We start from the raw sequence: 72,089 nt of genomic DNA, 5'->3' as shown, positions 1-72,089 counted from the left end.
TGTGGCTTCATGTTTTTTGTTCTTAATTGCATGGATTTGAGCCTTTTCTTTCCTGTTTTGTAAAGTTGGCTAAAGTTTTATCCATTTTATTTATTCTTTCGAAGAACCAACTCTTTGACTCATTGATTTTTTTGTATTGTTCTCTTAGTGTCTGTTGAATTGATTTCGGCTCTGATCTTTATAATTTCCTCTCCTGTACAAGCTTTGCGTTTGTCATGCTCTTCTTTTTCTAGGAGCTTGAGGTTCAGCATTAGGTTGGTTATTTGAGCTCTCTCTCTGTTTTCCCTATAGGGGCATTCACTGCTATGAAATTCCCACATAGAACTGCTTTCATTGTGTCCTATAGATCCCTGTATGTTGTACTGGCATTATTATTTACTTTTAGAAACTGTCTAATTTCTTCTTTATTTTCCTCTGTGACTCATTGGTTCTTTAGGAGGGTGTTATTCAATTTCCATGTGTTTGTAGGAGTTTTGCAGTTTCTTATGCTATTGATCTCCAATTATATTGCATTATGATCTCCAATTTTAGTGCATATACAGGGGGTAACTTCAATTATTTTACATTCAATTAAAAATGTCCTATGAGATAGCATGTAGTCTATTTTGGAGAATGACCTGTGTGGAGTTGAAAAGAATATATATTCTGATTTTGTTGGGTGGAACATTCGGTAAACATCTATTAAGTCCATTTGTTCAATAGCTTGGTTCAGTTCTAGAGTTTTGTTGTTAATTTTTTGTCTAGATGATCTGTCTATTTTTAATAGTGGGGTATTGCGGTCCCCCACTAGTATTATATTAGAACTTATTTGGTTTTTCATGTCCATTAATATTTGTTTTGTATAGTTGTGGGCATTCATATTTGATGGATATTTATGATTGTCATCTATTCCTCTTGGACTGTTCCCTTCACAAGGTTGCAGTGACTATCTTTATCTCTCTTAATTAGTTTTGGTTTGAAATCAACTTTGTCTGCCAATAAGATTGCTACCCCTGTTTTATTCTGGGTTCCTGTGGCACAGAGAACTGTTTTCCATCCTTTTGCTTTCAGTCTATGAATTTTTTTCTGAGTTAGGTGTGCTTCTTGTATACAGCATATTGTTGTATTTTGCATCTTAATCCATTCTGCCAGTCTATTTCTTTTGATTGGTGAATTGAGGCCATTAACATTGACAGTTGTAATTGATAGATACTGACTCATCCTTGTCATGATGTTTTACTGTTGTTGGCTCTTTTATTTCTTATTTTTCCCCCCTTTCCCTTTGGTTTCTTGGTTTGCCTGGTGCCTTTTCTCTTTTGGGCCTCATGGAGTTGGGACCTTCATTGTCTTTTTCTAGAATATTATTGTTTAGAATTATTTGGAGTGCTGGTTTGTTGTTCATGAAATTTCTCAGGTGTTCTTTGTCGTGGAAGTATCTAGTTTCTCCATCGATTTTGAAAGATAATCTTGCAGGATACAACAATCTAGGTTGGAAGTTATTTTCTTTTAGGGCTTGGGATATTTCACTTCAGGCTCTCCTTGACTTGAGAGCTTGTGTTGAGACGTCTGCCGTGATTCTGATGGGCTTTCCTTTGTTGGTGATTTGTTTTTTTTCTCTAATTCCTTCTAGGATTTTGTTGTTCTTTTGGGTTTTTGGGATCTTGACTATTATATGTCTAGGTGTAAATTGATTTTGATCATGGCTAGTTGGAGTTCTATATGCCTCACTTATCTGTATGCCCAATTCTCTACCTCTGTCTGGGAAGTTTTCTACTATTACTTCTGTGAACAGTTTAAGTCAATTGTACTTTCTCCTGCTTTTTTGTGAACTCCTATCAGTCTTATGATATTCTTCTTTGCATCATCTAGTACCTGCTGGATTGATTTCTCATGGTCTCTTACTATTTTTAAGAAATCTCTGTTTCCATGGTCACTAACTGCAATCCTGTCTTCTAGATCTGATAGTCTATCTTCATATTTTCTTAATCTGCTGTGAATACTTTCAGTGGAGTTTTTTATCTCCTGGATATTTGAATCTGTTTCATGGATTCCATTTCTTTCTTATGTTTGGCGATCATGGTTTCATTTCTTTCTTATTCTGGTCTTTCATGGTTTCCATCATGGTTCTGAGTTCATCTATTTTTTATCTGTTTCTGTTCTAGAGCCTCTAATCATGTCTTTCACTGTGCTCACCATCTCCGTAGTTATTTGGAAAATTATTTTTGCTTTGAATTCTTCTAGAACCTCATTCATCTCTTTTGTTACTTTCTGTGCTTTCAGTTCAGGGTGTCCAGGTGGTTGATTATCAGACTTTTCTACCTCATTTCCCCAGAATTTACCCTTGGTGAGCTGGAAGTCTGGGATTGTGCCTTGCTTAAACATCTTCTCATTTTTGTTCTTGGTACTGTCCTTGGTTTTATTCCTGGGTTGATTCTTCAAAATTGCTTATTGTAAGTATCTTTGTTGCTTGTATTTAGAATGCTTGTGGAATGATTGCTTCTCAGAGGTGTCTTCCAGATATAGTTGGCCTTTAGGTTTTGAGTCTCTAATGGTTCTGAGGCTGTCTCATTTTCATTATACCAGTAAGGATGACTGATTACATCAATCACATCTTAGCCCAAGTGATACAATCAGCAACACCATAGCATAAAGCACAGCTTAAAAAATGAGAATTTGTAGTAGTTATTAATCTATCACCTTTAACTGTGTGAATTAAATAAAAATGAAGGACCAGCCCAACATATGTTTATAGTGAATAAACTCTTCAATATAACACCTTTACCCTTCGAGTTGGGGAGTTAGAAGGAGTTTGGGAAGGGGGGTGTGGATAGGTGGAAGGATAGGTAAAGGTTATTAGTGAGGCTGGAGGACATGGGAAGATCATGCAAACTCTGAGAAACTGATGAAGACAAGAGGAAAAGACATTGAAATAACAAAGATAAGAACAGAATAACCTAACAACAACAGGAAGGTTAGAAACTGTGTTTACTTTCCTTTAAAACTAATGACAATTGAGAGAAGGAAAAAGAGAAGAAAAGAAAAATAAACAAGAAATCCAAATTAGAGCCAGAACAGGAACAAAAAGGGAGATGAAGAACATTGTGGAACATTGAGAGAGAGAGGGAGGGAGGGAGGGAGGGAGGGAGGGAGAGAGAGAGAGAGAGAGGAGAGAAAAGAAAGAAAAAAGAAGAGAAAAATAAAAATTTGAAGAAAGTATAAAAAATAAGAGCAAAAAAATTTTAAAAATAAGAAATAAAAAATTAAAATGAATGGCCTCTTATGGGTATGTCTCTGCTGTCACAATAGACAATGTGGGCAACAGTGTGCAGATATAAGTCAATGTGTCTCAGGAAGCCAGTAGGAGACCTGTGAGATTCTGGCAGATTTCTGGCTGCAAGTCCCAAGTCCCATTTCCTGTCCTCCTGCAGGGTTGAACTCTGCAAAGTTCTACTTCCGGCTCCAGCTGCTCTTCCCCTGAAGATAGTCCAGGTTTTGATGAGAGGTGATGATCCCTTACCAAGTACAGTAGTCTGATGTGCCTTTATTGCAGAGATTCTCTTCACTTTTCCAGTGGGCTTCAGTTGTCATCAAGGACCTTGAGAGAGGCCCTCTTTCTGTTGCTCACTTCTGCTCTATCTTCTGGAGCTCAGGACAATGGCCTTTATGATCCCCTGTGCCTCTGTAGTGTGGAACCAGGTAGCAGCGCAACCAGGAGGCCAGAGGCGGGTCACTGGGGGGTGGGTGTGGGGAAGGAGTGGGGCTCTATATGGCAGAGGTCCTCACAGTCTGTGGCTGGTCGCTGGGGGACTTCTCAAATATTTTTCTCTCTTCAGAACCCTATCCTCCCATCTATAAACTTTGATCTGTTTCTCCTTAATTTAGGAAGACTCTCAAATTGCATTAATCTTTTTCACCCTGTGCTCAAGAATGTACTTTGTGGCATAAAGTATTCATCACTTTAAGGTTCACCTCAGAATTTTCCTTCTTTCCATCGACAGAGCTGTGCTGTCTGTTGCTCAAAGTTTGCAAATAGTTGCTAAATACAATTTTTCATGTTTCAAAAACATTTAAAGCAAGAAGTGAAGTCTCATCGCTTTTATTCCATCTTTGGAAGGAGAATATGTCTGATTAATATTTTACAATTTATTGGATTGTGGGAAAGATGGTACATGATATGTTTAGGCTGTATCTTTATTTCTAAATCTTAGTTTTTTTCATTTTCAAAAGACAAAACTCATATATATGTTCATAAAAGCTTTCAGAAAATAAATTATCACACTTCTGAGATCATCCATTTTATTTTAGTGTGTATTTCAAACACTTTAACATTAGAACATGCAGTCATTTTTCTACTATAAACATGAAAACATGTAATTGTAATCCCATGTTCATGAAATTCATCACTTATGCTGTTATTCTAAGTATTTAAGCCAGTCTTAAGCGATTTAAGAAAAAATATCCAGTCACATGTAACTAAAAGTATTATTTATAACTATGAATTTTAGAGAATTATCTATATTTATTCATATCTGCATTGTATAGATACAACAATTAAAACAACAATGTAGTAAAAATAAACCAAATTCATTTCCTTAAAAATTTTAATTAAGAATTCAGCAACTCCAAAATTCCCCATCAAATAAGATATAAAATGTCATACTCTTTAAAAAACTCTTGTATATATAAACTAATTAAGTGTGAAGTTTAAAACAATATTGACAACATAAAATTAATTCACCCTTTAACATACAAGCTTAATTAATTTTATCTCTCTTCTAAGGCAGCACATTTTCAACCATGTAAACTGGACTCTAACCACTTAATAATAAAGATAAGTTAATTTAGATTGCTTAATTTTTCTTCACTAACACATAATTGTGATAATTAAAGTTCTGTTACTGAAAGCTGTTTTAGATTTCTAACACCTTGTGGAAAAAATGCTAAAATTTCATGTCTGAGTGATATTTGGGGTGTAGAAAATGAAACTAAATTGTGAAAAATTGTCAAATGTTTATAAAACTTGATTTTTATTGAAATTAATAAAATTATATTATTTGATCATCGAGAAAAACAAACAGCATTTATTTTATTAAATGATATAGCTATCTCTATAGTGTTAGAAACATTACACATGAGTGCCAGGTTTTTAACTATCCTTCCCTCCCCATTCTTCTAGATTTTTGAGGAAATAATTGTTCTTTGCCATACCTCTATTTCCTTTAAGCATATGGTCCTTCTCTTTTGCTAACATTTTCTAATAATTATATCTTAGAGCTCAGGTATCCTTGAGTCTTACTGTGAAGAACTCAGTTATTTATATTGGGATGAACACTTTAACAAACAGTAACCTCCTACTCTGGTTACTTATTTCAATATTGATAAAAGATGATTGCAGCATTTCCAGGGAAACACAAGCATCCAATGTTCCTCTCTCTCTGGAATTTCTTTAGATGAATTGCAAAACTTTTGACAGTGCATTAAGTAGATTTCTGCTACTTTCTTCAAGATTTGGTTTACAAATCCATTTTTATCCAATCTTTATCAGCCAGACTTATCAAGCCACATCATGGGGGATGAAATGGATACTGATAAATCAATCAGCAGAAATGAAATGGATATTTTGAAAATTTATGGCTACTACCCTGCATGTGGTTAAATGAAGATGCAAAGGAAATGAAAATGCAAAGATGCCCAAAGGGTAAGAATTTCACTGTACAGCATGGTGGCTAAAATTGTAAGAACTTTGGCTCTCATTCACATTTATCTACAGATTATATTTAGTTGTATCTGTGAAAGTGTTATACTTTCAGTTAAACAAAAATCTTTAAAATATCTAGTTTGTTAAAATTTATGCTCCTGACTTGTGAACTAAGATGATACAGAAGAAGGTTTAGGAATAATTTTACAAAGTGTAAAGTTTCTTAAACTAAGAAAATAGAATTTTACAGTGTGAATTTCTCCATCTGAAAGTAAATATTTAAAATAAGATATTTCAGTAACATTTGTTAGAATGCTAATGTTTGTATACTTTTGTTAATATATTCATTTAATTCTGTGTAAAGGCAAGCCACTCCCTTGAATTTGACACATGATTCTATGATTCAATTCTGTTTTTCCAAATAAAACTAGTCCTCATGGACTGAAAAATTAAAACTAGCATCACAGAAACATTATAAAGTTGTCTAAACACTTTCAATTAATTACATTTATGTCATGTAAATATTTTTGAAATTGAAAAATGTGCAAAAATGCACCGATTAAAATATCACAAATGAATTACCACAAGGAAAATTTGTAAAACTAATCAGATAAAAGAATAAACTTAATGGTGAGCACATATATACACATTGCCACCAGGAAGAATTCCTGTGTCAGAAAATAGGCCCGTGTTCAAGTTTATTAGACAGACTAAGATATTGTGGTAAAGTAAATTTACATTTTTTATCATCAATGTAGGAGTTTTAGTTTCTCCACACTCATCAATACTTGGTGTCATCAACATTCTAAATTTCATCCACCGAAGAAAAATCTACTTGGCCTTCTAAGTGCTAGAAGTGTGAGATAATAAATGCTGTGGAACCTCCTAAGGGTGTGGCAATTTGTTATAGTAACACTATACGAAGCCACTGCAATGTCAAGCAGAACTGCATTAGAGATATACTAAAAATAATTCCTCAATTTGAAATCTTATGTGGTCTGAGCCAGATTTCCAGATTTACAAAGAAGAATAAATAGCCCTGGAAATGGGAAATGTGTAGGAAAATGAGCCATTATTTTAAAGTTTTAATTTCTTTAAATAACAACCTGCTGTTCAAATCAAAATTACATATCATGTGCGAGGCTTATAAAAGGGATATAGGCGAAACGGAGCACAAATATTACTTAAAATGGAGTGAGACATTTTACTACACTATTGCCAAGGGAGGTAAATCTCCTTTTATTTATTTTTATTATAATTCCACAATTTTTTACTTTCATCTATTTAATATGAATTTTTTCCTTTATATTTATCCTTAATGTTGAGCTATTTTGTAGTAATGTTCTTTATTGTGCCTTTATTTGTATTTATGCACTCTGAGTTTAGTAAGATTTATTGAAGTGTAGGATTGAAATTTTTTTCAATCAGTTTTGGAAAACTATTAGCCATTATCCTAATATATAGTGTTCTACATGTTCAGTCTCCACTTTTCCTTACTTACAATTGCAAAGAAATGTTGAAAAAATTCTCCTTTTCCATATTACTGGTGTATGATATTTGCTGTTACCCATTCTTTAACTCTTAATTCCTAAATATGGTCTGTAATATAGATTATTACATTATTTTTAGGGTCGGGGATTTAGCTCAGTGGTTTCGCCACCTGCTGCACAAGTTCAAGGACCCGAGTTTGATCCCCAGTACCAAAAAAAATATATATTTTTAGTAGTGATAATTCCAATCATTAAATTTTTTTTTTCAGTTCATGGGTTTCATTATTTTTTTTTTTGCTTTTTTTAGTATATTAATATTTTCTTTTATGTATATAAGCATGATCCTTTAAAATCTATATTTGATTCCACAATGGTCTTGAGTCATTGACCCTAATACCTCTTTCAAAAACATAGTGTGATTTGTATTTTTATCCATTTTCATTTCTACTCTATTTTTGTGTGTGTGATTGATGTTTTTATCTGAAAATATCTCCTGGTAACTTGTGGCTTTTGACAATATTTCCTTCCAGGAAACAGTCACTTGTTTTTGAGCTGATAATTCTACTAGTTGTACAAATATCCCTGCTTTGACATGAACAAATTAAAGATGTAGATCATCTAACACTGAAATTCAGTTGCTGACTTTAAACTTTGGAGCAGATAGTGTTGATAACAGTTTTGCTTTTTATTTATTTTAATTTTTTTCCTGTGCTTGGAATTGAACTCAGAACCTCTACATACTAATCACGCACCATCTCACTAACTCCCCCAGGCACAGTTTTGGATTTTAAATATGTAGTAGTGGAAATTTTAAATAGATCTTGTACTTTATATTTTGTAATATTACTTTATTTTCAGAATCTAGTTCATAATTTTTCATGAAGTTGAGTACTAATTAGATTTATTCCTATTTTATTTTGCTATTATAGATGATAAAATTACCCTTTTGTATTTATACTGTTTTAATAGACAGTGGGCTTTACTATTTGATTTAAGTTTAGATAATCAATTTTGGATAGTTTTTAAGGTCCTTTAATATTTTTTAAGTAATATAAATTTTGTAATCACAAAGACAATAATTTCAAAAATAATAAATGCATAAAACTCACAAAACTTAGTTCAATATTCATAATTCACTCATACATTGGCAGTAATACATAGGAATTAGGTATAAGCTTTTTCTTCATTTTTAAAGACATTTTTGTTGACTAACTGCTGAATAGGTTGTGCCTTCTGCACAAATAATGTTTTTTTCTAATTACTTTATGAATTTTATTGCAGTGGCTAAGCTCTTGTAAAATGCAGATGTAAGTGATTACATCAAAATGTGCCCTTTGGTTGAAAGATCTTTATAGTTGTGAGGATGTAAATTATGCAAAATAGAATAATTTAATATTGCATGGAGAAAAAGGAAACATTCCCAGGAATTTCTAATTAATTTCACTGAAAACACATCTTTAAAAAGTTAGTGGTGACCTAGAACAATATTGTTTGTACATAGTTAACATCTACAATTAAAAATATTGATGCCAGCTTCATCCTACTGATTACTTTTTATGTAAGTACCCATGTGTTGTGTATTTACTGCAGCCTCTAGTTAGGGACCAGTGTTTGCAGCTATCTGACTGTGAGCACAATGATTGAAAACTCATTTCTAAACACACAAAGCATACAAGATGCCAAGAAAAGAACTCCTGAATATGCAGTTCTACTCAGATTTAAAGGATTTAAATCTATTTACTTTTTCAGCAGTGATCTAAATGATAAATTCCAAGCAACTCTCTTAACTGTGATTTAACTGAATGATGAAAACTTTTCTTGGGAGGAATCCATGATTTATAGAGCTTACTACCAAATAAAATATCTTAGGAGCTTGAAAATTAATCATTTCAGTAGAATTTTTTTTTGGTATAAAAATATATACTCATTTTCTTCCATACTACCTGCAGGCAAACTCTCATTGCTCTCCATTACTCAATGCTGTGAACAGGTGCTTCCTGGCTTAAGCACCTTTCACAGCATTGGCCCTTGAATTGGTTACCATTCAATGACTGTTGACTAAATGTGATTGTGAAAAAGCCGGCTGGAGTTAATATAGTGGGGAGAAAGCATGAAATATATTTTCTCCTTCTGATCACTGGAGTATATCACTTGATGCTACTTTATATCCTGAGGGACATTTTTTTCTGCAATAGAATAAGTCTTTGCATTTTTGGAGTCTAAAGGGAAGGAGCTATGCCTTTAGACACATGAGACTTCTGCTATTCATAGGTAATGTAATCAGTCAAATAACTGAAGTGGTAGATTCAATAGATGTTTCCCTTTATGTAAGTCTGTTAGGTCTAACAGAGGCCATATGCAACAGAAAGTAACTAAAGAAATCATCCATGAGCTTTGAGTAACCAGAGAAAGTGGCTTATTAAATAATTTGAATTGTAAGATGTCAGGAGAGGTCCATGATGACCAACACTTCCCTCAGCCTTATTGTTCAGTGCAGCATTTTAAATACAAATAATGCACCTAAATGACATAGAGAAGGATTTTACCCTAATGTTGTTACACTATAGGTTTCAAAATTATACATATTAGAACAGTGTTCAGTGTAGTAGATAAAAGCTGGACTACAGCCAGTTCACCCACTTCCAGATCAGGCAACTTATCACCGGCTAGACCAGTTAATTTCTTCATATGTTTGACCATTAGTTTAAAAAATTTAACCCAGTATTTTAATTTACAAACCAAATATCATTGAGACTGTGAGGGTACTTTGATGATATAATTTATGCCCTATGATGACGTAGCTTAGCAGATATTTTACCAGAATACAACCTTCCAAGAACCATTGGTTTAGGAGATGAGAGATATTTGGTGAATTTGATTAGTTCTGAAGATTATCTTGGAGCATAAATAGGTCTAGCCTCAAGAAAGAGATCAAATGAGTAGACTACATTCCAGAAGTAAGTGGGAGCCTCAACTACAATTAAGGAAAGAGAAGACTCAAGAAGAAAAGAAAGTATCATTGAATATAGTGTTACAATTGGAATCAGCATAAACAGTGTTTGCAGACTGTTCCATGTGATATTAATTTATGGAGACTCTATTGTTAAAAGAGTTCATTAATGACAATATTATTTATGTAATGATCGGCTTTGTTCAGGAGTAGAACATATACGTAAAGGAAAATGAACCATGTTATATTCCCCAAGGAGAAAAAAAGAATAACATGATTAAATCCCAAATGGAAAAGAAATATAGAGTTTTAAGGAGATAATATTTTTGCATGATTAGGATTATGGGGAGCAGCAATGTCAAGATATGAAGATTAGGGATTTGTAGGACTAGCATCAAAAAGGAACCTGTGAAATGCACTGTTTTCTGAGGACCTTGGGGATGAATTACAGTATTTCAAATAGAGACTCATCCTTCAGTTATACAAAGTTTACACTAACTGCTATCTACATGAGGTCAGGGAAACCAGGTAGAAGTCTACATAACAGTCAAAGTAAGTCTGGATGTTGGTTGTAACAAGATATGTCTGTAGGTTAGGAGCTGCGGTTGGATTTAAGACATATTAAAGGAGGAAAATGAAAACTAATCAGTGCCTAATTAGGTATAGATAATGTGTCAGAATATGAAATTATAAATGACTTCTGGGCTTTCATAGTTCTAGATGTAATGGTAGATAATGTAAATATTCACTGAATAGAGAAAAATTGAGATTCAATTGAGGGTGAGATAATGAGTCCTGTTTGAGACATGCTGTTTTGTAACTATTTTTGAGATATTCAGGAAAAGATGATGTAAAAAGATTAAAAATTGGTCTGGAGCCCTGAAGAGATCTCTGGGCTTTAATGCTTGTACTCATCAGGTTTTGATATTGCAATTAAAGCTATTTCTATAAGTTTTCTATGTCAAATTACCAATTATCAAAGTTGGCAATTTCAAAGTATACTGATTTATCTTACACTTTGAACCATCAAAGTCTGCATTGCTTAACTGGTTCTCTGACATGTTCCACAAGTTTGAAATTAAAGTATTGACCGGGGATCTGATCTCATCTGAGTATAAGGAATTTCCTCTAATCTCATTAAGTTTTGGTAAAATTTAGTTCCTTGAGGTGATAGGAATGAAATGACTACCATGTTCCTGTTTTCAACTGGACTTGATCTTAATTCCAAGCAGTCATCTGGCTTATCAGACTATGTGGCCTTTCCTTTGTTACAAGTCTGGTTTTTGAAGGCCTTCTGAATAATTTCTTCCATTTGATGAACTCTGAGTCCATTGTAGAGAGACCAGTGGGCTATACAATAAATTTGATGCGTCATATTTTATAATTTCATGGTTCTGCACCATGCTCAAGCAGAATGGGTAATATAGGCCACATATATGAGGAGATGGGGATCCTAGGGATGTTTTAAGTTCTGCATACAAGTGTGAGTGTAAGCGAGTTTTAAAGGTCCAGATTGCTGAGTCAGAAGAGACAGGGTTAAAAAAAGTAACACCTAAGGAAGCTTCAAAGGAAAGGAGTTTACAGAAGGACTGCAGATTGAGAGAGCAAAATAATAAAAGACAGATGTGTGGTTAAATCTCAAGCCCTACTTTCTCAAGTCTATGAAATAATCTCATTATTATTACCATGGCTTCTTCCTTCACTTCACAACAAGTTACTTAAGAAACCACAGTCTTGTCTTGTTGCCTTTGCTGCCTTGTGTGTGTCATATTGTTTCTGCTCTGCGATGCCTGTTTCCCTTTCCTGCCTTGGAGCCAGAAGATCATGGACTGAAACTTCTATCAACTGCTGGAAACATGTGCCCTGGTACTCTTTTGATAAATGCTCCTGCTCCCAGGTGCTGCACAATCATGAAGGGTAAACAAGGAGTGGTCTGAAAAGGACTGTCGGATTTGCAAAGAGGTGAACCTGAAGAAGATAGCTTGTATACCGTGGAGGAAAGAGTTAGCATTTTCTGAGACCAAGAGTGAATTTTTGCTCCTGTTGCCTTGAGGACATTGTTCTGAAACATCATGTTGCACTTGATGGAGATTCTCCTGATGAAAAAGGCCCAACCACTTCTATTTACATGAGATGAGAGGTTGCAGCATTTTGGCCCAGGACCCAGTTCTCCCAGAATGGGGCATGGTATTATTAATGACTCCTCAGCACACTACATGTTGGCCCCACAAGAAAGCCAATTAATAGCAACAGTTGTGACACTTTGGGCATCATATTAAAATCAGCATCAATATAGCATTACATACAAACTGAACATTGGACAATCTAATGACCAATAAAGTAACAGACTTGTCCATAGGAAAAAAATGTATAATTACAGTATAAGCACTCAGAAAAACCAAATATTGTCCTACTATTGACCTACAGTAAATATCTACTAAATGAAACAACTTTATCTCTACTAACAATAGCAGAGTATTGCTCAACAGCAATAGTGTAAAGTTAACTATTTATCTAGAGATTCGTAAAGCTTAGTAGTTATTCTAGTGAGAATAGGGGGAGTGGAAAAATTTGAAAAGTAAGATTTGAAAAATTAATTGGTAGTATATGAAGGAGGAAAGTATGGTAGGAAGTCCTATTAAGGAGTAAAAGAAAGTTAATAGTGATAGAGAACAGTCATTAAAAAGAACGAACAAGAAAAAGAAGAAAAAAGCAAGAACTGAAATAAAGAAAAAGGAAGAAAAAAAATTTGGAAAAGATAAAAGGCAAAAATAATAGATAAAAAGAAGAGAAAGAAAGTGAGAGAAAAAACCCCAAATCCTTAAAAAAGAAAAAAGAAAAATAATACAAAATAGGAAAAACAAAAAAGAATTGAGTTGAGGAAAACATTACTGTTATTGCATGAGTGGTTTTTTTCCATGAACTGTAGTTTGGGGATCCAGACAGACATGATTTTCTATGTCTAGGTTTAGGGCCTATGGGTCTTTGAGGTGCTCCCCTTGCACTGGAGGCCTGGCTGTTTATTCTTCCCCAGATCGTGGTTACAATTCATGCCAAGGTGTGTCCTGTTCCTTTTGGTAGATAGGAAACATTTTCAGCCCATTTTTCTCTGCTGATTGTAGACCACAAGGTGGGGGTTCAAGTAGGTGGTTGGAATTAATGTCCACAGCCCTGGCCTCCAGTTTTCCCTTTTCATCCCAGGTGTTATCTTCAGCCAGACTCTGGTCCATTGATTAGTCTTTGCCTCAGCTGCACCATTCATGATCTTTTTAGGGCACACTACTCCATCACAGAATGACTCTCTCATTGGGGAAGATGCTGCTCCTCTTGCACAAGTCAGCTTTCTTATGTTGAGGGGTGGAGCACCGCTTTAGACCAATTCTATCTCATCAACATGGTTATACTGATTTTATAAGCTCATAAAAAGCCAAAATCTACATGCTGAATGGTTACAGCTTTCTTGCATCTAGAAAATGCAAACTACCCACTTGGGACACAAGGTACATAGGCTGACTGGGATAGGAGAATAGGAAGTGATTACAAGTGGCCAAAAGGAAAGCTTCAAATGCTATATGTATGTGTTCATCATCACCCCGGGTGATGGTTTCTAGCCTTTATGAAGACTCTGCCATGAAGTCACCACACACTCTCCTGCCTCGCTCTACTGTGTTTTCGCAAATATAAGTCCTAACTAGAAAAAATGACAACCCTAGTCAGCCTATCTTGTTTTACCTGCCATTACAGAGTAGCCATTAAGCAAGACAATAGTGAGGTACACTTTTCTGCATGACACTGGCCATCACTGTGGTAACAATTAGCTAGGGCTGGTTCCAGCTAGATATTTCCACTTAGGTCTTATTTTCTGGGAAACACAGTATTTTACTATACTGAATACTACCCTTTGGTATTTAGATCATTAGCTAAGAATGAATAACTACTCATTTGTTTGCACCTCAAAGCTACAGCTATGAGACCTGAGTGACTCCATTTTAAAATTTGGCCCCATCTTAGAGTAAGGTGGCCTGGACATAAATTCCAGTTCCAAGAAAAACCACAAGATGCACTTTGGCCACCTGCCTGTGATAATGTTCAGCAGTCCCCTAGCAACTAGCCTAGCAACAGCTAATCAGTAACTGCCTCAATGTCCCAGATGCTCTTCTCGATGGCCTGCAACAGCTAATCAGTAGTTACCCCAATACCCCAGTATCCCAGATGTTCTTTTCGATGACTTGAGCAGCCATTTGCAGTTCAGAGCGCAAGGCCCAACCAATTAGGTTTAAACTTTCAAAACTTGCTAAATGCTAGCCAATCGTGTGATTTGCATGTGATTTGAAACCCTGCACCTTTCTGAAACCCCGCGCCTTGCTGTAACCTCTTTAAAAACCCCTGGTGTTTTAGAGTCGGGGTTCTCAACCCTGACCCACTGTGTTGTGTTGGATGAGAGTCCCTGCTCGAGCTTGAATAAATGGCCCTCGTGTGTTTGCATCGGAATTGGCTCCTTGGTGGTCTTTGGGGACCTCACGATATGAGCACAACACAGCCTGCTATGAATCCAATCCCACCAAGTTATACTTTGAAATAAACATATGTATGTCTTAAGGAAAGTCATTCTGGAAATTTATAGAAAGTCACAGTATGACCTAATTAAGTGGAAATGATGCTAAGAAAGACAAACATTCTAAAATTTCATGGCTCTCTGAGTGTAAATCCCTACCACTGTATTTTCACAAAAATGCCTCCTTTATACAGAAAAGACCCTTAGCAGTGTGCCTACCACAAGTAAAGTGTCAGTGCACACATGTTGCTCTAAAAGTGAAGGTATCACCAATGCCTAATATCACGAAAAGATTTGCTAGTATTGATGTTTCTAAATAGCACACTGGATCAGGCAGGATGGTGTGCAACTGTAATCCCAGGACTCTGGGCAGCTGAGGTAAGATCACAAAGTGGAGTCCTACCTGACCAATTTGGTGACTTAGAGAGACTCTTGCTGTTTATCTGAAAAAACAAGTGTCTGAGGATATACCTACAGTACACTGTGGAGATGCAAGAGCCAAGCCTCAGGATTTCAAACATGAAAAACTAACAGATAGATGATAGATAAAAACATTCATAGATCCTTAGGGAAAAATAATAAAATAAGTGGCCACTGATTTATTTACTATGAAGAAAAAAAAGGGCCATAGGGTTTTCTATCACATGGAGACTCAAGTTGTGGAGCCCCAAGACATAAGCTCACTTCCTTAGCAACATCTCCAAACAGAACTTGGAACCCTTGCTAACAGGCATCACAATCTAGTAACAGCTGTCTCCTGAGCTCACTTGGCCAGAGACAGTCAACAGCGAACATGCTGAGCTGCTTCTCCACTTTGATAGGTCGCAGCCTCAGGATCCCAGGTAGAGAAAGTATCTGTGAAAGGTTAAGAAGACAGCTGACTCTATCCAGACACCACAGGCCATGCTGCAGCACCCACATGACTGTTACAGACACCCCAGGGATGGTCTCGCCAGGAGTGACCACCAGTGACCTACCAAAATCAAGGTACCCCAGTGAGGTCTCCCTAAACCCAAATATCAATGGCACAGAAATTGGGAAGTGTGCGGGGCAAGTATCACCAAGCCCAGGAACACCCAGTAGCTCTGGCCAGGTCTCCCCAGAGCAGGGCACAAAAAACCTAGCGAGTCAAAGTCCAGGGCGGGAGACTGAAATCACAGCCACTGGCCCCCAAGAGACACTGAGAAGCCTGGTGTACATCCATCCAGGCCTGGCTGCCACTATTGGGAACAACTTCACAGAGAGCCTTGGAGAATTTTAGCCAGTGTGGTCCCTGAAGCCAGTCAGACCACACTCATTCTCTGAGCCCTGTCTGCCTGTTTCCCTGGGCAGCCAACCTGTCTATTGTTCCTTCTTCCCAGGCACCCCAGCACCCACACGCCTACCCGATTGGCCCTGATTTGGGGAAGAGACATCATGACAAGATGGCTTGAGAATTCCATCCCCTTTGAGGGCCTGTGTGATAAAGATCGAGATGTGTGGTGTTTGGACAATAAACAGCTTTTCAACACATACTGCATAGAGGAGGAAGGAGACCCATATACTGTATCACCTCAGTTGGAGTTAGAAGATGCCTTTAGGCTTTCTGAGCTAAAGAAAGATTCTGAGCTCTTAATTCATTCATCACCTTGTATACCAGAACATCCTAAAGTTGCTTGCCCAGGAGAAGAGAAATCCATCCACCACAGAGCTGCAGGCTGCTGGAGAAAGCTGTATTATGTGAATGGCCACACTTTTCAGGCCAAATGCTTCAGCAGGCTAGCTCATTGTGCTGTCTGCACAGACCGTGTAGGAGGACTTGGCCGCCAGGTGTATAAGTGCACCAACTGCAAACTCTCAGTTCACAAGAAGTGCCACAAACTTGTCACAATTGAATGTGGCAGCATTCTTTACCATCAGAGCCCATGGTGCCTGTTGATCCATCATCCATGGCTTCAGAACCTGCACACACAGCTATCCCAAATAACCTTTCAACTCATGAGGCTTTAGAACAAGTTGATGAAGAGAATGAGGCAGGGAACACTGGGGAAAGTGGCAAAGCTTCATCTGCCTTAGGTCTTGAGGACTTTGACTTGATCTAAGTGATTGGCAGAGGAAGTATTGTTAGTCCAACTGAAAAAATCAAATCATATGTATGCAATGAGAGCAGTGAAAAAAGAGTGTGTCAACATTGATCGGATACAGAGAGAGAAGTGCATTTTACAGCAAGTATCTACTTGTCCTTTTCTAGTTGCACTGCATTCTTGCTTCCAGACAGAAAGCAGACTATTCCTTGTTCTAGACTATGTAAATGGGGGAGATCTACTGTTTCATATGCAGCAACAAAGAATGCTTCCTGAAGAACATGCCAGGTTTTACTCTGCAGAAATCAGTTTAGCAGTCAACTTTCTTCATCAGCAAGGAATACTTTACAGAAATTTAAAATTGGAAAATGTATGACTGGACTCAGAAGGCCACATTAAACTCACCAATTATTGCTTGTGCAAGGAAGGCTTACAGCCAGGAGATATGACCAGGACTTTCTGTGGTGCTCCTAATTTTGTGGCTACAGAAATTATAAGAGGGCAAGACTACAGTTTCAGTGTGGGCTGGTGGAATATTGGAGTACTGATATATCAGGTGATGATAGGGGAATCTCCATTCCATCTTAGTGAAAGCTTTGATAACCATTATGAAAACTCAATCCAGTATCTCTTGAAAGTAATTTTGGAAAGTGACATTTTCATACCTTGTTGTCTATCTGTAAAAACTGTGTGTCCTAGAGAGTTTTCTGAATAGGGACCCAAAAGAATGACTGGGTTTTCATCCTCACAGGGGCTTTAGTGATGTTCAGGAGCATCCATTCTTTTGAAATGTGGACTGGGACATGATGGAGCAAAAGCAGGTGGTGCCTCCTTTTAAACCAAATATCTCTGAGGGATTCAGTTTGGACAACTTTGATCCTGAATTTACTAATGAACCTGTTCAGCTCACCCCAGATGATAATGGCAATGTGAGGGAGATTGATGGATATGAATTGGCAGGTTTTGAGTATATCAATCGTCTTACAATGTATGAAGAAGAATGGGTCTGATCCTCATTTTTCAACTATCCATTTTGCTTATGTTGCCATTTAATGCTTGGAAAAACTTGTTACAAGCCTGGATAGAATTAACCATTCCAGTATTGTCTAGATGCTAATTTTAATTTATTGTTTTGAAGTTATATTTAGATGTAATACTTGATTCTTATAGTCTATAGAAGAGAATATAGAATTTTTTGTTCATAGATATGATTTTTATGAACTGATTTAAATAACAATGAGTCACTTGCTTGTCAACCACACTTGTATACACATTCCATTTGTTGAGTGAGACACAATGCCAAATTTTTTTTTTTTTTTTTACTTATGATACAAGAAAACTATTTATCTTTTAAGTAAAATATTTTACCTATGCTAGTTTCTCTCCAACCACATTACCTGTACCTTTTGGGCTTAGTGTATGTAGCCTTCAGGAAAATCCAAAAATAGCAACCATTATGAATAAAAACACATATACTTTTATCTTTTTTATAGGAATAAAAGACAATATAAGACTTCAGGCTTTGAAAGGGTAATAGTTCTCATGAAATGGGGCATCTACAAATGGTTAAAGGATGATTTCTTGAATGTTTGCAAATTTTAAATCGATCTGAATTTAAAACTAGATCATTAACTAAAATTAGTTTGGTATATAGCATCCTGTTTTAGTATCATTTTTATGCCAAGGATTTGAAAGGTAACCATCATCATCTAAATGTAAATAAGTTATAATGGTACAATATTAGTTTAATTTAATTTTAGTTAATGATCTAGTTTTGAATTTAGAACTGTTTGAGGTTTATAAACATTTAATAAATTATCTTTTAATCTTTTTCAGATGCCCCATTTCATGAGAAATATTACTTTTCCAAACCTTGTAGTCGTGTATTGTCTTTTCTTCATATACTTTACTTTGAAACTAATGAAAACATCCAAGGAAAATGTTTATAGACATTTCACATGTTCATATCCAAGGCATGTATGTTTTTCTTAATGCCTGGAACTTGTTTTAAAATAAAAATCAGCATTCACAACATAAACTTACAGAGAATTCTAACATCAGAAATACGTTTATGATCTTGCTTTTAAGTGTTGCTCTTTTCCCTAGGGCATTTCAGGATGTAGAATAATTACCTAAGGTGTTTCTTTATTACTGACCCCACATTAGAATTCTTTTGAGCTTTTGAACCTCATTTTGAGAAACACTTTCTTCAAAATATTCTTTTGTCTTCCATTTAAATAGAAAGTGTGTTCATGGTATAATATTTTAAGATGGTACAAGAAGAAATTTATGACTTTATGTAGATTTTTGGACAAATTTTACATGAATGACTTCATTAGATACCTTCCTTGTTCCCCTCAACAAAATCTTATCAGTTTTCTGCCAACAATATCCAAATGATGAGCATTTTTCTTGGATGAGGTTTTCACTATTATTCATGGTGGCCATTTGTTTTTCAATTTTTTAAGTAATAAGATTAACTGTATATTTTATACAAAATTGCATTAAAAATATGTTTTCAACTATTTTTGTAGTATTTAAGTGTTATGTCAGTTCTTTTCATGTCATATAGAAATTGTCTCAAAATACTCTTTAAGGGAATAAGTCAGTTTATAGTCAGAATGGTTGGCATTCTGGTGTTCTAAAAAATTTTATTTTGGATAATCCTGTGGTGAGATCATGGGCATGTGTAGCTTGGGTTAAATTTCTTTTGGGGTGGTGGTGGTTAAATTTCAAGTACTGTGTTCAGCGCTGGTATATTTACTGTATGAATTTGTTTTGTTTCGAATTTTGTCATGTAGAACACTGCCTTGGTCATCAAAATGTAATCTGTGTTGTGTTCTTTTTTCGTGTTTACAGCCTTTAAATAAAACATTTAATATGTTTTTTAAAAAGAGAAACCACAGTCTTTACACCAAATCATTATCAATACATGAGGTTGTTACAAAATAACTTGACTGGTTATTAATTAGCTTCTAAAATTCCCAAGAATGTTGTCCTACCAAATAACAATAATAACTTCAGGCTCACTATACCTTGAAAATCTCAGGTTTTTGGTAGTTTATATAAAGGATTTCCTTACAGGGGCTGTTTGACATCCTGCTGAAAATATTGGGACTCCCTTATATACCAAAGTTTTATATTTTATGTTTGTGAACATATTTTATCTTCATTATTACACCAAAATCCCAAAGAGCACATTTTATCCCAGATTTATTTATGTGTTTATATGCTGCACAATTTCAAAAACCTATTTAATCTTAATTTAAAAATATTTAATCTAAAAATCTATTAAGTATTTAATATGTATTGAATAAACAAATGATATAAAAGATTACTCTTTATTTGATAATACTTCTAGCATATTTATTTTAGTTTTTGTAAAACAGTATTTTATTTCTTTAGATAAAGAAATATACATATAAAAGGGAGCTATACTTTTTAAAGACCATACTCAAAGACCAAATATGTCTTTATAAGCTGAATTCTGGAGGGCACTTAATAAAGTTGGCCTTTTAGAAAAGACAGACATGAAAAATCTCCAAATAATAAGCCAATGTCTGCTTAGTCCCACTTCACCTTGAAAAGGAAGGGTACATTCCAATTGGCAGCAACAGAAAGAGTGACCCAAATTACTAAAATAAGTCCAAATTTAAATTTGGTTAAAATAGTTTTTTTTTTTAATTGAAAGGACATTTTAGAAGTGAGAATGAAGAAGACAGCAAAGTTTAACCAAACGGATCCCAAATAGAAGCAGATGTATAAATCTAAAGATCCATAAGAATCCAGGACCAAAAATCCCCTATGTGTCACCTAGAAAATACAAAATATCAGACACAGTGTAGTGAAATTTGATTACTAGATGTTTTATAGAAGGCCTATAAACTTAAAATCAAAGAAACTAAAAAATACAACACTTTTATAACAAAATTTTTGAAAAATTGAAGTTATCTGAACCCAAACTATAGTAAAGCACATTTGCTATGTAAAAGGCCCTTAGCAGCTAATTGAGATCACTCAAGCATAGTGCTAAAAAACCTGTCGTGAATGATTATTATGTGATATTATTAATTATTTTAAAATTACATGATTTTCAAATGAAAATAATGATATAACAGTTGAAACAATGTTACACATTCTTCAACACCTAATCTTGCCCTGTATATGTTCCAATTTATGAAGAATACAAATGTATTAAATATAAGCAGGTTATGGCTCAATTAGCATTTTTAATAATTAAGGAATTTTACATGGGGTAGACATTTGTGAGTCTAATTTGATAGTCCTGTCTTTTCCCCATCATAGTATCAAAGAATCATCAAAAGTGTTATTTACCTCATAAAACTCATTTCCATTATATTTATTGTAGCATGACATTTTATTAATATTTCTTAATTCTATAACTACAGTAATTTGAGAAAATATGTTAAAATATGTATTCTAGTTTTTTAAAAATTGTTTTACCATAACAGATTTATAAAAATGTATAGATACTTTTTATACCTTATTTTTACAATATATTTTAGGATTATTTCTTTAATTAGGAAATTTAGTTAAAAATAATTTGCAAAAATTTTTGGCATAAAAAAGAGATTACAATTTTGTCAAAAATATTATATTTTGTAAGGAAATACTAAATAGAAGGTTTGTAATGAAATACAGACTTATATGGTCTTGTTTACATAATGGACTATTGCTCTGCCATTTATCCCTCCAAGAAAAAAATACTCTAAACCACTATTGACAGTTGGGGAAGAGATAGCTATTCAATTTACTTGTCAGAACTTACCATTTTTGTATCCATATATAAGAATATGAAGACAGATCATCTATCACAGACAGTAAGCAATTCTTTGAATTTTTAAAATTTATATATTAATTGGTACATTTTAGGTATACAATACATTTACATTTATCATTGGGTATTTTTACCTGAACATGATGTATCTTAGTTCTTATTTTCCCCCCATTACTTGTGCGCCCTTCACCCCCACCACCCTTCCCTATTTACATAGACTTTGTTTCCACTTTTTTTCTTTCTCATAATTTTTCCTTTCCTTTCTTCCTTTTCCCCTTCCCCTCCCACCACTCCTCCACCTTCAGACCTTTTCCTATTTCAAATTATCAATTATTCTTTTTAATCATTTTCATCCTTATTTACACTTTCACTTTCTCACACTACAGAAACTATTTGGTATTTACACATGTGTGTCCTATTTATTTCATTTAAGAGTATGACCTCAATATGCATCCATTTAGCTATAAATGACTCTAGTTTCTCATTCTTTGTGGGTGAGTAGTACTCCATTTTATAAAAAACGCACATCTTCTTTATCCAGTTTCCAGTTGATGGCCACTTGGGCTGTTTCCAATCCTTAGGTATTACAAATTGTGCCACTATAAACATAGGTGCACATATATCTCTGTGATATGATTCTTTTAATTCTTTGGGGAAGATACTCAGTAGGGGAATAGCTGGGTCAAATGGGACCTCTAGCCCTAGTTCTTTGAGGTATCTCCATACTGATTTCCACAGTGGTTGCACCAGTCTGCACTCCCACCAACAATGGAGAAGGGTTCCTTTCTCCCCACACCCCCACCAGCATTTGTTATTTGTTGATTTCTTGATAGCAGCCATTCTTTGTGGGGTGAGGTGGAGTCTCAGTGTTGTTTTCATCTGCATCTCTCGAATGACCAGTGATGCTGAACATTTGTTCATATATTTATTTGCTCTTTTTACTTCTTTGTCTGAGAAATGTCTATTCATTTCAGATGCCCATTTTTGAATTGGGTCTTTGAATTTGGGGGGTCTGATTTTTTCAGTTCTTCATATATTCTAGATAGTAGTCCTTTGTCTAAGGTACAGCTGCTAAAATTTTTTCCCATATTGTAGGTTGTCTCTTAGCTCTGTTGGTAGTTTCTCTCGCAGTGCAGAAGCATTTTAACAAGATGAAGTCCCAGTTGTTGATTCTTTATGCTATTTCCCTTAGTACTGAAATTTTGTTCATAAAGTCTTTTTCTATGCCAATGTCATTGAGAGTTCTACCTAATTTATCTTCCAGTAAGTTTACTGTTTCTATCTTGATATTTAGCTCTTTAATCCACTTTGATCTTAGTTTACTGCATGGTGATAGGTATGGGTCTAGTTTTAATCTTTGGCAGGTTGAAATCCAGTTTCTCCAACACCATTTATTAAATGGGCTATCTTTCCTCCAATGAGGGTGGTTGGCTCCTTTGTCAAAGATGAGGTGGCTGAGTATGTCTGGAGTTGTTTCTGCATCTTCTAATCTATTCCACTGATCCTTGGGTCTGTTTCTTTGCCAGTACCATGCTGTTTTTAATCAGAGTAGCTTTGTAGTATAGTTTCAAGTTGAGGATTGTGATGCCCCCAACCATGTCTCTATTGCCCAGAATTGCTTTCACTCTTCTAGGTTTCTTCTGCTTGCAAATGAATTTTTGGATTGTTTTCTCTAGTTCTGTGAAGTATATTGTTGGAATTTCAATTGGTACTGCATTAAATCTATATAGTAATTTTGGAAGTATGGCCATTTTCACTATATTGATTCTTCCTAACCAGGAGCAAGGGGTATCTTTCCATTTTTTTATATCCTCTTCAATCTCCTTCTTCAGAATGCTGTAGTTTTCAGTGTAGAGGTCTTTTGCTTCCTTTGTTAGGTTGATTCCTGGATATTTCATTTTTGTAGGTGCTATTGTAAATGGAGTTATTTCCCAAATTTCTCTCTCAATGGGTCTGCTATTTGCATATAAGAAGGCTATTTTCTTTTGAGTGTTGACCTTGCATCCAGCTACTCTACTGAATCTGTTAATTAGGTCTAGGAGGCTTTTGACTGAGTTTTTTTTGGTCTTCTATGTAAAGTATCATATCATCAGCAAATAATGACAGTTTCACTTCTTCCTTTCCTATCTTTATTCCTTTTATTTCTTTTGTCTAATTTATATGGCTGATGTTTCCAGAACAATATTGAACAGGAGTGGTGATAGTGGGCATCCTTGTCTTGTTCCTCATTTTAGTATGAAAGTTTTCAGTTTTTGACCATTTAGTATGATGTGGGCTGTTGTTTTTTCATAGATAGCCTTAATCAGGTTGAGATAAGGACCTTCTATTCCAATTTTCTGTAGCATTTTTATCACGAATTGGTGCTGGATTTTGTCAAATGCCTTTTCTGCATCTATTGAGATGATAATATGGTTTTTGTCCTTGACTCTGTTAATATAATGTATAAATATTTAGGATTGTCATCTCTTCCTCTTGAATTGTTCCCTTCACAAGAATGTAGTAAAGCCCAGGTACTGATGGGTTCATTGCTGAATTCTACAAGACATTTAAAGAAGAACTATTGCCATTACTCTTGAAACTCATCAAGGAAATTGAAAGGGAAGCAAGGCTTCCAAATTCTTTCCTGGAAGGAAGTGTTTCTTTGATTCCCAAACCAGGGAAAGACCCAACCCAAAAAGAGAACTACAGACCAATCTCCCTAATGAACATAGATGCAAAAATCCTCAACAAGATACTGGCAAACAGAATACAGAGGGTCATCAAGAAGATCAAACACCCTGACCAAGTCGGATTTATCCCAGGGATGCAAGGATAGTTCAACATCTGCAAATCAATAAATGTATTCTAGTTTTATTGTTTTTCTTAAGTTTTAATAGGACACACTAGTTAAAAAACAGATTCTTCTCTACTCTGTAGTTTTCATATGAAGTTATGTGAGAAAAAATAAAAAACGCAATTTCTGATTTCTCTTTAAAATGTGATTTCTTATTTCTAAAAAGTAGCACTTAAAATAAAGAGTACAAATCTTGATAGCTGTTTACCAATACGATATAGTTTTTTGGTTTTTTTTTTTGTACCAGGGATCGAACTCGGGACCTTACACTTGTGAGGTAGGCGCTGGAACCACTGAGCTAAATACCTGGCAATACGATATAGTTTTGAATTAGTTTGGTTAAAGTATTTATTTTGTTGACTAAAAAATGCATCATGTTTATTTTTGAAAAATGTGTACTTAATTTTGAGTGATTTTTTTTGTATATATTAATATGATAAATATAACTTTCATTCTCTATTAAGGACAAGAGTGAACTTTTCATAAAATTAGTCATGCTATTAATTTTCTTGACTAATTGTGAAAAAGAATAACTAATTAATAGCTTATGATTCTGGAGTCTTTTAACTTCTCCAGAGTCAAGAAACTCTTCGGCTTTAGAGATTTGTTCTAAGATCAAGTCCTAGCTTGATTCAGCTGTTGCAAAGTTTCTACCAATTTTATACTGGAACACAATCTATATAACTAATGGAATTGCTTTTCATAATATAATGATTTTTCACTATAGTCCACAATATGTGTGCACTGTGCCTGTATATAATGTGCTCTGGGCCCTAACTTGTCTTTCATAAAAAATATCTCGGTTCTCTAAATTTCAAAAAACTTATAAAAGTTACTGAACATGCTGAGGAACTAATAATAAATGTTTTATTTTAAGACTATGAACTAAATAATTTCATTTTTTACTATTATATTTTATCACTGATACTATAGTAAAATATAATTGCCTTCATGGGACAAAACGGAACAAATGATTTTCTTGAATTTCATGTAGTTTCACATAAATTATGACATTTTATGCTCCTTCAAGTGTCTTTTTCCTTCCAAAGAGTATTTCAGAAATTCCTGCGATCCCAAATACATTCATGGTAATTAAAACAGTGATGACACTCTTATCTGTAATGCTTACTTTTCTATAATTATATGTATATTATTTATTTTTTCTAGAAATATATTGGCATTAGGTTCATAGTTATATAATACAAAGTTTATGCATAGTTTGTGATTAAATATAGTACTCATTAATTAAAGCTGGAGATAGATGATATTTATTGTTAGTATCTTACAAATGTGCTCTCAGATAGATATCTCTAGGTTGGAAACTTGCAATTTGGTGAAAATCTCCTTTCAGATAAGAACTGACCTAGGACAATTTATTTTCACAATGTTGACATCGTTGTGTGTTAATAAAAGATTATGAAAAATCGAAAAATAAACCTCCATAAATTCAATGTAAGAAATGATCACAACAATCATAAAATATATTCATACTGGTGGTTGAGCCATTTTATGTATGCTAATATTTAATCATATAAAATGTAACTGCAGAAATTATGTTTTAAAAAGAAATGCACATTAAAATTTGGTTTCATGTGAACATTGAAGACAGGATCTCTTTATTACATTAAGGATTTAAAGGAGAAGATGAAATTTGTGCTTACAGTTTTTAAATACAAGCTGCCTATAAGCATATATCACTCTGTATTTGTATAGGTCATATACTTTTTAAAGATGTACTTACAAAGGCTTTAAAATGAGTTTAACATGTAACACAAATTCCTTGTAACAGGATATTCATTGTTCTTCCCTCCTGACTATTGCGAATTGTTTAACTTTGCATGCACCATAAATGATAAACATTATTACTATTATTTCTTTTAACAAAGTTATATTTTAGATCAATTAACAATAAGAGCAAAATGATATCTTTTGCCTCCTTTTTTTTCCCAATTATTTTACTTTCTTTCTGCAATACCATGTGATATTCCAAACCTCAAGTGAATAATTTTAACTAAGCAATCATCAGTTTCACAAAATAGCAATTTGATTAAAAATATGATTTAAAATATTAAAGTGGTGTCTCTTCTTTTATGCTCAGTGTAGAATGGTTAATTATTTGTTCTTTGTATTGCATTATACAATTACATGAGCCTCTCCAAAGAGTTTGTTGAATTCACTCAGGACAGGCAATGTTTGATGCCATAAATAGTGCAACATTTGTAGATAGGCACTGTACAATGAAGCCAGTATTTAAAGGTAAGTAAATGAAATAAAACATACAATCTGCTACTAATCCATGGCTATTATCTTATTATTTTGCAAGGAAACTTTGTTAACTTTCTCAAAAATTATCCTTCTACCTTGTTCAAGAAACTTATTTCACTGTTTCATGAAATTCTTACTGTATTATTCTGTAATTTTAATTTAAGACTTTCCTCAAAATATTTGTCATACATCATGACTTTCCCATATATGAATTGTGATAAAAATATATAAACCAGTGATTGTTTAAATTTCAAAAATTAATACAGTGAAAGACACATTGCCACTAACCCCCCTGAAAATACTTCTTGTTTTGAACACACTTATCCTATTGCTCTTGCTATTTTCTGAAGCAGTTCTCTAAGTCTTCTTTCATGAGTGTCTTCATGAGGTGTGATAAAAATACAGTGAATGCTATTGGTGAGGGCTATCCAATGAAAAGCAGTGTCTTGAGAGTATTATAGTTTGTCCTCATCCATCTTAATTTTTTATGATACTTCATAGTCATTCTATGTCTAAATAAATCTTCATTGTAGGAACCAGCCTAGTGACTGCAATCTGGCTAAAAGGTGATGAGAATAAAAAAGAGACATGGAAACAGGTTAAAATCAGGGGGGGCAGAGAGCTCATGTCTCCCTTTGACGTAGAGCCCCAAATGACTAGCATTCTTGGCTTTATTCACACAGCCACGGACATTCTGATTGTTCAGTTTATGTACCACAGGGTGTGATTAAATATAAGATTTTTCCTACTCTGTCCACCAGCAATGAAGTGGAAGATGTTAGTTGACAAATTCAGTGCTTACTATTGATTCTTAAAAATTGTCATTGGAGTTTTCAATATTCTAATAACTTTTCCTTTGAAATTTACACCAAGCATTTTTATAACAATATTTGTATTGATATTATCCAATCATCTCTGTTATATTACAAATTGATTAAAGGTTTCCAATCCACTTTGATAACATTTTAGGGACATTAACATGTCATGTGACCCAGGTGTACCATTCCTTGGTATATACCTGAAGAAATTAAAGTCAATATTCTATAGGGACACATGAATACTTATTTTTATTGCAACTACAATTCACAATGGCCAAAACATGAAACCAGCTTAAGTACTCATCAACAAGTGAATGGTTAAATAATATATGATATATGTACATGTGGAGTATTATGGGGCCTAAAGAAGAATGAGATTATGTCATTTGCAGGACAATGGATAGAAATGGATAATGTCATGTTAATCAAAAACCAAACTCAGGAAGTTTCATTTTCCCCCAATATGTGAAGTATAAAATGATGACATGAAATTAGGAGGCAGACTGTTATTAGAGAAAGAAAATAATGAGGAGCAGGGAAGAGGTTGGTTCATATAATGAAAATCCTAACTGAAATCCAATATTTTATAAAATTCATAGCCACTAATAAAATATATTTAAACATTTTTTAAAGATACTGATGATTTCTTAAATTCTTTGACTCTGCAGATGCTTACTTATAATAGCTTTATTTTTTCCTTTTCGTACTTGAAGTATTGCAGTTAGACTTAAACTTTTCACCTTGTTACTATGTAAAAATACTTCAGCTTTGACTCTGATTTCAATTCTGAATGTTCAATTCTCCTCTGTTACCACTTTTCATAGTTCCTTAGGACCTTCTCATTGATTACATTTTACAAGATTTTTTACCTTTGAGGATCAATGACTTGTTTTGAGTAAAACGCTACCATTTTATTTTATTCTTAATTTTCTTGACCAGACAATTAAGGCAGAAAAAGCAAAGCTTGTTAAAAGAGTTAATGAAAAATACCTTCTCTGGCAATATACAGACTTTCCTTATCTTCCAGAAAATATTTTATTTAATTCCAATCATGAATAATATTTTATTCCAAATATCACTTCATAACTTTGCACTGTTTCTGAGTAGCAAATATTCATCTCTCTAGTTGTAATTGTTTGTTCTTGCTTTATGAAGAATAATAAGCCCACTTGGTAAAATTCTCTGAAAGTATACTTTTAGTATATTTGTTCTTGAAAAATTAGTGATTTTCTTCCACATAAACCATAGCAAAAAAAATCCCTATTACTGTTTCCAAATTATGATTTATATCTCTTTCTATATTAGATTATTCATGATATTCTCTTCAAATGAAATGTTCTTTCCTGTCTAATTTTCCAAATGGCATCCATATTCAAATTCCTGATAAATACCATTTATTCCATGGAAATTTCTATTTTCCTCCCAGTTGGAAGATTATTTTTTATTATCTGAACAAAGACTGAATATTTTGTTTTTCCTCACTCTATTTTACATTTTATAATTCATGTAGCCCATGTTTATCTATAGTTACATAGATACTTATAGTAGTTACTATACTGCTCAGCCTCCTAAGCCTAACTTGATGAGTATTAGCTTTAGAGTATTAGCTTAGAGTATTAGCTGATGCCTATTTACTCTACCATGAATACGTTTTTATTAAGAAAGTTTCAATGAATGTTATTGTGAAATCTTATTTTACTTGATCATTTTTTACACTTAGAAAGATCTTATGTATTTGCAGATGTGTGGAAAACTGTTGTGCCTACAAATATCACACAAAGTGACCATGCTTCACATACCATATGTGAAATAAAATTCCCCAAAGTCAAATTAAATGAATGAATTTAAAGCAAACTGATCACTAATCTTCCATTTTATAATTCTCAATAATTTTTATTTTTGTGAATGATTGGAATCACGTGTTGATTGCTTTTTAATTTAATAAACAAGACATAACTATAGTTTCTTATTGTATTAGGAACTAAATCTCAAGATTTATACAAGAATCAAATATCACTTCATCAGTTAAAAATTTGGCTTGATTACGAGCTTCTAGTACATAGAGGAAGAGCTCTAAATGTTCTTGGGCTTGCTCCCTTCCACAATTAATGGATATAAAAGCCAGTGATATGTCTACTTCTGCATTAGCTTTTGAAGTGAAAGATTAGAATTCTGTGATAAGAGGGCTACCAAACTTAGCCCTCATTTTGATGGTGGCAGCTATAAAAATGATAATTTTTTTACCTAAGCTTATTTTTCCTTATATGGTAAAAATGAAGACTAGCAAATGCAATCACAGTTAACAGTTTTGCACTTGAAAGTGGGTCTCCTTTCTGCTAATTACATAATATGGGATAGAGAGGAGAAAAGAGTTGATCTAATTAAGAATTAGATTCTGCTGGGTTTCTGGAATCCTGACTACTATATGCTTAGGTGTAGAACTTTTTTGATCATGGCTATTTGGAGTCCTATATGCCTCACTTATCTGTATGTCAAATTATTTTCCCCTGCTGGGAAGTTTTCCGCCAATAGTCTTCCTGTACACAAACAACAGACTCACTGAGAGAGGAGCTGAAGAAACAACTCCTTTCACAATAGAATCCAAAAAGATGAAATACCTAGGGATCAATCTACACAAGAAATCAAAGACCTCTGCTCTGAAAACTACAGCACCCTGAAAAAAAGAGATCGGAGAGGATATCAGAAAATGGAAAGACATCCGTTGCTCCTGGGTAGGAAGAACCAATATAGTGAAAATGACCATACTTCCAAAACTGCTATATAGATTCAATGCAATCTTAATTGAAATTCCAGCAGCATACTTCACAACCTTGATAAAACAACCCAAAATTTTATTGGGAATAAGAAGAGACCTAGAATAGCAAAAGTAATTCTAAGCAACAAAGACAAGGTAGGAGGTATTACAATCCCCAACTTGAAACTAAACTACAAAGGTACTGTAATAAAAAACAGTATGGTTCTTATTTACACTTTCAGTTTCTCACACTGGAGAAATTATTCAATATTTATATGTCTGTCCTACTTATTTCACTTAAGAGTATCACCTCAATGTGCATCCATTTAGCTATAAATGTCTGTAATTTCTCATTATTTATGGCTTAGTTGTACTCCATTTTATTTTTTAAAAACACATTTTCTTTATCCAGTCTGCAGTTGATGGGCAATTGGGCTGTTTCTAAGTTTTAGCTATTATAAACTGTGTTGCTAAGGCATAATAGATATTGTGAAATAAGAAGAAAAGGTCCAAAGGGGAAGGGGAAGTGGGAGGGATTTGAGGAAAGGAAAGAAGGGAAGGCAATTAACATGAGAAAGTGAAAAAATAGAAACAAAGTCTTTGTAAACAGGGAGGGGTGGAGGGCTTGAAGGGTGGGCAGGGGATTGGGGAAAAAATAAGAACCAAGGTAGATTATGTAAAGGTACAAAGTTTCATTGATGAATGTCATCATACTGTATACCTAAAAGGTACCAATAAAATTAATTAAAAAAAAAAACCCCAGCATGGTACAGACAAAGAAACAGTCCTGAGGTTCAGTGAACTGGATTAGAAAATGAATTAGAAAAAGGATCAGTGGAATGGATGAAGAAAAACTCCAGACATATTCAGCCACCTCATCTTCAACAACAGAGCCTAACACCCTCACTGGAGGAAAGATAGCCTCTTTATATCGGTGTTGGAAAATTGGGTTTCAACTTGCCAAAGATTAAAACTAGACCTATATCTCTCACCATACACTAAACTAAAATTGAAATGAAGCACAGATCTAAATATTAAAACAGAAACACTAAACTGGCTTGAAGAGAAATTAGGTAGAACTCTTGAAGACATTGGTGTAGGAAAAGATTTCATGAGCAAAGCCTCAGTGGCAGGTGAACTAGCACAAAGAATCCACAACTGGGATCTCATCTCATTAAAAGCTTCTGCACAGCAAGAGAAACCAACAGAGTGAAGAGACAGTCCACAAGCTGTTCCTCAGACAAATTCTACTATCTAGAATATATAAAGAACTTAAAAAACATCAGACCTCCCAAATTTAAAGACCCAATCCAAAAACGGCCATCTGAAGTGAACAGACATTTCTCAGACAAAGAAGTAGAAACAACAAATAAACATATAAAAAATGTTCAGCACCACTGGTTATTGGAGAGATGCAAATGAAAACAATGCTGAGATTCCACTTCACTCCAGAAGGAATGGCTGCTATCAAGAAATTAACCAATAACAAATGCTGGAGGACTTGTGGGGAAAAAGAACTCTTCTCTACTGTTGGTGGGAGTGTAGACTGGTGCAATCACTGTGGAAATCAGTATGGAGATACCTCAAAAAACTAGGGAGAAAGATCCCATTTGACCCAGCTATTCCTCTGCTGGGTATCTTCCCAAAAGAATTAAAAGAATCATACCACAGTGATATATGTGCACCCATATTTATAGCGGCACAGTTTGTAATAGCTAAAACATGGAAACAGCTCAATTGCCTATCAACTGGAGACTGGATAAAGAAGATGTGTTTGTTTTTATAGGATGGAGTACTACTCAGCCATAAAGAATGAGAAACTAGAGATATTTATAGCTAAATAGATTCACCTTGAAGCCATACCATACTCTTAAGTGAAATAAATAGGACACACATGTATAAATACCAAGTAGTTTCTCTGGTGTGAGAAAGGGAAAGTGTAAGTAAGGATAAAAATATATAATAAATAATGTGAAATAGGAAGAAAAGGACCAAAAGGGGAAGGGAAAGAGAGAGTGGTAGGGGAAAGGAAAGAAGAGAAAGGAATAAATATTTGAAAAGGAAAAAACAGAAAGAAAGTCTTTGTAAATAGGGAGGGGTTTCATGGAGGGCAGGAGAATGGGGCAAATAATAAGAACCAAAATATATCATGTAAAGGTACAAATTTCCAGTGGTGAATGTCCTCATATTTGATGCCTAAAATGTACCAGTGATCTAAGTGAATAATAAAAAGGAATTGGATTGCATGAAAATTTTGTTGTTAACATAATTATTTTGGTTTACCATGACTTTCATGTCCTTTAGTGATATTGTTTTTAAGGTTCAGGCTACTTTCCAGAGATTCTTTCTTTCTTCTTTTCCTTTGAATTTCTTCTTCATATTTTCACCTTACATTTTCCTTTGTGCTGCCTCTGAGTAGAGGAGTATCTTTATTTTAGTGGTTACTCGGTGAGATGAGACTACTTGGCAGTAGATCATGGGCAGTGTTCCCTAAGACTAACCTTGATCTGAAAAGGATGCTACACGATCCCGGTCTGAGTTGTACACTTTGCAGTGCTGAGGTATTCCCGGGGATTTTCGAGTTCACCACTTGTACTGTTTTGCCCTAAACCTCAAGTGTGTTTGCTTCATGCTCCCTTTCCTAACATTCCTTTAGTCTTGATCAGTGCCTTAAGGATGATAGTGTAGTTACCTTTTGCTCACCATTTAAGGCTTTCAATTCATCCATGTTTTAATAAATTTTTAATCTAAGCTCTGCAAGGGACAATAAATAAGAATAAAAATGATCCTGCCACTCAGAAAGTGATAAAATGATTCCTGGTGATATGGATCACTGGATTGCTCTACTTTAATGTGATGTATTTGTGATTTCTTATAATCAACTGTTATGGTGAAGGGAATTCTTTACATGTGTTTTACTTGACATTCTGTTTTTCCTCTTGAACATAATTCTAAGAACTGTCATCCCTTTAAATGCCTTTCTCTCTAATAGGGGTTATTTTTATTCGAAATCCAGATATGCCATGTAAGTCAGCAATGAGCTGTCCATATACACCCAATTTTGATAAATAATCTGCATAGCCTCATCAGCTTTTGTCCAAGCAACCCCTCCTCCTATGTTTAACTTGAATTTTTTTTTTTTGGTACCAGGGATTGAACTCGGTTCCTTGCATTTGCAAAGCAGGTAGTGGCACCACTGAGCTAAATCCCTGGTCCTCCTCCCATGTTTAAAGAAAAGAACTGATAGCTTTTTCTTTCAAAATCATTCTATTTTTAACTTAGTCTTGAATGCATAATGGAAATAATACATTCTCTTGTAATTTTTGTTCTTAGAATTTTAGGACAATGAAAATGTCTCTCAGGGGTACTGTAGCCTACAGCAATGAACTGAATCATGTGTTACTGTTTTTCATTTATGTTAGAGATGCTGTCATTGACATGCTGTGGAATGAAATGAACACCACAAGAAAATCAGTGATAGCCTTTAAAACATTAGAAGATTGACAATAAAGTTATATATTTAATTGATTTTTTCTTTGTTATCAATTAAAATGTAAAGGAAGGACCTCCATTCTAATTTTGAATAAGCTCAACCTAAGGACAGTATTCACAATTGTCTAGTTGGTTGAAAATTGTATCATTGTCATAGTACTTAACTAAAAATTCTAATTAAGAGGCATTGAAATATGTTTGAGATGTGTCAGCTTCTGTGTTTGGTGATGGCTCTCATAAAATTGCATGAATTCATATGCTGCTTGGTCATGTTTGTTAAGACAGATAGTTATTTATGACAATCAGTCACCTGAAAATAATGACCAGGGAAGGATAGAGACATTGACAACATTTCTACCATATAAAGTAGCTATAGCATAGCTTCCTCTCTTATCATTTTGGACAAATGGGTTATTAAAAAAACTGTGGTTTATCTTTTCTTTGATTTACTTCTGCACAAGTAATGTTGTAATTACTTTTGTAATTTTCCATTACATATATTCTTCAGACTGGGGGTCAATGAGGAACTGAAGAGAGGATATAAGTAATTATGTTTATGGGCCAGGGATTTAGCTCAGTGGATGCCCTCCTCTGCCTACCTCACAACTGCAAGGTCCCAAGTTCTATCCCTGTACCCCCCCAAAAAAATTATGTTTATATTTCTTTTACTTAACTTACTTTTTTGAATTTTGTTTTAGATGGAAAATAACTGCCTATTTGAACCCCCTCATGGTTTTTACTGTTTTATTGTCTTCTCATTTATTTATTCCTTCATGTATATGCAAAGTTCAAAAATATTATTTTAAAATAATATGTTGTTTTCATATTTCCATAACATAAAATATAAATGTTAATTGATTAATGTTCACTATGGGAATATATGGTTAAACAAAGGTATACAGTTCTCTATTTTATTATCATGTCTCCCAATATCCTGTTTTTTTATATCCAAGGTTATTGCCACCTTTATGGTTCAGTAAGTGGTTGAAGCTTTATTGGGAATTTCAATAAGGACATCAAGGGAATAGCTAGACACACTTGAAACCATAGCTGCATTCATCTCAGAGTAATAGCCAATCCGTCACAGGGACTTGTCCTACCTGACCTAAAATATATCTTGTCTTGGGAATTCCAGATTGGCCTGATAATTTGTCTGATTCACTCACCATTCTTAGACAATGCTATGAAAACTTAAAGTTACCCTTTAAGTGGGGTTTGCAAAAAATAATTTAATCTCTATCTAATTTTTATAACTTTTTCTATGTTGTAATTTCAAAGATAAACACAGTGACAGGGAATATAAATATCTATCAAGAAATAAAAGAGGTAAGATAAAGTTCAAATGACACACTTGAATATAAACCACATTTTATTCGCAGATTAGTTACTAGGTTATACGATTTAATAAAATTAGTATTTTTTTCAAGCAGACTTATGTGTGAAACAAGCTCCAGAATAAAATTTGTGTAATTATCTAAGTTAAATAAATAGACAAATTCTGTGAGGCAAAACAAAGTTGATGTATAAATTATTTGGTGTGATCACATCCATTGACTCCCAAGTTCTCTGCCTGAATGATTAGATAGAATGCCATAAAACTACAGAGTACTAACTGAAGTGGACTTTGATTTTCTTTTTTAAGCAAATATAATTTAAACAAGATGATTTAGTAGCAAAGAAACAAAAGAAAAAGACAAAAAATTAACACTTAATAATGCTTCAGTGCTTAAATTAATATTTATAAGTGGTTCCATTCATCATGTTGTGGCCAAAACTATCAAAATATCACTTTATTTTCTGCCATGAGATGTGAAGCAAATTTCCTTTAGCTAGAACAATTGCAGGAGCATGCCATATCTAATCTGTGCCTCAGGATAACTGAAAGAGGCTTAGAAACATTAGAAGAAACTCCACTAGATAAAACATGTATTTGTTTGAAATGGAGGAAATTTCAATTAATATTTTGAATGTAGTAAAAAATTCTGAGTTGCTTTTCAAAAAGCTAAAATATTAATTTCTATTAAAATATAAAATGACTTGATAGTGAATATGAAGGTAACTTCTAATAATTAAAGTAGCATAGATACTTCACTCTTTGTTCATTTATTCCTAAACATTTTAGAGTTCCCATATACTTCAAGTTCCTGACAGGGATTACTGTCAGTATTTTATGTGAAAATTCTTATCTAATTCTCATTAAAATTTTGCAAAGTGAGAGCTATTTATTCATTCATTTTGAAAGGAAGGGATCTGAAGTAGACACAGGTTAAATAATTTTCGTGGCTTCACTTTTTGCAAGTCTGAATTTTATTACCTTTTTGTGAAAATGATTAAGAAAAATTGTGAAAAAAGTGCATGTATTGATATATCACAAGTTGTTTAAAAATGTACAGATTTTCTAGAGGGTCATTTGCTGGTTCTCAGATACAGCTTCTGAAGACATAATATTGAGGTCTTGGGGCCTAGAACAGAGAGACAAAGCAAGTATGTGGAAGTGCCTATACTCTTGGGCATTGAGGAAGAGAATCTCAGATATAGTAATCAAAACTCTTGATAAAGTTATTGAGTCAATCCTAACTACAAAAATTTAGAAAACACTTACTAAACTAATACAAACTTGTTACCTTGACCATGCAAAAGAGAGCACCCTGATGTAGAATGGAAAATGATGTAACCAAAAACAGTAAGAACATATTTAATATATTCACAAACATTGACAGTTTCTTATTTTTTTTAAATAGTCATTTCAAGTGATATTTTATAGGGATCAAGAAGTTTGTAATGTTTTGGAATATTTTCTACCACTGTAGAAAGCATATAATTGCAAAAATAGACTGAAATTCATTATAATTTAATAAACATTTATAAATTCTAGCCAAAATGCAAATTTGGGCATGAATTGCTTCATTGCCTTTGGAATATGATTTGATTAGGAATATCATTATGGATATACCATATATGCTTACTGATTTTAATTCTCTATTATCAGTTCTCAAACTATATGGGCCATATTTTTTTCCCATTAAGTTTATTGGTACATTTTAGGTATAAAATACAGTTACATACATCATTGGGATCTTGTACCATTACATGAGTATCTTGATTCTTTTTTTTTTCCTCTTCCCTTGCCCTCCCTTCACCCCTTCCACCCTTCCCTATTTGTAAAGACTTTGTTTCCATTTTTTTCCTTTTCTCATATTTTTTCTTTTCCCTTTTTTCCTTTCCCCTACCCCTCCCACTTCCCCTGCACCTTTAGACCTTTTATTCCTGTAACACAATATCAATTACACATTTTTTAAATTACAATATCAAGATCTAGGAGGCATTACTGCAGATTTTCCAGAATTTAAAAGGATATAGAAAGCATATTTCAAAAATCTGTTTTGAAATAAATTTGACAACTTCTAAGAAGTAAATTAGAAGACAAATTAATGAAACCAACTCTGGAGGAAATATAAAATTTGAATAGAACCTATTGGAGAAAGTATATTCCTAGCTTGAAAACCTACCTATATGACAACAGCAGGCTCATATACATTTTAACTGATAAATTATATCAAACATTTAAAGGAGAAAAAAAGAGGAACACTTCTCCCCTTGTTTTAGGAAATCAACATTGTGCTAATTCTAAAACTGGATAAAGATAATAGAAGAAAAAAGTATGAACATAGATAGAAATTTGTTTAACAGAACAAACTATAAGAAGTCAGATCTGGTAGTATGTAGAAAGTGGTTTTATTATAGGGATGGCAGTGTTGGTTCAGCATTGGAAGATCCACCTCCAAAAGTCATCAATTTAACAGAGGAAAGGAAAAAGTCATATGATCCTGTCACTAGTTGGAGAAAAAATGTTGGACTAAATTCTACAGCTGTTCATGGTAAAACTATCGGGAGACTAAAAGTAGAACAGAACGTTATCAACAGATTAAAGACATGTACTTCATACTTTCAGCAAAAATGCCTTATATGAATGGTAAAGATACAGTGCTTTCTCCATAAGGTGGGGAACAAGGACAGATATTCCTACTCTTCATCTGTCCATTAGACTTTGAAACATAGGCCCAAACCAAAATAGTCTGTCAATAAAGTGACACAATTAAGATAGGATTGGCAAGGTAGAAGCAAATCTTTATATGTAAATGAAATGACCATCTGCAGAGGAAATACTAAGAAATCTCTAGGAGCCCCTAGAACTTGTATTTGAATTTAGCAGGATTAAAAAACACAAGGTATATATAAAAATTCAGGTCTATGTATATTTGCTATAAATGAAGAATTGGAAATTGAAATTTAAAAGTTATGTAGGTGTACAAAGGACCTAGAAAAGTAAATGAAAAAGAAAAAAAAGTGTTGGAAGACATTAGATTCTCTTTTATTCCAATGATCTATATGTCTTTCCTTACACCAACACTGCCTTGATTACTGTAGCTTTAGAGGAAGTCTTAAAATTAGGTATGGGCCATATTTTGCATCTTTGAATTTTTTACTGTGAAAGTTTTAGTTTCCTAAATCTAGTTTTAAAAAAGGTTGAAAAATTTATGCATATATGGCCCTGCTGGATGTTATGTTCTCCCTTCATTCCTAAGGGATATATTGGTGACATAATATTGAATATATGTTAAAATATTGTTTTGAGAGGAGAGTTGACATGGGATAATGTGATCTATGCTTTCTATCATATAAGAGGTTTTTAGACAGATGTCACTATTTGTCACAGCACAAAACAAGGAGAAACTATGTATTACTACAGAAACTATTTGTCTTTATCAACAACTCATCCATCTTTCATTTCTATGAAAATTTTAGTGTAAGAAATAATGACTGACTCAATAGGAAATTTCAAAATATGTTTTAGTTATACAATTTTTTCCTTGAAGGCATTTAACACTTGACTCTCAGTTGCTGATTCAATAAAATGTGATGTTTAATTTTAGTCAAAATAACATGTAAGCATATTCCATATGATCAGTATGAGCAAGGAATGGGGTTTTTGTTATAAATGAGTGAAACAAAGTAAATACAAGAAAAATAATATCAATCTAGTCTTTTCTCTGTCCTGGAAAATGTAAAATACTCCTGATAACAACAGCAGCAACAACCAAAATTACTTTCAATTTGTAATATGTTCAGATAGCATTTTATGTATATGTGTAGAAACTCTCTGTGATATATATTAATGAACATCACTTTTAGTGGTGAAAGTAACCAGGCCTCTGAGAAAGATGAGAAAATATTTGAAACAGTTTTCTTGCAATAGAAATTTCTGTATTATTTATTAAGCAAAATAACATCTTAAAGTCATCCTTGGGACTGTTGTTAGAAGTTATCTTCTTTTTTACCTTCACAATTTTTGCTTTATATGTATATATTTCTTTCTTTCCATACTATTTATTACTCTAAATGTGTAGGGCTCACGTATAAACTCTTGTATACTTCATGATTTAAACTGAATATTTAACATGGAAAAGTTTGATTGTACCCATTTGTGTTTGGAAATTTATCATGAAAATCATTTAGAGGCAGAATGTTTCTCTCTTGGGAGACTGGTGATGCTGGAAATACTTATTAGTTATTTCTTCCATGTAATGCTTACTGTGAATAGTACAGTTTTGGTTTGTGAAGATAATACACTAAATGATTAACAATTGGATTTAGCATTCCAGGAACTTACATTTTATTTTAGTTGCAAAAATGTTAAATATGTACTTATCTGAAGCTTTTAGATAACAATTTAAACTGCTGCATCATCAGTGGTTAGTATATAACATAATTGCATCAAGGCATTACTTCCAAGTGTGAATCACAGAAAGTTCCATCAGTTTAATTTCAAATAATTACTAAAATGCAGATTCTTACAAACTGATAAAACCAGTGTTGTTAAATCACTATTAAAGATTGAATTAAAAAATAAATGTGAATATGACTTACTATTTAGTTTCCTGTGAATAGGAAACTAGAGCCATCAGATTATGAGGTTTAGTATTCACACTAACTCCAGGAATCCACTTACCAAGAGCCTTGATGATTTGGTGTAAGAAAAAGACTATGGCAAATATTAAACTGTAGATAGAAATATATAATAAAAATTATATCTCAATGACCACCAGAAGGCTATGTTATGAAGACAGATATGTTAATAATTACATTTATTAAGGGGGCTTAATATATAAATACATGAAAAGTACTAGAAAATATATCAAAATATATGCAACAAATTATTGTGAAAACAGAATGCAGATTATGACATGGTAGAAATCACGCCAAATGGTGTGGTTACTTTTCTTTTTTCCAGGAGAGACGCTTCCCCTGACTCTTTAATTGTACCTTTATGGTGCCTATTATGGTTTGTGTCTAGATGTGCCTGCGAAGATTTGTACAGTCATAAGTGGAGCTTTTTGAAGCTTGCTGGAACTTTGTGAATGTGGGTTAAGGGTGTGATACTGGGATTAAGGGCAGTGGTGCTGGATAAGACATAGTTTTTCATAGTTCTTGGTCAGTAATTGGAAGAACCACCATGAGTGTGGGTCACATCACCCAAAAGCCTTGTAGCCTTGATGGGATGAAAGGGAAGGGGGATGTTTGGTGCTTGCTGCCTTCTGCCTCCCCTGCCATGCCATGAACTGTTTCTCCTCCACCATAACCTTCTCTTCTGCCATGGGACCTTGCCTGGGAGCCAACCCACTATGGACTAAAGCCTCTACAAACTGTGAGCTGAAATAAACCTTTTCTCCTTAAATTTGGGTTTGGGGTATTTTGCCTCAGCAACACAAAGGGTAACTAAGACAGTGCACACAGAGACTGAGTCTTTTCCATTGTTTTTATTTCTACAAATAATTTTCTCTAGCCAAGTTCTGGTGCATGTATGGCTCTTGTTGTTTCAAAATGTGCTCTTTGGTGTAGGCTTCTTCTGAATTATTGTATGTATTATTAAATTATACCACATAAATTGAGTGTTTGTTTCATACTGAACACATTTACATGTGTGGTCTGAGCCTTATGATGTAAATACTAGTATCATTATTATTTTGAAATTTTTCTAGAAGAGTAAAGCTGGTGAAGTTAAGTCATGTGCCCCATGTCACATAGTATTGCTGAATATATATTATTTGATTCCAGCTTTAGTTTTTTACTTCAAGCAGTTCTTTTTCAACACAGCATATTATTTCTTTGAAAATCTAGTATACAAAGAAACTGTTTAGACACTATTATGAGGAAATTTTGCATACTAGGCAGTTTTCCTTGGTCAGTGGTGATCTATAGATGACTTTCTCCAGGCCAATGGATTGTCACCTGGAGAGTAGATTCACAGGAGTCAAAGCATGCTTTATTCGTTGTGAAGTTCACCTTCATAGAACACACTCAGAATAAAGAATCAAGTAAGACCTAATCAAAACTGTAATGATGTAGGTATTAGTGGAAAGACCATTACTCATAACTCAACTAAGCATTATCATATACATTGTTGCTATTTTATTCTAATATTTTCAAATGTATATCATGAGTTAAAGTTGCATAGTTAGGCTTTTTCTGTGCACATAGTGTTGTATCAAAGACATTTTATTTTCATCCTTGTAGAAATATTATTTTAATTATTGACTAATATTCTAGCATGTGCAAGCCATATATAAATGCCATAATATTCATCTAGAGTGCATATATGTTACGTTTCTATTAAAATTTGTCATAACATCTATCATTGTATTCACTTTAAATATTATTTTTCTAAAATATAACAAATAAAAATAATACTGAGTAACAATTTCAGTCAGGATCCAGGTGGGATCTTGTTTTTTTTCATTGAGTTTATTGGTACATTTTAGGTATACAATACGATGACATTCATCATTGACAATTTGTACCTGTACATGATATATCTCAGTTCTTATTTTTTTCCCCATTCCCCTGCCCTCCCTTCAACCCCTCCACCCCTCCCTATTCACTAAACTTACTGGAAGATAGGTTAGGTAGAACTCTTGAAGACAGAGGAATAGAAAAAGACTTTATGAATAAAACTTTAGTAGCATGGGAACAAGCGCAAAGAATCCACAACTGGGATATGATCTTATTAAAAAGCTGCACTGCAAGAGAAACCACCAATAGAGCTAAGAGACAGCCTACAATGTGGGAAAAAAATTTTTATCAGCTGTTCCCCAGACAACAGTCTATTATCTAGAATATATAAAGAACTTTAAAAAAATCAGACCTCCCAAATTTAAAGACCCAATTCAAAAATGGGCATCTGAAATGAACAGACCTTTCTCAGACAATGAAGTAAGATCAACAAATACATATGAAAAAATGTTCAACGTCACTGGTCATTAGAGAGATACAAATGAAAACAACGCTGAGATTCCACCTCACCCCAGAAAGAATGGCTGCTATCATGAAATCAACCAATAACAAATGCTGGCAGGGGTGTGGGGGGACAGGTGTAATCTTAGATAATTCCTAATAATTCCTCAAAAAGAATGAATATGTAAAATATTTTTAAATATCATTAATATAATAATCTAAAAATCCCCCAAATCTATTTGCTCAAGAAATGAATCTTTCTCCTTATTGAGGGGCAAGGAGGTAATTCAAATTCACAGAACATTCTCTGATAAAGTTTTGCCTTGAGAATTGTAACATATATATTATTTTATATATGATGAAGGATTTAAATTCTTTGCTTATTTTTCCTTTTACCTCTATTTCTTATTCTCTTACTCCACTGTAGGTTAAGCTAAAATGTTTTTTTTTTTAGTAAAATAAAATTGTAACAAAACAAAAATAAAAAGTAAACTTTAGTTAACTTGCCATTCAATTTCTAAAGAACTAAGAAATATTTAATATTCTTGCCTACAAATTTGAAATAGATAAGGCTATATTTTAACCTTAATGTGGAGTAGTAGAAAATGCTATTAATTAATTTTAATATAAATAAAACTTTCTTAAAAGATCAATTTGTTAATAAGATAAAAATTTGTAGCCAGAAGAATATGAAAGTATTTTAAAAATTAAAATATAGTTGCAGTTTGTAGAAATATGTATTGTGAAGTAGAATCTCAGAAAAATTAGTACTAATAGAACTTCAAGTGACTCCAAAAACAAAACAATATATTTTGATAAATTACTTCTAAATCTACAGAAATAATCATGAAACAAGTATTGTTCTAGGATTAAAATTTTTAATCTAAGACAAAAAGTAAGTTAATATGTAGTCAATGAATATGGCATTATTTTGGATATTTATGGAATTAGTATATATATTTATATAGGTAATGTTTTGTAGTAAAAGAAATCTCTACAGTCGTTTATCCATTGATTAATTTCAATAGTGAGTAGCAACTTTGACAGTCCTCAAAGCATTCATTTCATACTATTATTCCGATTTTTTAATCAGATTTTTAAAAGTTTGTAATTGAAGCAGAAAATAAATTAATAAATAACAAATGTTAATAATTATCAGAAATAAAAACCAAGAATAATAATAGATGTTATAAATAATATTAATAAATTAATTAATTAATCCTAGTAGAGAATGATTATTTCCAAGCAAAATGTCTTTCCTGTAAAATATTCATGAACAACACATCTCTAAGCCAAGATCTTTTGTTGGCTGTGTGTCATTTTCTTTTATACTCCATGTTTTCTTTTTCTCTCTCTTCTCCTCATGAGTTTATGTTCATTAATATTAACAGATTAGATATGTACAAAAATTAATTTCTTCTTAAGAACAAAATCTCTTTCTATATCCTTCATAATATTGGGCTCCCTGTCATTACCTGGGTAGCGTGTGTTAGATCCTGGACATGTTATCTTATTTTGATTTTATAATTTCTTTTAAAATAAGGTACAGCTGTATACATTTTATGTTGAGAAAATTTACATAGGAGAATTTCAAAATGGTTTATGTAAAAACTCTCATAAAAGCAAGAGAAATACTTCCCCCCCCAAATTTTATATTTTTCTAATGACATATAGAAATATGTACATGTCACCTACTTTCCCCTTTTTGTCAAAAATTTTTGTTCTGATTTTGGCATGATTTGTCTTTGACGTTATTTTTTTCAGTCTTTTAACCCTTTGAAAAAAACGAGAATCTGGTGTAAAGCTCTCTTACTTTAAATTGTGTTTCTGATTAAGAATGTAAACTATGAGATGCTTTTGGTAAGAACATATTGCTCAATTGTAAGAAGCCTGTATTAACTGAAGAATGTTTTTGCACTATTCTCAGAATTTGTATTTTATTAACAATAAGATTTTTTACATTAGAGGATGCAAAACATTTAAAACATTAAACTTGCTCATTGAAGAATGTGTAGGATTTCTTTGATTGAAATGAGAAATTTAATGAAATTTCAGCTAAAAGAAAGTCTTTTATTTCTTTTTACTGTACTATTAGAAAATAAATTCAGCAATAAAATAAGACAGTAGCTATGGTTGCTTTTATACTGGACAAATAATTATCTCTGCTCCGTGAATTGTGTCAAATCTGCATATTTTGTGACATACCATTATTGCTATTTTCCATTCCACTTAGTTTCATTCGGTGGGTTAAAGTATATTTTTAGTTCCTCTTTTGGTTCTGTGGGTTCACAGTAGTTCACTATTTAAATTGTGAGGAAAAGTAATCAAGTGAGTGGAATTAGAGAGGGAAAGGATATAGAATGTAAGAGGCAGATATTGATGCAGTGTAATGTGGGAGCAGGAAGGTTAATGTGGAACCCTGTGGAGGAGACACAGAATATGCTGGAGGCATTCTGTGCTCTCTTGACATTGGCTGACCTTGTTGTGGAAAGATCTGACTCAGTTTAGTTCTAAATTGGGAGCAAAGATCACTCTTATCTGCAACAGGTGATTCAAAGAGCAAAACAAGCTATCTCTCTATAGGTTCTTTCTATTAACTTTTGCTCTGCTCTGCTTGTCAGTTGGATGCAGTATATTAGTCACTATAGCACTATTTGATTGGACGGGGATTGTTGCATTAACCTTACATGTTCTGTGCTATATATAGGTAGAAAGTAAATTAATAAATGTCTTATTCCTAATTACTTTCCATAATATTAAAAGTAAAGAAATTTGTATCTAGAAAAATAAGACATTAGGTGGAAAAGTAGTTTAAATAAAATATTAAAAATTAATTACTGATTTTCCTGATGTAAATAGACATTTTGGATACATGTTAGTTCCTCATGAATCCCTCAAAATAAGATGTTTTGCTGGGCTGGGGATTTAGCTCAGTGGTGCCACACCTGTCTTGCAAGTGCAAGGTCCCAAATTCAATTCCCGGTACCAAAAAAAAAAAAAAAAAGATGTTTTGCAACTTTTATGTATGTTTTATTTTGCATTGGAAGTGAATTGAGGCTGTTCATCAGAATAATGGATGAGTTTTAGTTGGAAACGTCATAGACTATTTTTCTATTGACAAACGGACTAAAGTTCTCAAGTACATGGTTCCATTTTAGGAACTTCCATAGTTGCTAGCATTTCATGTCTTAAACACTTTTCCAAAAAAGATAATAAAAAACTTGTAGAAATCTACCAAGAACTAGTCTTGCTGTTCAGTGAATGTGAATTTAGATATGACTATAATATAGGGAGATTTTTAATGTTTCCCTTGAGGTTCCTGGCTCATGTCAATATTCTCTTTTATTCATTTCAGATTCAAGAAAAGAGAATTTAGCATACAAGGAGCTTTCATAACTCAATGTGTTCTCACCTGTATTATTCAATGGGTTAGAAATAACGAAGTTACACTTTATTATAATGATTATACTTCAGAGTTTGTTTACTTCAGAATATGGATTATTCTTGATGCAGATGTATTAAAGGAACATTGAACATACATGAATGAACCTGGTAAAGGGGTGTTTAAGAATAATCTGTTGCCTGAGTCAGAATGATTCATAACTGAGAATTTGGGCAGAGGAAGATGTGCTACTTGGAAGCATGGCTGAAGTTGGACCATTTCTAACACTGTGCTTCTTGGAAAATTATTGTAATAAAATCAGTGATGAAGACATTGTGGACTAATATTCAAACAACATATTGTACAAAGAAATGCTTAAATTAGAGTTAAAATTCAAGACTATTCATTGTGTCAATTTGCCAATTGTATTCATTTTAATGATATTTGTAATCCTGTGTAATAGTTATTATTGTCCTTATTTTGTAGATGAAAAGTGGAAGTTAGAGACATCCAGTAACTTGCTCAGTTTCATGAGCGAGTTGCAAAGAATTAGCAGCAGTACTGCTCAATTTTCTGTGAGTTGTCTTCTTTTTACTCACTATAAGGCCTCCTTTAAAATAATAAATCATATTAATTTATTAAGTATTTATAAAGTATAAGCAAGAGCATACTTCTGTCTTATAAGGAGTTTATAGTCTTGTCAGAAAAAATATAGATTCATTATGGCAATATATTAGGTGCTCTGATTTGCTACACAGGTTTTTGATTGTTTAAAATTCATGTTCAGGACCACTTGTTACATTTCATTTATCATAGACATTTTATGAAATATAGGGCCATGGAATCTAATATATAAATAATCATATTGTAATCAGTAAAATAACTATTCTACCCAATTTGATTAAATAGACTGGTTTAGTATTAATCATAACCTCTGATTTCTCAGAAGTCAAAGAATCCAAATGAAGATATGTAAAATTTGTAGTAAAATTGTGATAGGTTTATATGTGCTCAATCTACTCCTTAGAGGCAGAGAGATAGATCTTATTTCCCACCATGGATAAGATGGGTGCCATTTGAAATTTGCTTGGAATATGAATGTCATTTGACTTTTAGGCAAATTATATATTCTCTCTTTGGAAATTGAAACATTTGTGGTATTGTATTATTCAATTATGGCATATTACTTGCTTGAATGAAGGAGAAAAGCATATTGTTGCTCAACCAAAAACTAATGTACCTAACTTATAATTCCTCTAATTTGAAATAATTATACTACACAAAATGTGAAGCTATTCATTATATTTGATTCATCATATCAATTTTTCTTTAGTTTCAGATGCAATATTCTTTGCAAGAATCTTTTTCATTTTCTTTTGCAGGTTGGCAAAATTTTGAGCAAATAGACAAGATATGAACATTATTTATGTATGAGAATATATCTCAAAGTGTTTACGCAGAAGGAATTCATATATATTTGTACATAGATAAAAAAGTAGGAAATACAAGAGTATATTAGGAAACCAAAAATATAAATCCATCCAGAAAACAATAAAAAACTTTGGAATTCTTCTAGTTTCTCTTTCTCCATTAATTCTACATATATTTCAATTGTTAGTAAAATAATTCACGCATAGAACATGGTGAATTTGGCTTAGGTATTCTATTCTTAGACTGGACATAGCTAAAGCCCAAGCAAGGTGGAAAATTACAAAGCTTTTCTTTTCTCAGGAAATCCACATTGAAGGGACCATGTAAATAGAACAACAGAAATATTTCTTTGGGAAGTACTAATATTCATAATTCATTTTGTTATAATCATTAAGTATTTTAATAAGTATCTGATTCCATGACATGGACTATGCTGCATAAGAAACACAACTATATCATAAATACTAGCTGATGATACTTAGCTTTGTCAGCCGTTTTGCCAACTGCTATAGATTAAAGGTTTGTGCCTCCAACCTGATTCATATATTGAAATCCTCAACTGAAAAGTGACAAATGGTAAGAAGTGGGAATTTGGGAATGATTAAGTCTTGAAGTTATAGCTCTTGTGACAGAAATTTGTGCCTCTACAATTAGATTTCAGAGAGAGCTACCTTGTGCCTCCTATCATGTGGAAATACAGTGAGAAGTTGGCAATCTACAATTCAGCAAAGAACTGTCACCATAACCTGATCATACCAGTAGCTTGGTCTCAATTTTCAAGTGATTAAACTGTGGGAAATACTTTTTTGTAAATAAATTGTTTGTATGCCATTGAATCTAGAGTCTTTTCTTGAACTAAGTCATCTATATTTTAAAAATATGGAAAATTGAGACACTTGAATCTACAAACATCAGTATAATTTAACTGTAATTTTTGAAATCTACTCTAACATATCAGTATGATTACTAATTTTTAATTAGATAATTTAGCTGAACTATAGTGAATGTAAATGCTTATGTACAAATTTACGATCTGATAGTGTTGGAATGGGACTTAATTAGTGACATTTCTTCATCTTCTAAATGAGAAATCTCTGAAATATCTTGCAATTTTAAAAATTAAGTAATTCTATGAGTCTCAGCAAAGGAACCATTGAATCACAGTGGTTCTATGATGGTTTTGGCAGCAGTGCAGGTGGGTTTCTACTATCTAAGTTTGGAGAAGTCTAATCCTACATAGAATCAAATGACATGAAACATAAAACAGTAGCCCAAGTCAGAAGAAATACATAAGAAAAGGAAATGTAGAGTATTAAATGAATATTGAATATACTTGTCAAATCTCTATGATATTTTCTATTTCATTTAAAACAAAGATGAAACAGTGAAACAATTTCACTTTTCTATTAAAAATGGTAGTTCAAGAATTGAAATTTTCATGGTAGATAATTTGAAAAAAATATATTTCAAAAAATTAATAGAGATCCTGAGCAAGCTAAGAAGTAATATACCTACTCCTCTAAGTCAATCTTTAGATGATTTTCAAATAATAAAATTTCTTTTTAAGTTAAAAAATATTATAAAAGATGAATGAAAGATTTCCTCCAACTATGTAATTGACTTAAAAGGAAAATAAGATTTGAAAAGTTTTCAGTAGAGAGCTGTATAATTATTTTATTTTCAGCTTTAAAAACTTCACTCTGATAGTTTTCAGTTATGTGGCATAATCAATATGATTTTTTCCGTCTGGCAGATAATACAACACTCATTAAGTTCAGCTTTGGAATTCACTCAGAGGCACCCATGCAGATGGATAAATTCCACAAAGCATCTCTTTTTTATGCAGTGTTAAAAGACTAAAAGAACTTATTTACCCTCCTAAGTTTTCTTTTTCTCTTTATCGATTAAACAGAAAATAATTATTGTGTACTGGGTGTCTAAAAACTCTAGAATGACTAGCTTTGGTAATTTTCTTCAAATATTTGCTTTATCTGACAAAGAGAAATGCAGAAAATAGTTACATTGATTAGTACTGTATCTTATACCACATGAAATTTTAAGAATCCACTGTTGTCTTCCATTATTTTATGTATTTCCTAAATAGGAATGAATAGTAAGTATAGAATAGCAAACCTTAAATTACTGATAAAAAATATGAGCTACTTTTTCTTCCCAAATATTTGCAATTGAGTCAACATCATTTACTTAATAGTTTGTCATTTTATTAGATGAAATATTATGCTATGTATATATATATATATATATATGAGTTATTTATTCAAAAATCTTTTTCTGGGTTCAAAAAAGTTCATTCTTGAGATAGAAATATGTTATGCGGATTACTTGAGTGTTCTATGTACAAATATGCTTGAAGTCTTTCCTCTTCATTCTTCTATTTCATGATTTTTTGGAGGCTTTCAATTTTTGTATGAATTTAGGAAAAATCTGTTAATTTAAAAAATTCTCAAATTTTGAAGTTTAATGCATTGGTTTCATGAATATAATTGTAGCTTTTAAATATTGTGTTGTCCATCCAAAAATAGCAATACTGTCATTAAGTATTTTTATAGATTTCAGCAAATTTTATGTTGTATCCATACAACTATTGCACAGGCAAATGCATCAATTAATATATATTTACAATTTTAATTTGAAAATGGGCTTATAGACTGGAGAAACCATACAAGTACTATATCTGTTATGGTTTATATGTAGATGCTCCCCCAGTGTTTCATATCCTCATAGGTGGGGCTTTTGGAGATGACTGGATCATGATGATGTGATACTCATCAATAGATTGGTTCACTGATGAATTTATAGGTAAATATGATGTGGGAGGTAAAACCTGGTCCTCAGAGGTGTGTCAGTGGGGGTGTGGCCTGGAAGAGTGCCTCTCCCGCCCTCTTCCCTTGATATCTCTCTCTGATTCCTGCTTCCATGCCAAGAGCTATTTCTCCACTCCCATGCCCTTGGGCCATGCTGCCTTACCTTGAAGCTAGCCAACTATGGACTAAAACCTCTACAGTGAGCCAAAATAAACCTTTTCTCCTTACAGTTGTGTTTGTCTGAGCAATAAGAAAGTAACTAAAACTTGGTTGTTTAGTTATTGTTTATCCAATACAGACTTTTCTTTTGTACGTATCATCACATATCTTAACTGAGCAACTTGTTATTAATGGTTTACTCTAATCTTGGAACATGCTTTGGGCTACAAAAAAAAGATTATCATAATTATTTTGGTTACAAAGTTACCACTATTTGGTAGGGTATTTTTGAACTGACCAAAGGTTACTCATCATCTCGATTCTTTCTTTGCTAAACATCTATTTGACACAACTGCATGTTACCTGGCAGTGAAGTGCCTTGTTCTGTAACTAATTGACTTTCAGGCCTCACCTTTCCTGTATATGCCTGGGACAAACTTAAACCAAGCCACATCATGAAATTATATAATGATAGACCTGGTCTAGTGAACCTTGATACAGCTGTTAAATAAAGTAGTACTTTTTGTTCATAGATTTCAATAAAATACCATTTCTAGGGAGACGAGATTGAAATTATTATTACATGCTTAGGCAGCAGCGTTTAAGAAGAAAGTTTGTGATTACTCATCCATCTATACACACCAAAGTACCTAAAATGAGGTGTGCTGAATCTCTTCATGTATTATGCACCATCCCAGACAGCTAGTGATCACAACTAAAAAATAAATGAGCCATGCCTTTTAATTGTCCAGTGTTTTCCAGACTTAATATTTTTCTGTCTTCTAGTGTCTTATGAAGGAAACTATTCAAGATCTTCCTTTTAATGCAAACGAAGAGAATAAAAAGGTTAACAGATATATGATATGTTTGCTGAATATTATGCACCATTAATAGTGCTGGAGCTACAGTAAAAGAAATTTTATAATTGTGAAAAAGTAAGTTGGTGCTATCAGGTGTGGGCCATTAATCTTTAAATCATACCTATGAAATTTGCACCGTCACTTTCTCCTCCACCAGCTTCATTTCCCACGTGTCATGCTCATGAAAGCAATATCTCTACATTTGAAATCAATTGTGTAGGGACCACAATGTGGAGTTACAATTTAAATTGTATTAAAATATTTTATTCTTCCCTTTTTGTTTTCACAACATATCTAATCTTTCCTGTAGAGGAAATATAATATGACTTTCTTAATTTTCCAAAATTAGGCTAGTTCACTTACTGAGTGGAAATGGGCACAGAAGATTTAAAGAGTTCATTCTCAGCAGTGCCTGGACAAAAATAAACATGTTTTCCAGCAGCCAATCAGCATTTTTCTATAGTATAAATGGCATGATTAGAGAAATAATGCATAGGAAATTTTAGCCTATTTTTCTATTCTGACATCTATTATCTGATTTTGATTTCTTTGCCAGCCTCTCTTCCTCATTTCTGAATATTTCACTCAAAAGTGGTTAAGCTGAAGTAATACTCATAAACTCCATGTGGACAAAGAGGTTCTTGTTCTGATGAAAAACTTTTGATACAATTCATAATCAAATTTCAACATTACCTAGCAGAGTACCTGCTAACAGTAGATGTTCAAAAATATTTCCTGAATAAAGTTAATCACAGAGTTACTAACAAAAGGCTTTATTTAATCTGACAGGTAGAATTACATACATGGACATTTGTCTAAAATGATATGTTTGATTATTATATTTTCCTATCTATTTTTCTCAGTGAGTCATATATTGTTTATTTCAATTTGGAATTGAGTTCTTAGTAAAATAGGTATGTTAATATGTGCAAATTGACATTTCAATATCATCAAAGTCTGTTCATCATGAGAATGCTTCAAAATGATTCAAGGTTCAAACACCAAATTTCTAAATTTGACTTTTATTTATTTTACCTACAGTACGTTCCTGATTCCAAATATTTATTGATCTGGAGGAGGTATGTGTTTAAACCTAAAATATTCCTCAACAGTCTCATGTATAAAAGGAAAGGCTTTTGGAAGGTGAGTGGATTGTGTAGCTACTATGAGGTGGGTAGATGAATGTGCTGTCAGGATGCGGGGGGTGATCAGAAGAGGTGGGTCACTAGGGATATGAAACCACTTCTCTCTTTCCTTTGTGAAATCACTTTTCTCGCTGTGAAAGCCCTTCTCTCCCATCACGGTGGCTGTCTGTGATGGGTAGCTGTCCTCCATCATGCTGTTTCTGCCTTGGAGTCTGTCAACAATGGGGTGAACCTACTGAAGCTGTGATCCAAAATAAACCTTGCTTCCTTTAAATGCAGGAGTTGGGTATTTTCTTCCATCACAGGAAAATGACTAAGACAGTATGATCATGAAGAAGAAATTTTGGGTTCTCCAATAGTTCTGCAAGAATTTTCAACAATTTTTGAAGATAATCCTTCAATTATTCATGATAAGTGATTAGGCTTAAAGATATTAGATTTTCCATTTCATTGGCTTATTTGGTGGCAGTTTTTAAGTGGATATCTATAAACTATTGAATTAAAAATGTATTGATGATTGGAAACTATAATTTTTCAAACAGGACACATTTTCAGCACTATATTCTGAGGAGAGGATGTATATTGTTTTGGTCACTTTTTTTTTGATCACTGAAACAATACCTGACACACACTCACCACTAAATGAGAAGTTACTTTGGCTCATGGTTACAGACCATAGTCAGCTGACTTCAGGACAGAACTGCATAGTGAAAGGCTCTGGATAGAAGAAAGTTGGCCACTTCATGATGGCTAGGGATCAGGGAGAGAAAAGAGGGAATGGGAAGGGAGATATACCCTTATATGTTAAGCCCCCAGTGAAGGACCTCTTCTGACCAGATTCTACTTCCTAACAGCAAATCACCTATATGGCACCTATGATAAAATTGCCTTCCAAAAGCCCTACATATGAGAATTAAAGGCCTTTGGATGACATTCTCAGTCTAAACTGTAAGATTAAGGCTCTGGCTCCCAATAGACTCAGGTGCATCTTTTTTTGTGAAAAGCATTTAGCTCATCTTTGGTAACTCTTAGGTTACCAAAGTCTTAACAGTTCCTGCATTGCTGAAAAGTCAAAATCCAAAATCTCCTTTGAGACTCAAGGAAACTTTTAGTTGTGATCCCTTGTAAAATTCAAAAAGAAAGTCAAACATTATGGGCATAGAGTAAAAATTCTAATTCCAAAAGGGAGAAAATAAATGAACAAAGTAAGACTGAAATCCAGCAGGGGAAACATTAAATTTGATAGCTTGATGTCTAGCACATGTGGCAAGGTGTGGCAATATGTGAACTCCAAAGGACTTGGGCTGCCTCACATCTATAGCATTGTAAGTTACATAGCTCTGATCCTTGGGGTGGATTTCCTCAGACACTTCTGGCATCTCCAAATTTCTGATGTGACCTCTGTACATTCAGCTTTACTTTCACAGCTTCACATACTTCCCACTCACAGCCACATTACTTGGCCTCCTAGGCCTTCTCCTTAAATCTGGATGGAACTCTCCCTTTCCCTACAACCCCTGTATTCTACATGCCCATAAAACCAGGACCACATGAATGAGCCTATATTCTGCTGCTATCTTTTATAGCAGCAGGGGCCCCCTTTGATCATGTCTGCAGAACATTCCAAGTGCCTGGATGGTTGAGCAAGGAATCCCAGGGAATCAACCCCTAGGAAACTCTTCTCAAGCAGGGTGCCCTGAACCGCTGTTCAAAAGAAAGCTTTGTTATTTTGTACCCTTTAACCAACAGTGAGTGAGGTCCTGTGGATTCATGGGATGCTCTCAAGGTACCCTTCCTATTGTGCTGATGCAAAATATAGTGGACCCTTGACTTACAAGCTCAGTTGGTTACCGAGGGCTGAGGGCCGGTTGCAACTAAGTCAATACAGCTGAGAGCTGGATGTCTACTTGGGTAAACTCAATAGATAACAAGGGGCAGATAAATTGTCCATTAACCTAATTAATCAAAGTTGTTCGTATATCAGGGTGGGTGTCACTTGAAGGTCCACTGTACTTAACTCCTTTTTATAGCAACCTCACACTCCAAGGCAACCACTGTTTTACGTGCTTTCTTTTTTGCCAAGCAAATGGGCTTTTTGCCCCTGACTTTCATATAAATCTGGTTAAAAGCCACTAGAAATACTCATTCCACAGTCTGAACATTGTGCTTCCTTGAAATTTCTCTGTGAGATTAATTATTCTGTTGCCCTTTATCATAGTATCAATCTCTTGCAGTCTCAGGACGTGAACAAAATGTAGGCAAATTTTCTGCCAGAACATAGCACACCTGCTCTTGATTCCCATTGCCAATGGAATCTTTGTTCCTAAGTGAAACCTCCTGAGCCTGGTCTTCACCATCTGTATTTTGGCTTATCACATTCTAGGGCTTCTCTAGTTGGCAACTCCCAACCTTTCCCAAAGCTTCTAAATCACATGATCAGGTAGTCATAACAACAACCTCACTTCTCTGGTAACAAAATCTGTCTTGGTTACTTTCTCATTGCTGAAACAAAATATCCAATACTCACAAATCAAATGAAGAAAGATTTATTTTGGCTCAGATTTCTCAGTTCTTGCATGGCCCACAGCTTGGTAGAATGGCCTGGGCAGAGGATAGCTGTTCAGGTCATGATGATCAGGAAGCAGAGAGAGAAAGGAAGACACAGGGAGGGGGATGTAACCTTCCAGGTCACACTCCCAGGGACCAGCCTTTTCCACCCAAACCCCACCTTCTGACAGCACACTCAGACACTGAACACATGGCTGGATGAGTCTGTGATAAATGAATTGCCCCCAGTGACCTTCCAAAATCCTATCTATGAGCACATCAGGTTTTGTAGGACATTTTCAATATAACTTTTATATATATAAAGTATATTATATATATATATTCATTCAGTAATAAATTCTAACATAAAGGAGACAAGTAACCAACTCCTCTGCCATCTCAGTGTAATATTGGCAAATTTGCAGTGGTATAGAAAACCCGCAGAAATACTCTATGTCCTATATACATTTTATCTATAGAGACATAGGACTAGACATAGTGCACTATTTTCTTTAAATATTATTTACTCTTCATAAACATATATAAATTATTCATTTTTCTCCTGAATCAATGAGATATTCATGATGTTTTCTCATTTCCCTACCATCCTTTCAACTCTCCTTCCCCTCCTTATTTACAAAAGCTTTGTTTCCTTTTTTTCCCTTCTATTCTCTTTTTTTCTTCTTTTTACTTCCTCCCCTTCCAGAGCATGTCTATAAGTGACCCCAACAGCTCATGTAAATGCACTGGTTATAGTATAGTTATGAGACCCCTATTGATTATTTATTCATATTCAGTAACTGGGTAAAGATCACCAATGTGTCCCACAAGCAGTTGAACAGCTTGGTGGAAGTATAAAAACTACTGGATAGGAGTTCACAGGTCAAAGAAAAGTGGGCAGATGAGATGCCCTCAGGCATGGCGTGCCTTCTGTTCTTGATGAAACAAGAATCTAGTGCAGTCAAGAAAATAATTTACCAGATGGAAGACCTCAGGATAACGCACAGATTTAATTATTACTGCAATCAAAGATGATGCTAATGTCACTCAAGCAGGAAGAGTTGCAACACTCATTTCTACTAAAAGGTGAATTGTGTTTGCCGACCCATTTTGAACAAAAAAAAAAAAAATCCTAGGTTTTACAGTTGCTTTTGTAATGGTATTTTCAGTACTCAAAAATATTTTCAACCATTTTAGCTTCTATTTTGGTTCTATGTTGGCCACAACTACTATCCACTAGAGTGGACAAAACTTGTCTCTAATGAAATAAGGTGACATGATGATGTATAAGTCACTCACAGTAATATCAAGGAGGAAATGATTGATACTAAGGAATATTCAGTGGCATATGTTTTAATTTTCTAGCTGTCTGCATAGTAGAAAACATGATATATTTTCTTATTCTTTGGTTTATTCAATCTGTTTGTTTGGTAAATTGAAGACAATAAGTGACTATTATTATAATTGAGCTGATGTTAATAAATATTTGTTGTTTCTGGGATGTAATTATGCACTTTTAAAAATATTGAGAAGCATTTCCTTGTGTGACATTGTTGTTGACCTAATTTGTCTTATGTGAACATCATAGAAAGTACTTCTGCAAACCTCAAGGGTACAAGTTAATGCATCAAGGCAGTCTCAATGCAATCAGTACAAGTATGAAGCTACCAGCAACGTAATAGAGCATTCTATTTCATTGTACATATATGTGTGTATGTGTGTGTTAAAGAAACAATAAATAGTATTGTATAGTAAATACATAAACCAAGCCATAGTGATTTATAAGTATTACAAAATGTACATAATATGTGTGGTATACTTTTCTATGGCTACCAGTACAGTGAGTTTTTTTACAGCAGCATCACAAAAAAACACATTGCACTATAACATTGTGATATCTGCCATAACATTAGGTGACACAGGTTTTTTTCATAGCCTCATTATAATTATATGAAACTTCTACTATGTATATGGTCAGTCTATCATTGGCTGAAATACCACTATGTGACATATGATTCTGTTTTTATATACTTCCACCTCTGTATCTATCTCCATATAGTGTCTCTGTCTATCTATCTATCTATCTATCTATCTATCTATCTATCTATCTATCTATCTTACTGCACCCAATCAGAATAAAAGTATTACGATCCCTACTTTTATATATGAGAAAAATGAACCTTAGATAAGTGAATCTTTACTCAGTAACAACACAATTAGTGAGAAAGGCAAAATTACATTTACTTTTTATACCTTATTTTTACAATATATTTTAGGATTATTCCTTTAATTAGGAAATTTAGTTAAAATTAATTTGCAAAAATTTTTGGCACAAAAAAGAGATTACAATTAGGTCAAAAATATTATATTGTGTAAGGAAACACTAAATAGAAGGTTTGTAATGAAATACAGAATTATGTGTTCTTATTTACATAATGGACGATTGCTCTGCCATTTATCCCTCTGAGAAAAAAAGTACTCTAAACCACTATTAACGGTGGGGAGAGAGACAGCTATTCAATTTATTTGTAAGAACTTATCATTTTTGTATCCATATATAAGAATATGAGGATAGATCATCTATTACAGACAGTAAGCAATTCTTTGAATTTTTTAATTTATATATTAATTGGTACATTTTAGGTATACAATACATTTACATTTATCATTGGGTGTTTGTACCTGAACTTGATGTATCCTAGTTCTTATTTTTTCCCCATTACCTATGCGCCCTTCACTCCCACCACCCTTCCCTATTTACATAGACTTTGTTTCCATTTTTTTTCTTTCTCATACTTTTTCCTTTCCTTTCTTCCCTTTCCCCTTCCCCTCCTGCCACCCCTCCACCTCTGGACCTTTTCCTATTTCAAATTGATTATGTATTTTATCTGATATATTTTCAGATATAGATACATAGATAGAGCTGAAAATTTAGCTAGCTACATCAATTGTGTTTATTTTATTTCTACCAAAAATAAATTACAACTTCTAAACATTTTCAAATTGTAATGGTTTCAATGTAAAAAATAAAAATAAAAATAAAAACTATAGAAATGAACAGGATTACTCGACCTTTAAGATAGCAACCATATTAAGTAATACAGAAATAATTTCTTCTGTCACCTTTTACATGAGTGCAATGTAAAATAATTAAACTCACAAAGAGAAAAGTAGTCAGCATTGATGTCTCCAATTTATCAGTACCACAGAATCATGTTGAAAATATCCTCTTTTAAATTTAGGAAAGCTGTTTGTTTCTCACACAAGTGATGAGGTATAAAACCAAAACTTTTCTGTGATCATGTATTGTGCTAACTTTCTAGACAGAAGTTGTGTCTATTGAACAGAGCCACCTTTAAGTCTTATGTCCACAGTTGATAAACACAGAACTTTGTGAAATCTGAGTGACACACCCACAATCTTTTTAGAGATGAAAATTGATATAAAATATCAAAATGACCTAGTCAAAAGCACAAACAAATTTTATGATCAGAATACAGAGGAGTCCTTCTTAGAATAAAACCAATAAGGTGCCAGTGGTTCTGGCGCCTGCCTCACAAGCACAAGTTCCCAAATTCAATCCCTGTTACCAAAAAATAAGTAAATAAATAAATAAATAAAACCAATAAATCAGGAGTTAAATTAAAATTAAAAGCCAGTCACTCCTAAATCTCCTGACACTTTGGTTCTGTATATCTCTATATGAGATAGCTGGTATTCCAGGTATTCTAAAGGCTGAAACTTAATATATTTCTGGAGACGGTCTTTAAGAAAATAATATAAAATATCCAATACAATTTGTTTTAAAAGTAAATGTAAAATAATTATTTTAAATGATGACATACAACAAATCTTTAAAATTTATATTAACTACAAAATGCACCTCTATAACTATTGTTTTCTTCTGATTGACTTTATATATGATGATGATTTTTATCATTTTCCATATTTATATGGAAATATAAATATTTATATATCTTTATATTTATATATTTACATAGGAATATATATCTTTATATTTGGCTAATAGAAATCTGCATTTTCACTAATATTTGGAATGTACAAATCATGATATTTTATACATGTATTTCTTTTTTTTTTTTTTTGGTACTGGGGATCGAACTCCCATCCTTGCGCTTCTGAGGCAGGCGCTGGAACCACTGAGCTAAATCCTAGGCCCCATATCCATGTATTTCTCATAGTAGGTAAATTGCATTTAGAGCCACGTTCTATGAAAAATATTTTTAAAATATGAATCAAATTTTTCATATTGGGTTATCAGGCTTTGTCTTGAGAAGAGAAAAGTTCCATTTTGATCAGGTATTTTTAGTAAAAAATGAACTTTCCACTAATCATATTCCATAGTGGAACTGCTGTCAGGTTATGTTCAATCTTTATTTCTACTTCACCACACACACTTGCACCCCTGGTGTTGTAGTGTTATATAAGTGAGCACATTAGTGCCCAAAGAATTCTGACAGGAATTCTGGAAAATATACAGTTATCAATAATTTCATTATATGCGTGAAACACCAAATCCAAACATATCTCAGACTGAACATCTCTTTAAGCTTGGTTTCTCAAATATCCACATCAACACCAAGAGACAGATGAAGAATTAGAAAGTCAATGTAGAAAGAGACAATAGTCAGTCTCAGTGTATTGGAAAGAAAATAGCTTATATTTGAAAATTCTGCCAAAGCTATGGTCATCTAAACACTTTGTAAGTCTGTATCCAAAAACTTCAAAAGAACTTGATAAAATAATGGATATTGTGCTGGAACATATGTTTTATTAGTTTCCCAGTGAGTCTGCTTCTAATTAGTACTGTATTAAGAGGAAGGGCCAGAATTATGGGAGAAATATAAAATGCTTCAAAGTAAAAATGATTTGTTTTGTTTGTTTCTCTTACACGTTTAAATGTAAATTTTCAGATTTCCTCTTTGGGATAAGGTAGGAGACAGCCTGTGCTCTAGGTTTGAAGGTGTTAATATAAGAATTTTTGCAATTTTTGAAAAAAACCTTAACTATGAACAACAACTATTTGCTGACCTTCAGGAAGCTGATCCTTAAATTTCTCCTGTAATCTCTGTCAGTGATGTAGATGGTATCATAGCATTTCCACATTTTTATTGACTTGGTTTTTCATCTTTTATATTGTAATTTTGTCATTGCAGTTATCAAGACCATTCAGAGCTATAAAACATCAAAGTACTTTTTAGGCATCTTTCTACTTGTCACTGTACAAATTACTTAATTTCTTTTTGATGACACTAACCTCTTTTACAATTGTAGGTCTTTTGGCCCAATTTTACATAGAAATCTCTTTGGGCCAAATTTTCCATTTTTCAATTTTTTTTTCTGCTGTGTTGTTTGCCTTTAACTCGTGCATATGTTAGGCATATGTGTGAATTCTTGTCCACATTCTGGTCTTCTCCATTTTAATCAGAATCTCTCATCAGGATTTGCTTGCAACATTCTAGGTCTTCTCTAGCCAGCATCTCTAAATCTTAACAATTTCCTCCTGCAGACTACATTCCAAAGGCTTGTAAGTCATCTGAGCAGACACAGTCACCACAGGGACCCCACTCAAGGTACCAATTTTCTATATTTTTCATCTTTCATCTTTCTAGACAAAATATCTTACACAACTCAAAGGTTAATTTGGTTGACACTTTCAGGGAATTTAGTCCACAAACTGCTATCTCCAAGGTAAGAATGTCGTAGAGGAAGAGTGCGATGGAGAAAAGCTGCTTAGTTAATGGCTATCAGGGAGCAGAGCAGATGAACAAAGACAGAGGAGAAAAGGTGATGGACAAGATATCGACTGATCACACCTTTATTACCCACACAGATACTCTCAGAAATATGATTTACTAGTCACCTTTCATGGAGTTTGAGCCAAGCAAATTGACAACTTACTTTATCCATCACACTGCCTACTTTAAGTTGTGATCAACTGACACAAAAAGGAGCATAAGAGAAATCTTCAGGGTAAAGGTACTATGGTAATGTTATGTCTTCTTTGAGGTTTTGGATACACTGATTTATATTTTTGTATTTTTATACTATATTTTTGTGGGATCTTGACGTACTGATTGCTTTAGGAGTTTGGTATTGTTTTGGAAATATTAGATAAGTGGTTAACACATGTAAAGTTTCTCTAACTTTTTTGTGTGCTGAGAAAAAAAATAGATTTTGTCCATCTGTTGCACTGTCAAAAGTCAATTTATCATAAATCTAAGCATTCTGTTTTCAATAGAATCACTTTCCACACAATCCAATCTATGAATCTCTGTGAGATATCAGTGAAACTGTTCTGAAATCTCCCCAACAGTATGGCTAAATAAATATGTCAGAGATATATTTGATTGGGAGGATGACTGAACTTTGGGTACAAAGAGTCAGGACATATTAGAAACTTTTTATTGTAGTTTCGTGGACACTAAAGTGCCCTAGGAGGCTGAAAATGCTGTGAAAAACTAAGACAAAACAATATCTTTTGAGATTGAATTCTATCACACATCTTGTCTATCTCTTACTCTTACTGAGCTGAATAGAGTATCCAGAAATACTTATTCCTGTTCACTAGCGTGGAAATCACAAGCTATAATAGCCCACACTTTAGCAAGTATTCTTGACTGCAAAAATGAGCTCTCACTGAATAACTAGAAAATCATTGAAGTGTGTGCCAGGATCATCAGAGGGAACAAATTGTTAAGATCCCCCCACCAATGGATATTAGTCAATGCATTTGCTCAGAGGTTTAGAGTGGTACATCTGCAAAGGAAATATGATAGATAAGACAATAATTTATTGGAGATCATGGAAATAAAGCATATAATTACTAAAATTAGAAAAAAATCAATAGGTGGGATAAATAGAATGCATAGAGCTGAACAAATGTTAATGATGTGGAAAATTAGAGAAAAAATTTTTTCCTAGCACAGAGTAAAGCAGAATGAAATGGAAAGTAAATAGGAAAAAGAAAAGAAAAGTAAAGAATATGTACAAAGGTTCTATATACTTTGACAGCGGTTAAGAAGAAAAGAATAAACAGTAAAATAGTAACGCAACTATGTAATTATGAAATGCTGAGCATTTCTCTCAATAAACACAAGATAGAGTCCTTAGCTTAAAAGATCTCCAATCATACTTTAACAGTATACACATTTAAGAACATTATAATTTTTTTCAAGAGGCCAGAAATTGCCAAAAGCTAGCATAGTGAAGTTGTAAATTATCTACAGAACAGTTAGAGTCATTTGAAAATTGATATCATCAATACTTGGATGAAGAAAAGAATGAACACCTTCTACAAAAATTAAAGGAACAGAATTTTGATAAATTAATCTTTACACAAATTGGTTTGCAACCCACAATTTGAGTGATTCCTGAATAAAATAATTAGTAAATTTAATTTCAAAAGACTCCAACAGACTCAGCACTTCACTGAGGATGAATGGGCAAATCCAGAAGGAAAGTGTAGATACAAAAACAATATTAACCTAGCAAAATCATAAGCTTTCAACAATATATAAGCTGTTAGAAGTATGTTTTATATTAGCATACAAACAAAATATAGAAAATATAAGCTTTTTGCCTTGTGAGAATAATATTTATATATTGTAAGAAATACATTACTAATTTGGAAGTAAAGCTCAAAATATTGAGTCAGAAAGATATTTATTTCTCTGAGCTGGAAGTCTGCAGTTAGATCATTGATGGCTATTATTTTGTGTATTAGTCAAGACTCACCAGAAAAAGACAACAAATAGGACCTAAGCAGATGTACAGAAAGATTTCTACTTTCACACCAATGACTTATGCAGTTTTGGAGTCTGAGAAGTCCCATGATTTTCTGTGTGCAAACTAGAGGTGCAGGAATACTCATGTGGGAGTTCCTGTGCAAAACTGAAGGCTAGGAGGCACAGAGTCAATGGTGTAAATCTTCATCTTCCTGTGATGACTTAAGAACACTTATGTTTAAGTTAGGAGAAGACAGATATCACAGATCAACAAAGAGAGCAAATTCTACATTACTCTAACATCTTATTTTATTTACTTTATCAAAAGATTGGGTAATGTTCTCCTGTGTTGGCCATTATATCAATTCCAATATGAATCTTTCCAGATATACCTTTACACAAACACATAGAAATAATATTACACCAGCTATCTGAGCATCCCTTAGCCCAGTAAAGTCATTACATCACATTAATTGTCACATGATAGCTCTCTTCTACTACTTTGCAACAGAGCTAATGTTTATTCTGCTCTATGTCATATCCAACATTATCAGTTCATCTCATGGCTTACTATGCTGGCTCTACTTCCACATATCTACTCATCCTCTTTCCATTAAGATTTAGAAAAGGGAAATACAGGGTTGGGGGTCATTGGGTACTGGTTGCTTTTTTTAATAAACTGGATTTAAGTTGTTTTGGCTTAAATGTCTATGATTCAGGAACATAAAATTACACAGTGGTATAGGTGGCAACTTACCATTTTAGAAATCAGGTGGTGTATTTTTATAAAAAAAGAGATTATTAGAAAACCAATAGCTTTCTCTACCACAATGTACATTCCAAACAATATAAGAAAAAGATAGAATAAAAAAATTATAGGGAAGGGCAGAGTGGGTGAAGGGCGCACAGGTAATGGGGAAAAAATAAGAACCAAGATATATCATGTACAGGTACAAACACCCAATGATAAATTTAAACAAATTGTATAACTAAAATGTACCAATAAAAGAACTAAAAAAATTATAATCTAATGGGAAATTTTCAGCAGGGACAAAGATAGAGAGAAATACCAGTATAAGGAAAAACACAGTGAATTAAGAAAACTGGCACTATGCACACATCATTTCTTTTTACTATTACTTGTTTTTCCTTCAGCAGTTACCAGTGTGTTTCCTATTATTTAAATTTTCATATGAATCTTGACACTGTATTTGTTTTACCCATTAAACAATGATCAGCATAAGATTAGTGTGAGTGATTTTCCTTGACATCATTTCTTTAACATAGTAAAAGCTGAATAAAACATTATTGAATGATGATTATAGCATATAAATGTTCATGACATTGGGCTTAAGAAATAAGCCTTTATTACTCCCTTATTACTGAGAAATCAACAGAGAGTAGGCCATGTAATTTAAGCCACTTTATCCTCAATATTGTTTTTTACTCAAAAATGAATTAACATTATTTTGTAGCCCAGTAGTTAACACATTCTTTCATTTACATTATAAAGTAGATTGAGCAGCACATAGGAAGAAAACCTTCTGCATTCTTTGTTCATAACTTAGATAGATTGTGTTTTTCTAATGTATCCAAATTCTGAGGGTAACGTTTCTTACTACATACTTCAGATGAATGAAACTTTCTTGAGTAATAATTTTTTCCAGAAAAATGAGTGATAGATTTTGAAGAAATATAATTTATAGTGGAGTAAAGGGAAATAATACCTTATACTATACCTCCATACGTTTAATAGTACATTTAAGTGATACATGTGTCTACGTGATTCTGTGTGAGTGTATGTATGTGAATGTGTATGTGTTCCCATATACATATAATTTCCATTCTAGAGGCAAAATACATTTTGATTTGTGTGAGGAATTAGACTTACCTATTCAGACTTTTGTCAGTATAGTAATAATATATTTCTAAGAAACACATGGTACACTCTTTACCAAGAATGTTAAAGCCACTTCAGGTTTTGCTTCCAATTAGAAAAAGATACCGGGAGGGTTTTGCCTGGTGCACCCGAGAGGCGGGGCCTGTGGGACAAGATAGAGTTGGTACAGGTCTTGAAGCGCGGGCTGCAGCAGGCCAATGGCCACGGTGGCCTCTGTGGGTTGCTGCGAGTTTTCTTCAGGGCCAATGATGTGAGGGTCGGTACATTGGTGGGAGAAGACAAATACGGCAACAATACTATGAGGACAACAAGCAATTTTTTGGCCGTCACCGATGGGTTATATACACCACCGAAATGAATGGCAAAAACACTTTCTGGGATCTGGACGGAAGCATGGTGCCTCCCGAGTGGCATCGCCGGCTTCACAGTATGACTGATGACCATCCTACAACTCACCCTTCGACGGATCCTAAATTCATCTGGAGAAACCATAAGTTCAATGTGACCGGCACTCCATACCAGTATGTGCCTTACTCCACCACTACAAAGAAGATTCAGGAATGGGTCCCACCTTCCACACCGCACAAATAAAGGCGATGAGAACCAGCTGCAACATGTAAAATACGGGCTTTCCATGGAACTGCACTTTTACTGTCTACTGTTAACTTGATTAAAATTGTTTCACCAGGAAAAAAAAAAAAGATACCGAGAAAGGATTTAAAACCATAATAATAATGTGAGGGACTGAGAGACACCCGGAAAACATGAAAGGTAGGTGTGTTCAGCAGTGTTCTGTTGCTGTAGCAAAATGCTTAGGAAAACGACTTAAAAGGAAGAAAGAGTTATTTTGGTTTGTGGTATTAGGGCTCTTGCTTGGTCCCACTGCCCTAGGTCTGAGGCATCGTAGAGAATCATGACAGAATGTATGGCAAAGCAAATCTGTTCAGGTTTGGGAGGTTGAGAAGAAAAGAGAGAGAGAAAGAGGTTGGACACAAAGAACACCCTTCACACCTGTACCCCCGGTAACCTAGTTCTTCAAAATAGGTTCCACCTGTAACATTTTGCACCACCTCTCTAATCTCAATAAGTTATGAATCTATAAATGAATTAATTCATTCATGAAGTTAAAACCTTCATGACCAAATCATCTCCCAAATGTCCTACCTCTGAATGGCATTGTATTAGAAATCAAGCCTTTGACACATGGGATTTGGGGGACATTTAAGATTCAAATCCTGAAAACAAGAGAATCTATTCACAGTTAATAGTAAATTGAAGAGCAATTTTCTGCTCACAGAAAATGGAAAGAAAGAGGAAAACATAGTTTTAGTAGAGATTCTAAATTTGTCACAATCATTCACCTTTGACAAATCACCAGAACAAATGTTAAATTCAATGTGACCAACAGAGAGCAGTGTTTGTTTGCTGCGAGGTAGGACATTCAATAACTTCTGCAATGATCTCAAGAGTGAGTATCTTTCCAATCCACAGAGTTGTCCAGTTTTAAATGTGTGCAGTTCAAACCTCAGTGCTGTGTATAAGAAGGTAGCTAGAGTGTGAGTCAGGGAAGGGCTACTGCTAAGAGAAGAGGTTCAGAAGGGAGGCAGCACTTATTTCTGTGGTCATGTAAGAATTCAAATCTAGTGTTACACAGGCCACCTTTGCTACAAATACTGTAATCAAACATGTTGTTGACATCCTTTTCCTTTTTTTTTTTTTTTTGTAACAGGGATCAAATTTGGGACCTTGCACTTACAAAGCAGGCAGCAGAACCACTGAGCTAAATCCCCTGCCCTGTTTTTGCCATCTTAATGAATCTTATTTGTCCTTTAGAAAATAAAAATCAAAATGTAGAAGTAGTGTTTCTATTTCTTTTTTCCTCTCTTCCCTTCATTGTATTCAGTATTTTCTTTTTTTAAAATTAATTTTATTGGTACATTTAAGGTATACAATATAATGACATTCATCATTGGAAATTTTTGCTGTTACATAATCCCTCTTGGTTCTTATTTTTTCCCTATTCCCCTGACCTCCATTCAACCCCTCCACCCCTCCCTATCTACAAAGACTTTGTTCTCATTTTTTCTTTTCTCATATTAATTTCATTCCATTCTTCTTTTTTTTCTATTTCACTTCTATTTCTGTTTTTTTCCCCCCATTAACTTTATTGGTACACTGTAGGTATAAAATACAGTTACATTCATCATTGGAATCTTGTACCATTACATGATTCTCTTGGTTCTTATTTTTTTCCACTTCCCTTGCCCTCCCTCACCCTCTCCACCCTTCCCTATTTGCAAAGACCTTGTTTCCATTTTTTTCTCTTCTCTAGTTTTTCCTTTGCCTTTTTTCCCTTCCCCTACCCCTCCCAATCCCTCTGCTCTTTTAGACCTTTTCTTCCTGTTACACAATATCAGTTATACCTTTTTTAAATTACAATATTAAGGTCTAAGAGACATTACCACAAATTTTACAGAATTGAAAAGGATATAGAAAGAATATTACAAAAATCTTTTTTTGAAATAAATTTGACAACTTCTAAGAAGTAAATTAGAAGACAAATTAATGAAACTAACTCTGGAGGAAATATAAAATTTGAATAGCACCTATTGGAGAAAGTATATTCCTAGCTTGAAAACCTACCTATATGAAAACAGCAGGCTCATAAACATTTTAACTGATAAATTATATCAAACATTTAAAGCAGAAAAAAGAAGGAACACTTCTCCCCTCATTTTAGGAAATCAACATTGTGCTAATCCTAAAACTGGATAAAGATAATAGAAGAAAAAAGTATGAACATAGATAGAAATTTGTTTAACAAAACAAACTCTTAGAAGTCAGATCTGGCAGTATGTAGAAAGTGGTTTTATTATAGGGATGGAAGTGTTGGTTCAGCATTGGAAGATCCAGCCCCAAAAGTAATCATTTTAACAGAGGAAAGGAGAAAGCCATATGATCCTGTCACTAGTTGAAGAAAGAGTATTGGACGAAATTCTACAGCTGTTCATGGTAAAAGCTATCAGGAGACTAGAAGTAGAACAGAACCTTCTCAACAGATCAAAGACATGTACTCCCTACTTCCAACAAAAACTCCTTCTATGAATGGAGACAATACAATGCTTTCTCCCTAAAGTGGGGAACAAGGGCATATATGCCTACTCTTCATCTGTCCATTAGACTTTGAAACATAGGTCTAAACCAAAATAGTCTGGCAATAAAATGACACAACTAAAATAGGATTGGCATGGAAGAAGCAAAATCTTTATATGTAGATGAAATGATCATCTACAGAGAAAATACTAAGAAATCTCTAGGAGCCCCTAGAACTTGTACTTGAATTTAGCAGGATTAGAAAACACAAGGTATATATAAAAATTCAGGTCTGTGTATACTTTCTATAAATGAAGAATTGGATATTGAAATTTAAAAGTTATGTAGGAGTACAGAGGACCCAGAAAAGCCAAAAAGAAAAAAAAACAGTGTTGGAAGATGTTTAGCACCCAATTTTAAGACTTCTTCTAAAGCTACAGTTATAAGGCAGTGTTGGTGTAAGGAAAGACATATAGATCATTGGAATAAAACAGAGAATCTAGAAATAGAATCACACATATATGGTCCACTGAGTTTTGAAAGATTATTTAACATTAGCATTTTATAGAATATAAACTCAGTTCAAGAGCTGAGGAAGAGATAGTGTCTTCAGCAAACGGCACTAGAACACCTGGTATCCGTATATAAAAAATTAAGCTCAACCCTTTATTTCCATACATGAAAATAACTTGAAGGGATCTATGAACCTAAATGTGAAAGCCTAAAAGTATAAAACTTTAAGAAGAAATTATAAGAGGAAATATTTATGAATTCAGGGTAAGCAAGAACTACCTAGGATACAAAAAACATGATGTATAAAAGAAAAAAAATTGATGAGATTCCATCAAAATTTAGAACTTTAAATGACATCATTAAAATGAAAAGTAGCCCTCAAACAGACCATATTTAAAATGCATATAACCTATGACCAGAATATATAAATTATTCTTAGAGCTCATTAGTAGACAACCCAATTAAAATGTAGAAATAAGAAGATGATAAATAGCCAGTATAGCACAAGGAATGGTGTGCAACTCTAGAATCAGAAAAATACTAATCAATACAATAATAAGATTGAATTATACACTCATTAGGGAGATGAAGTCAAAAGTTTTAAAAGCCTTGTCATGACTTTTTCTTTTTGTTGGATTCTCCCCCTTTGCATTTAATTTGTCACACCCAATGGATTCATTCTTCTGGGTTTCCTGGGGTTGTGATCCTCATTGTCTTTTCCTAGGATATTGTCTAAAAGTTTTTGGAGTGCTGGTTTGGTATTCATGCAGTTCCTGAGGTGCTCTTTATCATGAAAGTGTTTTATTTCTCCATCAATTTTGAAAGATAGTTTTGCAGGGTACATCATTCTGGGTTGGAAGGCTGTTTTCCTTTAAGGCTTGAAATACATCACTCCAAGCTCTTCTTGCCTTGAGAGTTTGCATTGAGAAGTCTGCTGTGATTCTGATGGGCTTTCCTTTGTATGTGATTTGTTTCTTTTCTCTCACTGCTTGTAGAATTTTATTCTTCTGTTGGATTTCTGGAATCCTAACTATTATATGCCTATGTGTAGATTTTTTTTGATTAAGGCTAGCTGGAGTCCTATATGCCTCACTTATCTGTATGTCAAGTTCTTTCCCCCTCCTTGGGAAGTTTTCTGCCATCACTTCTGTGAAGAATTTTTTTTATGTCATCTGCACTCTCTCCTCTTTCTTCATTGACTACAATCAGTCTTATGTTATTCTTCTTTGCATTGTCTAGAAGCTGCTGAGTTGATTTCTCATGTTCCCTTACAATTTTAAATCAATTTTTCTTTTCCTCCTCACTAATTGCAATCTTATCTTCTATATGTGAAATTCTATCCTCACATTGGTTCATTCTGCTGCGTAGACTTTTGATGGAGTTTTTAATGTCTTGGAAATCTGTTTGTATCTATTTTATGGATTCCATTTTTTTCCTATGTTGGGATTCCATCGTGTTCTTCATATCCTCTATTTTTTTTTATCTGTGTGCTCTCTAGATTTATTAATCATGTCTTGCACCATGAGCAAAATCTTTGCTGTTATCTGAGTAAATATTTCTGATTTCGTATTTCCCAGATCCTCTTTTGTTGCCAGTTCAGAGAGTCCAGGTGGTTGAGTATCAGATTGTTCCATCTCCTTTCCCTTTGGCATTGCTGTAGGTGATCCGGAAGTCTGTTTTTGAGGCTTGTTTATATGTCTTCTCATTTCCGCGACGGGGGGGGGGGCTGCTTCTGGCACTCATGCTGCTCCCCTTCTCTGCCCTAGGAGCTTGGGATGGCAGCGGGGGAGCTTCCTTCCAGGTGCTGGGACTGGCAGAGCTTCGCTGCCCTAGGAGCCTGGGATGGAGGCAGGGAGCTTCCTTCCGGGTGCTGGAACCGGCTGAGCTTCACTCCCATTCTTTCTTTTCCACTACCCCTGCCATTTCCCCTTCCACTTTGTCCCTTTTCTTCCTATTTCATATTATATATTTAGTCCTCGTTTACACTTTCAGTTTCTCACACCAGAGAAACTATTCAGCATTTACATACGTGTATACTATTTATTTCACTTAAGAGTATTGCCCCAATGTGCATCCATTTAGCTGTAAATGTCTCTAGTTTCTCCTTCTTTATGGCTGAGTAATATTCCATTTTATAAAAAAACCCCACATTTTCTTTATTCTGTCTCCAGTTGATAGGCAATTGGGCTGCTTCCAAGTTTTAGCTATTACAAATTGTGCTGCTATGAACATGGGTGCACATATATCACTGTGGTATGATTCTTTTAATTCTTTGGGGAAGATACCCAGCAGGGAAATAGCTGGGTCAATGGGACTTATAGTCTTAGTTCTTTTAGGTATCTATATGCTGATTTCCCCAGTGGTTGCACCAGTCTACACTCCCACCAGCAGTAGAGCAGTGTTCCTGGTTCCCCATAGCCCCACCAGCATTTGTTATCAGTTAATTTCATGATAGTACCCATTCTTTCTGGAGTGAAGTCAATGTTAGCATTGTTTTCATTTGCATCTCGCAAATAACAAGTGATGTTGAACATTTTTCTTAATTTATTTGCTATTTGTACTTCTTTGTCTGAGAAATGTCTGTTCATTTCAGATGCTCAGTTTTGGACTGGGTCTTTAAATTTGAGAGGTCTGATTTCTTTAATTTCTTTATAGATTTTAGATAGTAGACCTTTGTCTGAGGGACAGGTGCTGAAAATTTTTCCCGCATTGTGGGTTGTCTCTTCACACTGTTGGTGGTTTCTCTTGCTGTGCAGAAGTTCTTTAGTAAGAAGAGATCCCACTTGTTGATTGTTTGTGCTAGTTCATGGGCAACTGAGGTTTTGTTCATAAAATCTTTTCCTTCTACAATGTCTTCAAGAGTTCTTCCTAACCACTCTCCCAGCTGGTTTAGTGTTTCAGTTTTAATATTTGAATCTTTAATCCATTTTGATTTTAGTTTAGTGCATGGAGAGAGATATAGGTCTAGTTTTAATCTTTGGCAAGTTGAAACCCAGTTTGTTCAGCACCATTTATTAAAGAGGCTAGCTTTCCTCCAGTGAGGGTGTTTGGCTCCTCTGTCAAAGATGATGTGGCTGTGTGTGCTTGGACTTGTTTCTGCATCTTCTAATCTGTTCCACTGGTCCTCAGGTCTGTTTCTTTGCCAGTACCATGCTGTTTTTATCACAGTAGCTTTGTAGTTTTGTTTTAAGTTGGGGATTGTGATATCTCCTTTCTTGTCTTTATTGCCTAGAATTGGTTTTGCTGTTCTAGGTCTTTTCTTATTCCAAATGAATTTTTGGATTGCTTTCTCCAGGCCTGTGAAATATGCTGCTGGGATTTCAATTGGGATTGCATTGAATCTATATAGCAATTTTGGAAGTGTGGCCATTTTCACTATGTTGATTCTTCCTACCCAGGAGCAAGGGATGCCCACAAGGCAAGAAGTGCATGGAGTGATGTATTTCAAGCCCTAAAAGGAAACAAACTACAACCCAGATTGATGTACCCTGAACACTATCTTTCAAAATTGATGGAGAAATAAGATACTTTCATGACAAAGAGCACCTTAAGAACTTCACGAATACCAAACCAGCACTCCAAAATATTTTAAACAATATCCTAGGAAAAGACAACAAGAATCACAACCCCAGGACACCCTGCAGAATGAATCCATCAAGCACAACATGAAATGAAACACAAAGAGGGAGAATCCAACATAAAGAAAAAGTCATGACAAGGATAAGTCAATACATATCAATTATAACCATCAATGTTAATGGTCTCAATTCACCAATCAAAAGAAATAGACTGGCAGAATGGATCAAGAAGAAAAATCCGACAATATGCTGCATGCAAGAAACACAATTCAAAAAGAAACTCATAGACTGAAATTTAAAGGGTGGAAAACAATACTCCATTTGAACAAAACCTGAAAAAAAGCAGGAGTAGCTATCTTGTTTGCAGATCAAGTGGATTTCAAAGCAACACTGATTAAGAAAGACAAAGAAGGACACTACATTCTTGTAAAGGGAACAATCCAAGAGGAAGAGAGGACAAACAGAAATATATATGCAGCAAACACTAGTGCACCGAACTACATAAAACAAATACTAGTGGACATGAAAAATCATATAAACACTAATACAATAGTAGTGGGAGACCTTAACACACCACTCTCACAAATAGATACATCAACTGGACAAAAAAATTACAAAATACTAGAACTCAATCAAACTCTTGAAGAAATGAACTTGACAGATGTTTACAGAGTGTTCCACTCCACAAAATCAGAATACACATTCTTTTCAGCTGCACATGGGTCATTCTCTAAAATAGATCACATACTTGTTCATAAAAGATGTTTAAGTAAGTGGAAAGGAATTAAAATTATCCCCTGTATATTGGCAGACAATACTGCAATGAAATTGGAGATCCGTAGCCAAAGAAACCACAAGAATTTCATAAACATATGGAAACTGCACAACAAAGTTCTGCATAACCAATGGGTCACAGAGGA

General features: G+C 33.8%; 1 pseudogene; it reads left to right on the top strand.

Annotated features, from left to right (window-relative positions):
• The first annotated feature begins 15,465 nt into the window (after positions 1–15,465).
• Positions 15,466–64,686, top strand: LOC101724775 (NADH dehydrogenase [ubiquinone] 1 alpha subcomplex subunit 12 pseudogene; annotated as a pseudogene).
• The last annotated feature ends 7,403 nt before the right edge of the window (positions 64,687–72,089 follow it).

Source organism: Heterocephalus glaber, unplaced genomic scaffold (assembly GCF_053883595.1).
Source record: "Heterocephalus glaber isolate CG9 unplaced genomic scaffold, H.glaber_assembly_v1.0 deba00001538, whole genome shotgun sequence".
Lineage (NCBI taxonomy): Eukaryota > Metazoa > Chordata > Mammalia > Rodentia > Bathyergidae > Heterocephalus > Heterocephalus glaber.
This window is presented reverse-complemented; position numbering and strand designations above follow the sequence as displayed.